General features: G+C 46.0%; 4 protein-coding genes across 5 annotated transcripts; 2 read left to right on the top strand and 2 right to left on the bottom strand.

Annotated features, from left to right (window-relative positions):
* Positions 1-2,913: 2,913 nt before the first annotated feature.
* LOC311099554 (maternal B9.15 protein-like) lies at positions 2,914-6,859 on the top strand (the record flags this gene model as incomplete). The annotated part of the gene is made up of 6 exons (XM_084140253.1): positions 2,914-3,051; positions 3,732-3,766; positions 3,867-4,004; positions 4,806-4,927; positions 5,565-5,725; positions 6,623-6,859. The coding sequence occupies 6 exons, from the start codon at positions 2,914-2,916 to the stop codon at positions 6,857-6,859; spliced, it is 831 nt and encodes a 276-aa protein (XP_083996379.1).
* Positions 6,860-14,984: 8,125 nt separating this feature from the next.
* On the top strand, positions 14,985-24,646 carry LOC311099531 (uncharacterized protein). The gene is made up of 10 exons (XM_084140232.1): positions 14,985-15,130; positions 15,398-15,488; positions 15,662-15,746; positions 15,832-16,080; positions 17,059-17,369; positions 17,639-17,747; positions 19,537-19,675; positions 23,192-23,382; positions 23,656-23,737; positions 23,990-24,646. The coding sequence occupies exons 1-10, from the start codon at positions 14,988-14,990 to the stop codon at positions 24,081-24,083; spliced, it is 1,494 nt and encodes a 497-aa protein (XP_083996358.1). The 5' UTR covers positions 14,985-14,987; the 3' UTR covers positions 24,084-24,646.
* A 3,989-nt stretch (positions 24,647-28,635) lies between these two features.
* On the bottom strand, positions 28,636-45,863 carry LOC311099653 (uncharacterized protein). The gene is made up of 5 exons (XM_084140374.1): positions 45,636-45,863; positions 45,174-45,360; positions 44,799-44,980; positions 41,219-41,422; positions 28,636-29,517 (listed from the first exon to the last, which is right to left on the bottom strand). Exons 1-5 carry the CDS (start codon positions 45,636-45,638, stop codon positions 29,344-29,346), a joined length of 750 nt encoding a protein of 249 aa, XP_083996500.1. The 5' UTR covers positions 45,639-45,863; the 3' UTR covers positions 28,636-29,343.
* An 11,115-nt stretch (positions 45,864-56,978) lies between these two features.
* Positions 56,979-64,749, bottom strand: LOC311099806 (complement C1q subcomponent subunit C-like). 2 transcript variants are annotated; one of them, XM_084140555.1, is made up of 5 exons: positions 64,681-64,749; positions 64,056-64,229; positions 63,672-63,966; positions 61,006-61,138; positions 56,979-58,278 (listed from the first exon to the last, which is right to left on the bottom strand). In XM_084140555.1, exons 2-5 carry the CDS (start codon positions 64,219-64,221, stop codon positions 58,144-58,146), a joined length of 729 nt encoding a protein of 242 aa, XP_083996681.1. In that variant the 5' UTR covers positions 64,222-64,229; positions 64,681-64,749; the 3' UTR covers positions 56,979-58,143. The 2 variants fall into 2 exon arrangements, with proteins under 2 accessions (XP_083996681.1, XP_083996680.1); XM_084140554.1 differs by lacking the exon at positions 64,681-64,749 and adding an exon at positions 64,634-64,656.
* Between the last annotated feature and the right edge of the window lie 6,233 nt (positions 64,750-70,982).

Raw genomic sequence — 70,982 nt, 5'->3', positions numbered from 1 at the left:
AGTCATGTCATATCTCCAGGTGCAGGGGTCAGGTACCAGTCATGTCATATCTCCAGGTGCAGGGGTCAGGTACCAGTCATGTCATATCTCCAGGTGCAGGGGTCAGGTACCAGTCATGTCATATCTCCAGGTGCAGGGGTCAGGTACCAGTCATGTCATATCTCCAGGTGCAGGGGTCAGGTACCAGTCATGTCATATCTCCAGGTGCAGGGGTCAGGTACCAGTCATGTCATATCTCCAGGTGCAGGGGTCAGGTACCAGTCATGTCATATCTCCAGGTGCAGGGGTCAGGTACCAGTCATGTCATATCTCCAGGTGCAGGGGTCAGGTACCAGTCATGTCATATCTCAGGGGTCAGGGGTCAGGTACCAGTCATGTCATATCTCCAGGTGCAGGGGTCAGGTACCAGTCATGTCATATCTCCAGGTGCAGGGGTCAGGTACCAGTCATGTCATATCTCCAGGTGCAGGGGTCAGGTACCAGTCATGTCATATCTCCAGGTGCAGGGGTCAGGTACCAGTCATGTCATATCTCCAGGTGCAGGGGTCAGGTACCAGTCATGTCATATCTCCAGGTGCAGGGGTCAGGTACCAGTCATGTCATATCTCAGGGGTCAGGGGTCAGGTACCAGTCATGTCATATCTCCAGGTGCAGGGGTCAGGTACCAGTCATGTCATATCTCCAGGTGCAGGGGTCAGGTACCAGTCATGTCATATCTCCAGGTGCAGGGGTCAGGTACCAGTCATGTCATATCTCCAGGTGCAGGGGTCAGGTACCAATCATGTCATATCTCAGGGGTCAGGGGTCAGGTACCAGTCATGTCATATCTCCAGGTGCAGGGGTCAGGTACCAGTCATGTCATATCTCCAGGTGCAGGGGTCAGGTACCAGTCATGTCATATCTCCAGGTGCAGGGGTCAGGTACCAGTCATGTCATATCTCCAGGTGCAGGGGTCAGGTACCAGTCATGTCATATCTCCAGGTGCAGGGGTCAGGTACCAGTCATGTCATATCTCAGGGGTCAGGGGTCAGGTACCAGTCATGTCATATCTCCAGGTGGAGGGGTCAGGTACCAGTCATGTCATATCTCCAGGTGCAGGGGTCAGGTACCAGTCATGTCATATCTCAGGGGTCAGGGGTCAGGTACCAGTCATGTCATATCTCCAGGTGCAGAGGTCAGGTACCAGTCATGTCATATCTCAGGGGTCAGGGGTCAGGTACCAGTCATGTCATATCTCCAGGTGCAGGGGTCAGGTACCAGTCATGTCATATCTCCAGGTGCAGGGGTCAGGTACCAGTCATGTCATATCTCAGGGGTCAGGGGTCAGGTACCAGTCATGTCATATCTCCAGGTGCAGGGGTCAGGTACCAGTCATGTCATATCTCAGGGGTCAGGGGTCAGGTACCAGTCATGTCATATCTCCAGGTGCAGGGGTCAGGTACCAGTCATGTCATATCTCCAGGTGCAGGGGTCAGGTACCAGTCATGTCATATCTCCAGGTGCAGGGGTCAGGTACCAGTCATGTCATATCTCAGGGGTCAGGGGTCAGGTACCAGTCATGTCATATCTCAGGGGTCAGGGGTCAGGTACCAGTCATGTCATATCTCAGGGGTCAGGGGTCAGATGTGTGTCCTGCTGATGTCTCTGATCGATGGACCTCAGGTCTGTTACACTGGTGTTTCCATGGTGACTGTCTGTTTGTGTGTGTGTCCTGGTCATGTCTAGACTTGCCGGCAAACAGCCCATAATATCATCAGATGCTGTGACTAAAACACACACACACACACTATCTGCCTCTCTCTCTGTCTGCCTGTCTGCTTTCCTTCTTGTCTGTCTCTGTCTGCCTGTCTGTCTCTCTCTCTGTCTGTCTGCCTGTCTGCCTGTCTGCCTGTCTTCTCTCTCTCTCTGTGTGCCTGCCTGCCGATCTGTCTGTCCGTCTGTCTGTCTGCTTTCCTTCTTGTTTGTCTCTGTCTGTCTGTCTCTCTCTCTGTCTGTCTCTCTGTCTGCCTGCCTGTCTGTCTCTCTCTCTGTCTATCTGCCTGTCTGTCTGTCTGTCTGTCTGCTTTCCTTCTTGTTTGTCTCTCTCTGTCTGTCTGTCTGTCTGTCTGTCTGTCTGTCTGTCTGTCTGTCTGTCTGTCTGTCTGTCTGTCTGCCTGCCTGTCTGTCTGTCTGTCTGTCTGTCTGCCTGCCTGTCTTTCTGTCTGTCTGCCTGTCTGTCTGTCTTTCTGTCTGCCTACCTGCTTGCCTGTCATATCTGTCTGTCTCTGTCTGTCTGCCTTCTCTCTCTCTCTGTGTGCCTGCCTGCCGATCTGTCTGCCTGCCTGCCGATCTGTCTGCCTGCCTGCCTGTCTGTCTGTCTGTCTGTCTGTCTGTCTGTCTGTCTGTCTCTGCCTGCCTGCCTGCCTGCCTGTCTGTCTGTCTGTCTGCCGATCTGTCCATCTGCCTGTGTGTGTGTGTGTGTTATACATTGAACCTAAGATCACACAAAAATAAATGAATGAGATAGTACTGAGTCTTGTTACCAGATCCCTTCTTTCAGAGGCACAACCACAGGCTGCTGGCAATCAATCAGGACCTGCAATCACATTGGAACTCACATCACCTGTGCTCTTCCCTCACACACAGCTGATTTAAACGAGGTGTGTGTGTCCCAGCAGGTTCTACTGCTGCTGCCAACCGACCCGACCTGACCTAACCTGACTGGCTGTTATCTAGAAGAGTTCAGAAAGGAACGGTAACATTTAAAAGCAGATTTGTTTGCTGGGGAAGAGTCCTATTATTATTGAGACATTTTATTGGCAGTTGGTTTCTAAAGCTGCAGGTCAGTTTAGTTAAGCCCTCTAAGGAGTGTCTGTGTTGTTAAGGTAGTTGGCTGAAGGTTGTGTTAAGGTTAGGTTGTTTGACGTTCTAACAATGAAGGAGGAGATTGCAGCAGCTGTGTTCTTCGTGGCTCGGCTGGCGAAGCGCCATGGTAGTTTAGATGCTGAGAGCAGAGAGAGGTTTGCTGCTGCCCTCACCTCGGCTCTGTTTGAGACCTACAAGACCCACTGGTACCCACACACACCTGTCAAGGGACAGGCCTACCGGTCAGTACCCACACACACCTGTAAGGGACAGACCTACCCGGTCAGTACCCACACACACCTGTCAAGGGACAGACCTACCGGTCAGTACCCACACACACCTGTCAAGGGACAGACCTACCGGTCAGTACCCACACACACCTGTCAAGGGACAGGCCTACCGGTCAGTACCCACACACACCTGTCAAGGGACAGACCTACCCGGTCAGTACCCACACACACCTGTCAAGGGACAGACCTACCGGTCAGTACCCACACACACCTGTCAAGGGACAGACCTACCGGTCAGTACCCACACACACCTGTCAAGGGACAGGCCTACCGGTCAGTACCCACACACACCTGTCAAGGGACAGGCCTACCGGTCAGTACCCACACACACCTGTCAAGGGACAGGCCTACCGGTCAGTACCCACACACACCTGTCAAGGGACAGGCCTACCGGTCAGTACCCACACACACCTGTCAAGGGACAGGCCTACCGGTCAGTACCCACACACACCTGTCAAGGGACAGGCCTACCGGTCAGTACCCACACACACCTGTCAAGGGACAGGCCTACCGGTCAGTACCCACACACACCTGTAAGGGACAGGCCTACCGGTCAGTACCCACACACACCTGTCAAGGGACAGGCCTACCGGTCAGTACCCACACACACCTGTCAAGGGACAGGCCTACCGGTCAGTACCCAGTACCTTCACACACTACACATTTCCTCTATGGTTTTGTCTCAATGGCTTTGTGTTCAGGTGTGTGTGTAACCCACTGTTCGTGCGTTAGGTGCCTGCGTATGAACCGAGCCCAGCTGAGGGACCCTGTGTTGGAGAGGGCGTGTGTACGGAGCGTTGTCTGTTACGAGGACCTGGGGTTGCCAAGGGAGATTACCATCTGGGTCGACCCGGGAGAGGTGTCCTGCAGGTGAGCGCTGCTGTCCTGGTATGTCTTACTGTAGCCTCTCGGGCAGAGATCGTCAACTGGCCTGCCAAATTCGGCCCACTGGCATGTAAATTTTTTTGGGGGGAGCCCCAATAGTTTTTGTTTTTAGACAGAAGACTGTAAAATCACTAGGAATTCACCTAAAAAATGATCTTGTTTAGGAAATCTATTTCCACTCATAAATATACTTATGTGATCATGTACAAATGTAACTGAGGTTTGAGATTGTCAAATACAATATCTGTTTGGGCTTCTTGGATCAATTTGCAGAGTACAAATTATTTATAATGATGTTCCGGACCCCCGACCATCAGCCTTAGAAACTCGGCCCGACATTTGGTTATTAGACCAGGGTTTTTTAAACCTCTCCACGGGGACCCCCTATTTAATTTATTCTACAGCTATCACACCTGATAAAACTAATATCAAGCCTTTGACTACTTCAATCCGATCAGCTGGTTCAGGGCTACAACATAATTGTGAAAAGTCTGGGGGTCCCCAAGGAGAAGTTTGAAAAACGTATTGGTCCAGTTCAGCTAGAACCTCCCTCTGCTTCTTAACCTGGGCCCAGGGGGAGGGGGTCCAGATCAGCTAGAACCTCCCTGTTAACCTGGGCCCAGGGGGAGGGGGTCCAGATCAGCTAGAACCTCCCTCTGCTTGTTAACCTGGGCCCAGGGGGAGGGGGTCCAGATCAGCTAGAACCTCCCTCTGCTTGTTAACCTGGGCCCAGGGGGAGGGGGTCCAGTTGTGGCAGGAAGTGGTTGTGATGAGTTTCCTGTGTAGGTACGGAGAGCGCAGCGTTCCCTTCTGTGTGATGCAGCTGCAGGGCTGTCACCACGGTGATGGGGAGTTTTCCCGCCGCATACATAATGCAGTGGAGCGAGCCGCCTCCGACATCCAATCAGGTGCTCTGGTTTTCTGTTTTACTCATGTTTTCTGTTTCTCAGACAACTATTTGTATTTCTTACCCTGATTTATCAAATGTGTTGCAACATGTATGGGCGGATTCAATTATGCTGAGCTGCGGGAAACCGGTCAATGGCGCGTGACGTAAATGGTTAAATGCGCTGAGGGAGGAGCGCCCTTCTCAAAATTGAACAGTAATCTGTGCCGCTTGGTCATGTTGTCGTCAAGGCAGCATGGTGCATCGTTCAGAAACATCTATTTTCCATCAACTAGTTTTCTAACTAGTTTTCACTGGAAGGCAGTTCCCAATTAACTGTTCTTGTATGTCTTACTGTAGGACAGGGATCATCAACTGGCGTTTTTATCAAAATCAATCACTTTTGCCCTTAAACACAGAATCCTACTCCTTATCCACATGCTTCATTTAGCCTCGGCTACGTCACTTTTGTTTTGAGCTGACTTCGCCGTGGGCTTTGAACGGGGCACCTGGCTCACGCCTGGGAGGCAACCCTGTTCCAAAACGAATACAACCACTTTTCACCCGGCGCAAACTCCTCCCACCGGGGTAACCCAGGCCAGATAATCGGATCCATTCACTGTGAAAAGTGTTTTAAAGCTTTGATTTGATCCAATCAGGATCTTCCTCTGATGAGGGCGGGGACACCAGCATGAGTAGCAGCTGCAGCAGCCTATCAGCTCCCTGCCCTGCCCTGGGCCCTGCCCCCAACCCAAAACCCAAAACCATCCCAACAGTCAGCAACCCCAACAGTGTCTACCAGGTAAATGGAGCTCTAGACGTGTCTACCAGGTAACTAACCAACTAATGTTAAGCGCTCTGACGTAACGAACCAGCACTGGAAGAAGCTCTACAGTTGTAGTTGAGGGTTGTCAACTCTGACCCTCCGAGGTCCGGAGCCGGCTGGTTGTCAACTCTGACCCTCCGAGGTCCGGAGCCGGCTGGTTGTCAACTCTGACCCTCCGAGGTCCGGAGCCGGCTGGTTGTCAACTCTGACCCTCCGAGGTCCGGAGCCGGCTGGTTGTCAACTCTGACCCTCCGAGGTCCGGAGCCGGCTGGTTGTCAACTCTGACCCTCTGAGGTCCGGAGCCCGCTGGTTTTCAACTCTGACCCTCCGAGGTCCGGAGCCGGCTGGTTGTCAACTCTGACCCTCCGAGGTCCGGAGCCGGCTGGTTGTCAACTCTGACCCTCTGAGGTCCGGAGCCCGCTGGTTTTCTGTTCTACCTGATCATTAATATCACCCACCTGGTGTCCCAGGGCTAAACCAGTCCCTGATTAGAGGGGAACAATGAGAAATGCAGTGGAACTGGCTTCAAGGTCCAGAGTTGAGTTGGAGGGAGGATCATCTGACCATCATTATAGTTCTGGGTCTGTTTTCAGGCTTCAAGGTCCAGAGTTGAGTTGGAGGGCTCTAGGGACGTGTGATGGGGTTTAGATAATGTGTGTGGTGATGGGGTTTAGATAATGTGTGTGGTGATGGGGTTTAGATAATGTGTGGGGGTGATGGGGTTTAGATAATGTGTGGGGGTGATGGGGTTTAGATAATGGTTGCGTTCCCCTGCTCAGACATTGCATGCCACGTCATCGACTGCAGTCGGGCACCAGATGTGGTCCAGGCGTCGTACGAGCTGCAGGCGTCAATCATGTGGTTTAGATACTGTAACTCTTTCTGTTCCAGTTCAGTGAGTTTGCTCCAGTGCCACCCCCTCCGGCCTGGTCAGCTTACCCCAACAGGAAGGCCTTCCCTGGGGACGGCTACCCCCCTCACGGCCCCCCCTCTGGAGCTCTGTTTGCCCAGCAGCAGTGCAGCAGCCAGTTCCGGCCTCCTAAAGGATTCAGACCCTACAGAGCCGCCTCCTCCTTCACTGGGCCCAGACAGGACAAGTACCACTGGGTCAGCAAGAACCGCTCCTAGAACGTCAACCTAGAACCTACTGGAAGCTAGACCCCACTGGCTGCCCGGAGCCCAGAACACTTAAAAATAAAGGTCAAAGTATGAATTATGAAACGGTTAAAGCAATGCTGTTTAAGCATTTTTAAAGTTGCAGTATTTTTATTTTAAAAAATATTTTATGTCTTAACTATTGTGATTGTTAAACTGGAAAATATTGTCTGAAATAAAATTATCGATTTATTTTTATTAAACTGGTTGTCTGTTTGTAGTGGGGGGTTGTCTGGGACCTTTTCAGAGGAACGAACACATGGCTGGGAGATTTACATTGGTCCATATTATTCAGTGGGGTTAATTTGGTTGGTGACTGAGCTTCAATACTCATAAACCCACAGGTTTGTGGGAACAATTAGCTTCAGAGCGTCTCACGCTGCTCTTGCGCCTATCACTATTTATTCAAATGTGCGCGTCGACCTCTTCACCTTCGTCAGAGCTTTTGGGCATTTATATTTTTCACCTGGTAGTAGACATCGCTCCACCCACATCCGTTCTGTGCATCGAATAGGGTTGGAGTCAGTATTGCCAAATAGAATGCATTTTGTAAATACATTTTTATTTTTTTGATACGCTAAACAAGAACTTAACAATTTTACTGAGTTACAGTTAATATGGAAATCAGTCAATTGAAAAATGAATTAGACCCTAATCTATGGATTTCACATGACTGGGAATACAGATGTTGGTCACACACCTTTTTAAGTCTACCTGGCTGGCATGAAAATGAACCACGGGAAAAGCGTCCTCCATTCGCTATTTAAGTGCATAGATGACATGTATTTCTTTTTTACCCTGCCCCTGTTCTGAGACAGGTGCATGATAATGGTCCATTCTAAATCAAAACTAATTTCACAGCACAAGTCAACATTTTGGACACACTTCAATGATGTCGCTCTTGCTGCTGGTGACTCTCAGATCCACCTCTACGCAGACGACACCATTTTGTATACATCTGGCCCTTCATTGGACACTGTGTTAACAAACCTCCAAATGAGCTTCAACACCATACAACACTCCTTCCGTAGCCTCCAACTGCTCTTAAACACTAGTAAAACTAAATGCATGCTCTTCAATCGAACGCTGCTGGCACCCGCCCACCCGACTAGAATCACTACTCTCGGCGGGTCTGACCTAGAGTATGTGGACAACTACAAATACCTAGGTGTCTGGTTAGACCGTAAACTCTCCTTCCAGACTCACGTTAAGCATCTCAATCCAAAATTAAATCTAGAATCTGCTTCCTATTTCGCAACAAAGCCTCCTTCACACATGCCCTCGTAAAACTGACTATCCTACCGATCCTTGACTTTGGCGATGTCATTTACAAAATAGCCTCCAACACTACTCAGCAAATTGGATGTAGTCTATCACAGTGCCTTCCATTTTGTCACCAAAGCCCCATATACTACCCACCATTGTGACCTGTACGCTCTCGTTGGCTGGCCCTCACTACATATTTGTTGCCAAACCCACTGGCTCCAGGTCATCTATAAATCATAAATCACTGCTAGGCAAATCCCCGCCTTATCTTAGCTCATTGGTCACCATAGCAACACCCACCCGTAGTATGCGCTCTAGCAGGTATATCTCACTGGTCATCCCCAAAGCCAACACCTCCTTTGGCCGCCATTCCTTCCAGTTCTCTGCTGCCAATGACTGGAACGAATTGCAAAAATCTCTGAAGCTGGAGACTCTTATCTCCCTCACTAACTTTAAGCATCAGTTGTCAGAGCATCTTACCGATCACTGCACCTGTACACAGCCCATCTGTAATTAGCCCACCCAACTACCTCATCCCCATATTGTTATTTATTTTGCTCATTTGCACCCCAGTATCTCTATTTGCACATCATCTTCTGCACATCTATCACTCCAGTGTTAATAATAAATTGTAATTATTGTGCACTATGGCCTATTTATTGCCTTACCTCCATAACTTACTACATTTGCACACACTGTATATATATTTTCTATTGTGTTATTGACTGTACGTTTTGTTTACCCCATATGTAACTCTGTTGTTTTTATCGCACTGTTTTGCTTTATCTTGGCCAGGTCGCAGTTGTAAATGAGAACTTGTTCTCAACTGGCTTACCTGGTTAAATAAAGGTCAAATAAAAATAAAATTCTAGGGTTTTTCTTTATTTTGACTATTTTCTACATTGTAGAATAATAGTGAAGACATCAAAACTATGAAATAACACATATGGAATCATGTAGTAACCAAAAAAGTGTTAAACAAATCTAAATATATTTTAGATTCTTCAAAGTAGCCACCCTTTGCCTTGATGACAGCTTTGCACACTCTTGGCATTCTCTCAACCAGCTTCACCTGGAATGATTTTCCAACAGTCTTGAAGGAGTTCCCACATATGCTGAGCACTTGTTGGCTGCTTTTCCTTCACTCTGCAGTCCAACTCATCCCAAACCATTTCAATTGGGTTGAGGTCGGGTGATTGTGGAGGCCAGGTCATCTGATGCAGCACTCCATCACTCTCCTTCTTGGTCAAATAGCCCTTACACAGCCTGGAGGTGTGTTGGGTCATTGTCCTGTTGAAAAACAAATGATAGTCCCACTAAGCCCAAACCAGATGGGATGGCGTATCGCTGCAGAATGCTGTGGTAGCCATGCTGGTTAAGTGGGCCTTGAATTCTAAATAAATCACAGACAGTGTCACCAGCAAAGCACCATCACACCTCCTCCTCCATGCTTCACGGTGGGAACCACACATGTGGAGATCATCCGTTCACCTACTCTTCGTCTCACAAAGACACTGTGGTTGGAACCAAAAATCTCAAATTTGGACTCATCAGACCAGAGGACAGATTTCCACCGGTCTAATGTCCATTGCTCGTGTTTCTTGGCCCAAGCAAGTCTTCTTATTATTGGTGTCCTTTAGTAGTAGTTTCTTTGCAGCAATTTGACCATGAAGGCCTGATTCACGCAGTCTCCTCTGAACAGTTGATGTTGAGATGTGTCTGTTACTTGAACTCTGTGAAGCATTTATTTGGGCTGCAATCTGAGGTGCAGTTAACTCTAATGAACTTATCCTCTTCAGCAGAGGTAACTCTGGGTCTTCCTTTCCTGTGGCGGTCCTCATGAGAGCCAGTTTTCATCACAGCGCTTGATAGTTTTTGCGACTGCACTTGAAGAAACGTTCAAAGTTATTGAAATGTTCCGGATTGACTGACCTTCATGTCTTAAAGTAATGATGGACTGTTGTTTCTCTTTGCTTATTTGAGATGTTCTTGCCATAATATGGACTTGGTCTTTTACCAAATAGGGCTATCTTCTGTATACCACCCCTATCCCTAACAAGGCACACCTGTTAATTGAAATGCATTCCAGGTGACTACCTCATGAAGCTGGTTGACAGAATGCCAAGAGTGTGCAAAGCTATCATCAAGGCAAAAAGTGGCTACTTTGAAGAATCTCAAATATAAAATATATTTTGATTTGTTTAACACTTTTCTGGTTACTACATGATTCCATATGTGTTATTTCATAGTTTTTTTGTCTTCACTATTATTCTACAATGAAAATAAAGAAAAACCCTTGAATGAGTAGGTGTGTCCAAACTTTTGACTGGTACTGTATGTTATTTAGTATATATAAAAACAACATTAAAATAAGAATAGTCTGATGGGTGACAATATTACTTGTGAATGATGTATTATCACTTGTGAATGATCTATTATCACTTGTGAATGATGTATTATCACTTGTGAATGATGTCTGCAGTTTAGGACAAACATGCCATTTAGTATTGGAGTCTACAATTCAATTGATTGGACATGATTTGGAAAGGCACACACGTCTATATAAGGTCCCACAGTTGACAGTGCATGTCAGCAAAAACCAAGCTATGAGGTCGAAGGAATTGTCTGTAGAGCTCCGAGACAGGATTGTGTCGGCACAGATCTGGAGTAGGGTACCAAAAAATGTCTGCAGCATTGAAGGTCCCCAAGAACACAGTGGCCTCCATCATTCTTAAATAGAAGAAGTTTGGGACCACCAAGACTCTTCCTAGAGCTGGCCACCCGGCCAAACTGAGCAATCGGCGGGGAAGGGCCTTGGTCAGAGAGGTGACCAAGAACCCGATGGTCACTCTGACAGAGCTCCAGAGTTCCTCTGTGGAGATGGGAGAAACTTCCAGAAGGACAACCATCTCTGCAGCACTCCACCAATCAGGCCTTTATGGTAGAGTGGACAGACGGAAGCCACTCCTCATTAAAAGGCACATGACAGCCCACTTGGAGTTTGCCAAAAGGCACCTAAAGGACTCTCAGACCATGAGAAAGAAGATTCTCTGGTCTGATGAAAATAAGATTGAACTCTTTGGCCTGAATGCCAAGCATCACGTCTGGAGGAAACCTGGCACCATCCCTACGGTGAAGCATGGTGGTGGCAGCATCATGCTGTGGGGATGTTTTTCAGCGGCAGGGAGACTAGTAAAGATCGAGGGAAAGATGAACGGAGCAAAGTACAGAGAGATCCTTGATGAAAACCTGCTCCAGAGCGCTCAAGACCTCAGACTGGGGTGAAGGTTCACCTTCCAACAGGACAACGACCCTAAGCACACAGCCAAGACAACGCAGGTGTGGCTTCGGGACAAGTCTTTGAATGTCCTTGAGTGGCCCAGCCAGAGCCAGCCCGATCGAACATCTCTGGAGAGACCTGAAAATAGCTGTGCAGTGACGTTCCCCATCCAACCTGACAGAGCTTGAGAGGATCTGCAGAGAAGAATGGGAGAAACTCCCCAAATACAGGTGTGCCAAGCTTGTAGCGTCATACCCAAGAAGACCCGAGGCTGTAATTGCTGCCAAAGGTGCTTCAAAAAAGTACTGAGTAAAGGGTCTGAATACTTATGTATTCCCCAGTGTTGGGGAAGCTACTCTGAAAAGAGTTTACCAAGCTACCAATTACTTCACTCTGGAAGAAGTTAAGCTACACTAAAGTAGTCCACTACATCCAAACAACTATCATATCTAAAATCTGAAATATCATAGAATACAAATTGCAATAACATATCACTCTGTAGTCAGATGTTAACAGAATGAGCAAGTTATCCTTAGATAAACACATGGACAGGCAGCTGGGTACAGGGGAGGCTGGTCTCTCCTGATGGGACCTGTTAGATAAACACATGGACAGGCAGCTGGGTACAGGGGAGGCTGGTCTCTCCTGATGGGACCTGTTAGATAAACACATGGACAGGCAGCTGGGTACAGGGGAGGCTGGTCTCTCCTGATGGGACCTGTTAGATAAACACATGGACAGGCAGCTGGGTACAGGGGAGGCTGGTCTCTCCTGATGGGACCTGTTAGATAAACACATGGACAGGCAGCTGGGTACAGGGGAGGCTGGTCTCTCCTGATGGGACCTGTTAGATAAACACATGGACAGACAGCTGGGTACAGGGGAGGCTGGTCTCTCCTGATGGGACCTGTTAGATAAACACATGGACAGGCAGCTGGGTACAGGGGAGGCTGGTCTCTCCTGATGGGACCTGTTAGATAAACACATGGACAGGCAGCTGGGTACAGGGGAGGCTGGTCTCTCCTGATGGGACCTGTTAGATAAACACATGGACAGACAGCTGGGTACAGGGGAGGCTGGTCTCTCCTGATGGGACCTGTTAGATAAACACATGGACAGGCAGCTGGGTACAGGGGAGGCTGGTCTCTCCTGATGGAGCCTGACAAACACAGGAAGTGTAACTTCTGTCTAATTCGTTTATTTACAATTTGTGGCATTACGTAGTATCAATAGCAATGAAGAGCTGAATAACTTGATTCAATGTACAATGGTAAACAATCATTGGCAAACACAGTACTAATGTAAAACCTATTTTCTTTAAACATGTCACACTGCTGGAGGCATCACCATGGGAAGTAAAGGGGCTAAGTGTGCTGCAGCTGAAAAATCACAATAAAATAAATATATTAATTAATGGAAGAAAAATATTGCACCGGGCCTTTACTACACCCCTCACCCCCCCTCCGCTCTCTCCCCAGAGAGACTCATTTTAGAGGCAGTGGTCCCCTCCTCTCTCCCCAGAGAGACTCATTTTAAAGGCAGTGGTCCGGTCCTCTCTCTCTCCAGAGAGACTCATTTTAAAGGCAGTGGTCCCCTTCTCTCTCTCATGTTAGTAGCCTGCACAGAGAAAACATGCATAATGATTCAAATAAGTGAAAATTCAGTGTTTTTCAGATTTTTTTCCAAAAACTTAAAGTGACTGAGGGGGCTGGGCTGCCAGTGTGCTCACAAGATTTGGTTCTGAGTTGCTGAGATTAAAAATTCAGCCAAATGTAATCTCTAAAATCCTTCCTCCCCTCCCCTAGCCTGGGTACCAGTCTGTTTTCCTTCCTCCCCTCCCCTAGCCTGGGTACAAGTCTGTTCTCCTTCCTCCCCTCCCCTAGCCTGGGTACCAGTCTGTTGGTGCACTCCTTCCTCCCCTCCCCTAGCCTGGGTACCAGTCTGTTCTCCTTCCTCCCCTCCCCTAGCCTGGGTACCAGTCTGTTCTCCTTCCTCCCCTCCCCTAGCCTGGGTACCAGTCTGTTGGTGCACTCCTTCCTCCCCTCCCCTAGCCTGGGTACCAGTCTGTTCTCCTTCCTCCCCTCCCCTAGCCTGGGTACCAGTCTGTTCTCCTTCCTCCCCTCCCCTAGCCTGGGTACAAGTCTGTTCTCCTTCCTCCCCTCCCCTAGCCTGGGTACCAGTCTGTTCTCCTTCCTCCCCTCCCCTAGCCTGGGTACCAGTCTGTTCTCCTTCCTCCCCTCCCCTAGCCTGGGTACAAGTCTGTTCTCCTTCCTCCCCTCCCCTAGCCTGGGTACAAGTCTGTTCTCCTTCCTCCCCTCCCCTAGCCTGGGTACCAGTCTGTTCTCCTTCCTCCCCTCCCCTAGCCTGGGTACCAGTCTGTTGGTGCACTCCTTCCTCCCCTCCCCTAGCCTGGGTACCAGTCTGTTCTCCTTCCTCCCCTCCCCTAGCCTGGGTACCAGTCTGTTCTCCTTCCTCCCCTCCCCTAGCCTGGGTACCAGTCTGTTGGTGCACTCCTTCCTCCCCTCCCCTAGCCTGGGTACCAGTCTGTTCTCCTTCCTCCCCTCCCCTAGCCTGGGTACCAGTCTGTTCTCCTTCCTCCCCTCCCCTAGCCTGGGTACCAGTCTGTTTGTGCACTCCTTCCTCCCCTCCCCTAGCCTGGGTACCAGTCTGTTTTCCTTCCTCCCCTCCCCTAGCCTGGGTATCAGTCTGTTTGTGTTATCATTCCACTCCTTGCCATTCCTTGTAATGTGTTATGATTGGCATATGACACAGAGTACAAATAGTGGAATGTTAGAGCATAAAATAGTACTGGATTTTATGCATCCAGGCTAACTCAATAATTGCTCAGTATTCAAAGTATTTTAAAGGAAAAAAAACAAAGAAAAAAATACAATTTGAACCCAGATAGCATTGTTTCATGATGAAACATATTTTCATGACATTGTTGTTCTCTGGTTGAACCAGGTTTGTCCAGATAGCATGGTTGATACCACCCTGGCATCCTCACATGACTTAGTTTATTTATAATGATAACAACAGACTGGACACACACTGCTTCTCTCTCACCTGTGCCACCTTTCTGTTATCGTCAGACAGAGAGGAGTCTGTGTGCTGTGTTTGTTTGGGCAGTGTGAGCTCACAGCACAGGCATCTGATGGGAGGAAACCAATTTAAATAATTCAATACTTATAACACTGATGACAATAATATTTGTTAGGCAGGCCTATTCCTTCATTTACTTTCCTAGGTTCTTACTTGCTTTTCCTGTGTATTATCTTTGTAAATTAGGCTTATCTGATTTCTTTATGATGAACACTTGACTGTAGAGATAAAATAGGCTATTTATTACAGATCGACTTTCATAAAGTTAAATCATATCTGATAGTATTTCTGGGACCGACCTTTGATGTGAGAGAAAGAGATAAATAGTATACATTTATGAAGTCTACTCTTCATTGACAAAACAAAATAGAAAACGCGGCATTTCGTGACGTTCATTGCACTGTTTGTCCCTCGGTGCTCTCGGTTCCGAACCGCAGGTGGATTGTTTTCAAAATGGCCGCGTCCACGAACGACAGTAAAGCAGCGTCTCTCTCCAAAGCCGAGTATCTGAAACGTTATTTATCTGCAGATGGAGACGCCAATAAGTCAAGGGAGAAGAAGGCTAAAAAGAGATGCATTAAAGCTACAGGAAAGGGGTGAGTAGGGGTGAAAACACCGGGGGAATATGGAGTTAAACAGTCAGGCAGATAGCTAACGTTAGCCTGCTAGCCCTACCACACTGTGATAACGTTAGCTGGCTAGCTAGTTAGCATAACAAACTGTTAACTGGTCGTTGTTTCGCTGTAGTTTCTGACCTCTCTGTTGGCGAACTCCAGTAGCTAGTTAACTAGCTGGCTAGCATATACGTGTTAACTTGTTATTTGGCAGTAGTTTCTAACCCCTCTGTTACTCGCTCTGAGCAGGATGAAGATAGTAGATGACGACGTGGATTGGAAACAGCTGACCGGCGAGGAGAAGGAGAACGAAGAGGAGGAAGAGGAGGAGGCGCCAGTGGTAAATAATGCTACAACACGCTAACTGGCTAAGTAGCTACATAACTAGCTGACTTTACCGTCACTTTCAGTTGGGGTGACCTTTACCAAAAACATCACTTTAGAGTGGCTAGCTAGTGCTCTGATCTACTCACCTGTCTCGCTCGCTCTGTATTGTGTGGCTGTGTGTGTCAGGTTGCTGAGGTGATAGACGAGCGTCCAGATGAGATCAAACGCCTGGAAGCCTTCAGGACCAGCAACAAATGGAGAGTGATGGGAGGTGAGACAGACAGCAGCGGAAGGGTGTGTGCGTTCAGGTGTTGTCAGCTGCATGGTGTGTGTGCTAATATTGATTCTCTGCTCAGCTGATGAAGAAGTCCCAGAGGAGGAGGAACAGAGAGTTCGACACGATTCACCAGAGCCCCTGTCGTTCAAAAAGACGCAACGTGATTCGCCAGAGCCCCTGTCACTCAGAAAGCAGCGTCATGATTCGCCGGACGTCTCTCCGCCAAGGAGGATTGGTCAGGAATCCCCCGATGCGTCTCTTCGAAGACTGAAGCCTAGCGTTCCTCCCTCCTCCTCATCCCAACCCCCCCACAGGACACACAGCAGTGGTGAGACCTGACCCCTAACCTCTGACCCTGAAATCGGTGTTCTTATTGGACAAGTTCAGAGGTGTATTTTATTTTATTTGACCTTTATTTAACCAGGTAAGCCAGTTGAGAACAAGTTCTCATTTACAACTGCGACCTGGCCAAGATAAAGCAAAGCAGTGCGATAAAAACAACAACACAGAGTTACATATGGGGTAAACAAAACATAAAGTCAAAAATACAACAGAAAATATATATATACAGTGTGTGCAAATGTAGCAAGTTATGGAGGTAAGGCAATAAATATGCTATAGTGCAAAATAATTACAATTTAGTATTAACACTGGAGTGATAGATGTGCAGAAGATGATGTGCAAATAGAGCTACTGGGGTGCAAAAGAGAAAAATAAATAACAATATGGGGATGAGGTAGTTGGGCGGGCTAATTTCAGATGGGCTGTGTACAGGTGCAGTGATCGGTAAGGTGCTCTGACAACTGATGCTTAAAGTTAGTGAGGGAGATAAGAGTCTCCAGCTTCAGAGATTTTTGCAGTTCGTTCACTTGGAACCAAACTGAAGCGAAACGAAACTGGGAGGGACCTACCTGAATTTGTCCAATAGAAACACATTTTAGCTGAAATTTTTTTTCTCCGTTTGGAGTAAACGGTTTCTGTTGCAAAAAGTTTTGCTACAGTGTGCGACTATTGAATACAGTCCAGGTTTCCATCCATTCCCCAAAAAAACTCTATAACCCTGGGGTGTATTCATTTAGTAGCAAACAGTTTTGCAACGGAAACCGTTTACTCCAAATGGAAATTGTTTTCTGATGAAACAAGTTCCTATTGGACAAATTCTGGTGGGTCCCTCCCCGTTTCATTCTGTTTGGTTCTTTTGGTTCCTAATCAATACATCCCTACTATACAGGGTGGGCTGTAGTTATTTGATGAAGCTCCTGGTGTTGTTAAGTTCTGAAGTAATTTTTTTCAATTTTTTTTTCAGATTCGTCTCCGTCCAGGAAAAAAGCCAAGTCTTCGTCGTCTGCTCGTATTGGCCAGCGCTCTCCAGGGTCTGACCAATCCCCACCCAGGAGGCGGGCTCAGAACGGGCCCGGCTCAGACTCAGATCAATCACCTCCAAGAAAAAGGCCACAAATGGGAGGGGCCTCTGATTCTGACCAATCACCACCCAGGAGAAGGCGACGGGGAGGGCAGAACTCTGATTCTGACCAATCGCCGCCCAGGAGGCAACCCCAAGGTGGGAGGGGCTCAGACGCTGACCTCTCCCCCCCCCGCAGGCCTGACCAATCACAGGTGAGCATGGGGAGCTGAAGGGGCGGGGCACAGAGATTCAAGAATTGGGCTGCGTTCAGTTGACAAACGTTGTGGAATGTTGCAGATAGAAATGTCATGAATAGAGCCAACGTGAAAGCCTTATTCTACATGTCAGAGAGGCATGTTTGTTCTACATAGCATATTTATTTCTGAACGTTCCGAAACATTGAATCCTGCTGAACACGCCCCTGTAGCTAGGTAGAGAAGGTTAGTGGAAGCTTGACCTCTAACCTCTCTGTGTGTGTTAGTCTCGGAGCATGCTGACCGGGGCCGCAGCAGGACTGGTATCAGTGGAGGTTCTAAGAAGAGAACAGCAGGAGAACCGACGCAGAGACAAGATCAACGAGCCGCTAGAAGGTGCAACACACCCCCCCTCCTCCTTTCCTTTAGTAATGCCCCCTCCATGTCCTTTCCTTTAGTAATGCCCCCTCCATGTCCTTTCCTTTAGTAATGCCCCCTCCATGTCCTTTCCTTTAGGAATGCTCCCTCTATGCTACTAGAATGAAGGGCTGTTAGGCACAACCCAACACCATGTACCACAAACCCCTTGAGGTGCATTATTGCTGTTATAAACTAGTTACCAACGTAATTAGGACAGTAAACAAGTCATTTTGCTTCATATTGTGGTATATTGTCTGATATACCACAGACTTCAGCCAATCAGCATTCAGGGTTCTAACTATCCAGTTTATAATACTGTATATAGTAGTGATGGGGGAAAAATCCATACAGTTACATATCGTGATATTATTTTTGGACGACATTATATCAATGTTTGACTCCCAAGTATCGAAATGTATACACACACTCACTAGGTATTGTTAGCTAGCGCTAGTCTGATGTACCTGCTCCACTCACTAGGTAGTGTTAGCTAGCGCTAGTCTGATGTACCTGCACCACTCACTAGATAGTGTTAGCTAGCGCTAGTCTGATGTACCTGCACCACTCACTAGGTAGTGTTAGCTAGCGCTAGTCTGATGTACCTGCTCCACTCACTAGGTAATGTTAGCTAGCGCTAGTCTGATGTACCTGCTCCACTCACTAGGTAATGTTAGCTAGCGCTAGTCTGATGTACCTGCTCCACTCACTAGGTAGTGTTAGCTAGCGCTAGTCTGATGTACCTGCTCCACTCACTAGGTAGTGTTAGCTAGCGCTAGTCTGATGTACCTGCTCCACTCACTAGGTAGTGTTAGCTAGCGCTAGTCTGATGTACCTGCTCCACTCACTAGGTAGTGTTAGCTAGCGCTAGTCTGATGTACCTGCTCCACTCACTAGGTAATGTTAGCTAGCGCTAGTCTGATGTACCTGCACCACTCACTAGGTAGTGTTAGCTAGCGCTAGTCTGATGTACCTGCTCCACTCACTAGGTAATGTTAGCTAGCGCTAGTCTGATGTACCTGCACCACTCACTAGGTAGTGTTAGCTAGCGCTAGTCTGATGTACCTGCTCCACTCACTAGGTAGTGTTAGCTAGCGCTAGTCTGATGTACCTGCTCCACTCACTAGGTAATGTTAGCTAGCGCTAGTCTGATGTACCTGCACCACTCACTAGGTAGTGTTAGCTAGCGCTAGTCTGATGTACCTGCACCACTCACTAGGTAATGTTAGCTAGCGCTAGTCTGATGTACCTGCTCCACTCACTAGGTAGTGTTAGCTAGCGCTAGTCTGATGTACCTGCACCACTCACTAGGTAGTGTTAGCTAGCGCTAGTCTGATGTACCTGCTCCACTCACTAGGTAGTGTTAGCTAGCGCTAGTCTGATGTACCTGCTCCACTCACTAGGTAGTGTTAGCTAGCGCTAGTCTGATGTACCTGCTCCACTCACTAGGTAGTGTTAGCTAGCGCTAGTCTGATGTACCTGCTCCACTCACTAGGTATTGTTAGCTAGCGCTAGTCTGATGTACCTGCTCCACTCACTAGGTAATGTTAGCTAGCGCTAGTCTGATGTACCTGCACCACTCACTAGGTAATGTTAGCTAGCGCTAGTCTGATGTACCTGCTCCACTCACTAGGTAGTGTTAGCTAGCGCTAGTCTGATGTACCTGCACCACTCACTAGGTAATGTTAGCTAGCGCTAGTCTGATGTACCTGCTCCACTCACTAGATGTAATACTAAATGGTATATCTGGTCTGTCTCTCTCCTCCAGATGCGTCTCGTAATGCGGAGACGGTGTTCAGAGATAAGAGTGGGAAACGGAGAGATATCGAGACCGAGCGAGAGGAGCAGAGGAGGAAGGCAGGAGAGAAAGCAGAGAAAGACCTGAAATATGCTCAGTGGGGGAAAGGGTGAGAGACACTGGATGGCATTTCTCTCTGTGTGTATGTGTATAGTATGAGTGTATATATAGATAGATAGATACAGTGGGGGAAAGGGTGAGAGACACTGTGGATGGCATGTCTCTCTGTGTGTGTGTGTATAGTATGAGTGTATATATAGATAGATAGATACAGTGGGGGAAAGGGTGAGAGACACTGTGGATATATATACAGTGGGGGGGAAAAGTATTTAGTCAGCCACCAATTGTGTAAGTTCTCCCACTTAAAAATATGAGAGAGGCCTGTCATTTTCATCATAGGTACACGTCAACTATGACAGACAAAATGAGGGGAAAAAATCCAGAAAATCACATTGTAGGACTTTTAATGAATTTATTTGCAAATTATGGTGGAAAATAAGTATTTGGTCAATAACAAAAGTTTCTCAATACTTTGTTATATACCCTTTGTTGGCAATGACACAGGTCAAACTTTTTCTGTAAGTCTTCACAAGGTTTTCACACACTGTTGCTGGTATTTTGGCCCATTCCTCCATGCAGATCTCCTCTAGAGCAGTGATGTTTTGGGGCTGTCGCTGGGCAACACGGACTTTCAACTCCCTCCAAAGATTTTCTATTGGGTTGAGATCTGGAGACTGGCTAGGCCACTCCAGGACCTTGAAATGCTTCTTACGAAGCCACTCCTTCGTTGCCCGGGCGGTGTGTTTGGGATCATTGTCATGCTGAAAGACCCAGCCACGTTTCATCTTCAATGCCCTTGCTGATGGAAGGAAGTTTTCACTCAAAATCTCACGATACATGGCCCCATTCATTCTTTCCTTTACACAGATCAGTCGTCCTGGTCCCTTTGCAGAAAAACAGCCCCAAAGCATGATGTTTCCACCCCCATGCTTCACAGTAGGTATGGTGTTCTTTGGATGCAACTCAGCATTCTTTGTCCTCCAAACACGACGAGTTGAGTTTTTACCAAAAAGTTCTATTTTGGTTTCATCTGACCATATGACATTCTCCCAATCCTCTTCTGGATCATCCAAATGCACTCTAGCAAACTTCAGACGGGCCTGGACATGTACTGGCTTAAGCAGGGGGACACGTCTTGCACTGCAGGATTTGAGTCCATGGCGGCGTAGTGTGTTACTGATGGTAGGCTTTGTTACTTTGGTCCCAGCTCTCTGCAGGTCATTCACTAGGTCCCCCCGTGTGGTTCTGGGATTTCTGCTCACCGTTCTTGTGATCATTTTGACCCCACTGGGTGAGATCTTGCGTGGAGCCCCAGATCGAGGGAGATTATCAGTGGTCTTGTATGTCTTCCATTTCCTAATAATTGCTCCCACAGTTGATTTCTTCAAACCAAGCTGCTTATCTATTGAAGATTCAGTCTTCCCAGCCTGGTGCAGGTCTACAATTTTGTTTCTGGTGTCCTTTGACAGCTCTTTGGTCTTGGCCATAGTGGAGTTTGGAGTGTGACTGTTTGAGGTTGTGGACAGGTGTCTTTTATACTGATAACGAGTTCAAACAGGTGCCATTAATACAGATAACGAGTGGAGGACAGAGGAGCCTATTAAAGAATAAGTTACAGGTCTGTGAGAGCCAGAAATCTTGCTTGTTTGTAGGTGACCAAATACTTATTTTCCACCATAATTTGCAAATAAATTCATTAAAAATCCTACAATGTGATTTTCTGGGGGGAAAAATCTCAATTTGTCTGTCATAGTTGACGTGTACCTATGATGAAAATTACAGGCCTCTCTTATCTTTTTAAGTGGGAGAACTTGCACAATTGGTGGCTGACTAAATACTTTTCCCCCACTGTAGATAGATATGTAAACTCAGCAAAAAAAGAAACATCCTCTCACTGTCAACTGCATTTATTTTCAGCAAACTGAACATGTGTAAATATTTGTATGAACATAAGATTCAACAACTGAGACATTAACTGAACAAGTTCCACAGACATGTGACTAACAGAAATTGAATAATGTGTCCCTGAACAAAGGGGGGGTCAAAATCAAAAGTAACAGTCAGTATCTGGTGTGGCCACCAGCTGCATTAAGTACTGCAGTGCATCTCCTCCTCATGGACTGCACCAGATTTGCCAGTTCTTGCTGTGAGATGTTACTCCACACTTCCACCAAGGCACCTGCAAGTTCCTGGACATTTCTGGGGGGAATGGCCATAGCCCTCACCCTCCGATCCAACGGGTCCCAGACGTGCTCAATGGAGATCCGGGCGGGTCCCAGACGTGTCCCAGACGTGCTCAATTGAGATCCGGGCTCTTCGCTGGCCATGGCAGAACACTGACATTCCTGTCTTGCAGGAAATCACGCACAGAACGAGCTGTATGGCTGGTGGCATTGTCATGCTGGAGGGTCATGTCAGGATGAGCCTGCAGGAAGGGTACCACATGAGGGAGGAGGATGTCTTCCCTGTATCGCACAGCGTTGAGATTGCCTGCAATGACAACAAGCTCAGTCCGATGATGCTGTGACACACCACCACAGACCATGATGGACCCTCCACCTCCAAATCGATCCCGCTCCAGATGCAGTTGTTGTTGCCATCCTGTACCTGTCCCGCAGGTGTGATGTTCAGATGTACCGATCCTGTGCAGGTGTAGTTACACGTGGTCTGCCACTGCGAGGACGATCAGCTGTCCGTCCTGTCTCCCTGTAGCGCTGTCTTGGGCGTCTCACAGTATGGACATTGCAATTTATCAATTTACTTGTTCTCCCCACAGTATATACATGGATGTTTGTGTGTGTATACATACAATGCTTTTGGAAAGTATTCAGACCCCTTGACCTTTTCCACATTTTGTTAGGTTACAGCCTTATTCTAAAAATAATTAAGTCGTTTTTTTTTTTTATAGCCCATAATAACAAAGCAAAAACTGGTTTTTAGAAATGTTAGCTAATTTATATAAATAAAAAAATAAGGAAATATCACATTTACATAAGTATTCAGACCCTTTACTCAGTACTTTGTTGAACCACCTTTGGCAGCGATTACAGCCTCGAGTCTTCTTGGGTATGACGCTACAAGCTTGGCACACCTGCATTTGGGGAGTTTCTCCCATTCTTCTCTGCAGATCCTCTCAAGCTCTGTCAGGTTGGATGGGGACCATTCTTGACCATTCTTGATGCACACGGTAAACTGTTGAGCGTGGGAAAAACCCAGCAGCGTTGCAGTTCTTGACACAAATCGGTGCGCTTTGGCACCTACTACCATACCCCGTTCAAAGGCACTTTAAATCTTTAGTCTTGCCCATTCACCCTCTGAATGGCACACATACACAATCCATGTCTCAATTGTCTCAAGGCTTAAAAGTCCTTCTTTAACCGGTCTCCTCCCCTTCCATCTACACTGATTTGAAGTGGATTTAACCAAGTGACATCAATAAGGGATCATAGCCTTCCAGCTGGTCAGTCAGTCTGTCATGGTGGTGTTTGTGTTCGTGTTTGTGTTTGTAGTGTGGCCCAGGGCCAGCTGGTCAGTCAGTCTATCATGATCGTGTTTGTGTGTGTAGTGTGGCCCAGGGCCAGATGCAGCAGCAGAACGTTGAGGATGCGTTGAGGGAATCCCAGAAGCCCCTAGCGCGTTCCTGTGATGACCAGGACCTAGACAGGATGTTGAGAGAGAAGGAGAGAGAGGGAGACCCCATGTTGGCCATGATGAGACGCAAAAAGGACCGAGACAACAAACTACGAGGAGTCAAAGGTCTGTCTCTGTCTTTTGGGGGGGGGGGGGATATTGTTGGTCACATCGGGATTTCAACGTTCAGCAAAGTTCACAGATTTATTTATTTTGGGGACAGATTTTTTCAGACAAAAGCAATTTGTAGACCAGAAGAACTGCAGTTATTTGAAAATGTAAACAGTAGATCCGTTATGTTTTCTAAACAAATGCTAAGGTTGTACTTGTGATGTACCACATGTTCCAACCCTCCAATCACAATGAATCTCTCTTAACACTTCCTGTTGTTGTTTACAGAGAAGCCTCGCTACAAAGGCCCGGCTCCGCCCCCAAACCGCTTCAACATTCCACCAGGCTACCGTTGGGACGGAGTGGACAGGTACATCTCGCTGTGTGTAGAGCACCACATTGATATATCATTATCATTATAATTAACATCATCATTATAATATATAATTAGCTTTATCATTATAATATAGAATTAGAATTAGCATAATATATCATTAGAATCAACATTATCATTATAATATATAATTAGAGTGAACATTATCATTATAATATACAATTAGAATGCACATTATAATATATAATGACTATAATTTGTAGTTGTTTTGCTTGTATCGTGTTTCAGGTCTAATGGTTTTGAACAGAAACGCTACACCAGGATGTCTGATAAGAAGGCTGTGCAGGAGATGGCCTACAAGTGGAGCGTGGAAGATATGTAGAGATGAGGAGAGAGAGAGATGGCTGGCTGACTGGCTGGCTGGCTGACTGACTGGCTGGCTGGGTGACTGGCTGGGTGGGTGACTGACTGACTGGGTGGCTGACTGACTGGCTGGCTGGGTGACTGGCTGGCTGACTGGGTGGCTGGCTGACTGGCTGGCTGGCTGGCTGGGTGGCTGGCTGGGTGACTGACTGACTGGGTGGCTGACTGACTGGCTGGCTGGGTGACTGGCTGGCTGACTGGCTGGGTGGCTGGCTGGCTGACTGACTGGCTGTTAAGAGAACATCTACAACATAAGACTGCTTCAACCAACAGGCTCTACTGTACTCTACACACACTGTACATTTACATTTTAGTCATTTACCAGAAGCTCTTATCCAGAGCGACTTACAGTTAGTGAGTGCATACATTTTCATACTGGCCCCCCATGGGAAACGAACCCACAACCCTGGCGTTGCAAGCGCCATGCTCTACCCACTGAGCTACAGGGGACTGTCCTGTCCTGTATAAAGGAAGTCAACGATGTGTCCTGTTTTCTCTGCTTTATTAAACACTGGGTTTTGTAACTCTGGTTCCTCATTATATAACTGAATGTTAATAGCAGACTGTGAGATGACAGCCAGCGGCACCGCAGAACTCTGGTTCCTCATTATATAACTGAATGTTAAAAGCAGACTGTGAGATGACAGCCAGCGGCACCGCAGATAAAGGCCCTTACACAGTCACACAGAGTACAGTTGAAGCCGGAAGTTTACATACACCTTAGCCAAATACATTTAAACTCAGTTTTTCACAATTCCTGACATTTCATCCTAGTAAAAATTCCCTGTCTTAGGTCAGTTAGGATCACCACTTTATTTTAAGAATGTGAAATGTCAGAATAATAGTAGAGAGAATGATTTATTTCAGCTTTTATTTATTTAATCACATTCCCAGTGGGTCAGAAGTTTACATACACTCAATTAGTATTTGGTAGCATTGCCTTTAAATTGTTTAACTTGGGTCAAACGTTTCGGGTAGCCTTCCACAAGCTTCCCACAATAAGTTGGGTGAATTTTGGCCCATTCCTCCTGACAGAGCTGATGTAACTGAGTCAGGTTTGTAGGCCTCCTTGCTCGCACACGCTTTTTCAGTTCTGCCCACACATTTTCTATAGGATTGAGGTCAGGGCTTTGTGATGGCCACTCCAATACCTTGACTTTGTTGTCCTTAAGCCATTTTGCTACAACTTTGGAAGTATGCAAACGAAAGACCCATTTGCGACCAAGCTTTAACTTCCTGACTGATGTCTTGAGATGTTGCTTCAATATATCCACATAATTTTCCTTCCTCATGATGCCATCTATTTTGAGAAGTGCACCAGTCCCTCCTGCAGCAAAGCACCCCCACAGCATGATTTACATTTATCTTAACTTATACAGAGCGACTTACAGTTAGTGAGGGCATACATTTTTCATACTGGCCCCCTGGGAAACGAACCCACAACCCTGGCGTTGCAAGTGCGCTACAGGGGGGCATGATGCTGCCACCCCCGTGCTTCACGGTTGGGATGGTGTTCTTCGGCTTGCAAGCCACCCCCTTTTTCCTCCAAACATAACGATGGTCATTATGGCTAAACAGTTCTATTTTTGTTTCATCAGACCAGAAGACATTTCTCCAAAAATTACTGCAAACCATAGTCTGGCTTTTTTATGGCGGTTTTGGAGCAGTGGCTTCTTCCTTGCTGAGCGGCCTTTCAAGTTATGTCGATATAGGACTCGTTTTACTGTGGATATAGATACTTTTGGACCTGTTTCCTCCAGCATCTTCACAAGGTCCTTTGCTGTTGTTCTGGGATTGATTTGCACTTTTCGCACCAAAGTACGTTCATCTCTAGGAGACAGAACGCGTCTCCTTCCTGAGCGGTATGAGAGCTGCGTGGTCCCATGGTGTTTATACTTGCGTACTATTGTTTGTACAGATGAACGTGGTACCTTCAGGCGTTTGGAAATTGCTCCTAAGGCTCAACCAGACTTGTGGAGGTCTACAATTTTTTTCCTGAAGTCTTGGCTGATTTCTTTTGATTTTCCCATGATGTCAAGTAAAGAGGCACTGAGTTTGAAGGTAGGCCTTGAAATACATCCACAGGTACTCCTCCAATTGACTCAAATTATGTCAATTAGCCTATCAGAAGCTTTCAAAGCCATGATATCATTTTCTGGAATTTTCCATGCTGTTTAAAGGCACAGTCAACTTAGTGTATGTAAACTTCTGACCCACTGGAATTGTGATACAGTGAATTATAAGTGAAAGAATCTGTCTGTAAACAATTGTTGGAAAAATTACTTGTGTCATGCACAAAGTAGATGTCCTAACCGACTTGCCCAAACTATAGTTTTTGGAGTGGTTGAAAAACAAGTTTTTAATGACTCCAACCTAAGTGTATGTAAACTTCCGACTTCAACTGTACCTGGGCATCTCAACCAGCTGCTACAGCATGGTACCAAAACAGATCAATTCTTTATTTAGGGCCAAATCTGAGCTAATTCAAAGATTGTGATTAATCATGATTAACTAATGCCTTTAAACTCTTTAAATATTGTAATTGATTGACAGCCCTATTAACTACTCAATATTATTTGAAGATCGGTCAGAATTTAGCCACGATACATCACGGTATTGATGCTCTGTAGCATTACCAATGTGTGTCAGTTGTCACCAGATGGTTCTGTTGGGTTCTGTTTGTGTGTCAGTTGTCACCACAGGGTTCTGTTGGTGTCACCACTGGGTTCTGTTTGTGGTCTGGTGTTCAGTATGACAGCTTTTCATCTAAGGCCCTGTCTAGACTTGACAGTTCATACAGCTTTAGTATTCTGATCATGCAAATTCTGAACACATCATGCATCTACACCTACATTTAAATGTGTTTACCGTGCTGAATCCCCTTTTCCAGCGATATATTAAAATGCCAGTATGCATTAATGGTGGAATAGGCTAAATATGATTACGCAACAACAACCTGATGACAGCAGCTTACTACTGTAGCTAACTAACCAGCTAACCTCTGTAGCTAACCAGAAAGCTACACTATATATACAGCAGTATGTGGACACCCCTTCATATTAGTGGATTCTAATAGAGATGCACTATATATACAGCAGTATGTGGACACCCCTTCATATTAGTGGATTCTAATAGAGATACACTATATATACAGAAGTATGTGGACACCCCTTCATATTAGTGGATTCAACACTCACTACCGAGTTCCAAACTGCCTCTGGAAGCAATGTCAGCACAAGAACTGTTCGTCGGGAGCTTCATGAAATGGGTTTCCATGGCCAAGCAGCCGCACACAAGCCTAAGATCACCATGAGCAATGCCAAGCGTCGGCTGGAGTGGTGTAAAGCTCACCGCCATTGCACTCTGGAGCAGTGGAAACATGTTCTCTGGAGTGATGAATCACGCTTCACCATCTGGCAGTCCAACGGACAAATCTGGGTTTGGCGGATGCCAGGAGAATCTTAACGCTACAGCATACAATGAAATTCTAGACGATTCTGTGCTTCCAACTTTGTGGCAACAGTTTCCTGTTTCAGCATGACTATGCCCCCGTGCACAAAGCGAGGTCCATACAGAAATGGTTTGTCGAGATCGGTGGGGAAGAACTTGACTGGCCTGCACAGAGCCCTGACCTCAACCCCATCGAACACCTTTGGGATGAATTGGAACGCCGACTGCGAGCCAGGCCTAATCGCCCAACATCAGCGCCCGACCTCACTAATGCTCTTGTGACTGAATGGAAGCAAGTCCCCGCAGCAATGTTCCAACATCTAGTGGAAAGCCTTCCCAGAAGAGTGGAGGCTGTTATAGCAGCAAAGGGGGACCAACACCATATTAATGCCCATGATTTTGGAATGAGATGTTCGACTAGCAGATGTCCACATACTTTTGGTCATGTAGTGTAGCTAGCAACGCTAAAGGGATTACAAACGGGTTAGCATAACTCTAGCCAAACAAAAAATAGTTTTCTAAATAAGCTAGCTAGCTAGCTAGCATTTATGAAGCCAGCAAACACGTTCCTCACACGCTAGGAACGCATTTCCTACAACGTTATAATGAAAAGGTGCCTCTCGCTCCCAAAACACACGTTTTCTGAAGACTTGTGGGAGGAGTGCTGATGGCGTCGCCCACTGTATGTGCTTTCGGTAGCCTGATTGCATCCAGACTGAGGAGAAATCCGCACACAATGCATCCCTGACCACCACCTGATGTGGCCAGCACAGGAGGCTGCTGAGGGGAGGACGGCTCATAATAATGGCTGGAACGGACTGAATGGAATGGTATCAAACACATGGAAACCATTCTTTCTGTTACTATGAGCCCATCCCCCCCCGGCCATCTGTGGTGGTCAGACAGATCTGAACACAATCTGACCATAATGACCCCTCTGTGCGTCTAGACCCGTCTTTTCAAAGCGATCCTCGTATTCTGATAGCAGAAGTCACATGTAAGTTTACAGTGTAGACAGCCTCAACGTCTTCCACAAACAATGTATACTGTTGATTAAAAAAAACTGTTAACAAATCACTTTATTGATTGAAAACTCATTTCCAAAATGGTATATTTTAGTTTTGGTAAGCAGCTCAGCAGATACAATACATGATTGATTATTTGATATTTATTGCTTATTTTACCTGGTGAGTTGACTGAGAATACATTCTCATTTACAACAACGACCTGGGAAAATGAATTGATTGATTGATTGATTAACTGCCTCAGCAAGCAGCAGCAGTATAGACAGGGAGGCAGAAACAGATAAAGAGATGGTTGGTTGTTCTGCAGATGCTTCTAGAACAGAATGATGTGGCTATGATATGTATTTTATGTGGTGTGGAAGAGCAGGAAGCTGGTTTCAGCAGGTGTGATCTGGTTTAATCTCTCGTGGACAGATTCTGCGTGTAAATGGCGACAATCTGTCCAGGCTCACGTAGAATTATGTGATTAGGAGCAGCAGTAGTTTCTGGTTTGGGGTTTTCATCATTCATTATTTGAAATAATCAGGATTGTTCGAAAGCGGTGTTTAAACTGGGGCTGAGATTTCAAACCTGTGTGCGGATGATAAATGGTTTCCGCTAGATACCACACCTACAAAGTTAAAATTGAAGTAAAACAGGAAGTGACAAACTTTGGCGAAAATGTTACTTCTGGGTAACCGAGATTAGATCTGGTTAAATCTGTTTTGAGCAGATTCAATGTGGTTCTGTGTGGTTTCATGTGGTTCAATGAGTTGGGAAGAGCAGAAGGCCGGTGAAGGTGTTGTCAGCTCGATCGTCTTTAGTGATGACAGCATTGTTTTCAGTGGGCTGTAGAGACACCTCCTCCCCCTCCTTCAGCTCCAGCACCACTGACCCAGACGTCACCAGGAAACCACTCGACGAATCACAGAACTCCACCTTCACAACAACAAGAACAACAATCTTTATCACAAGAATGGCCTTTTTCCCTTTATTCAGATCACAACCTCTCACTTTCAGTTATTTGAAAAGGAAATAATCTCCCAAATATCACTTTTTCTAAAACAAGCCATAGAAAGTTGGTTGCAATTTCAATTTAATCCTCCAGAAATGACAGAACAAATAATGCAAAAAATATTGGGGTTAAACTCAAATATACTCATTGATAAATGAATCAAAAATTGATTTGTGGTCCTCTGTAGCTCAGCTGGTAGAGCATGGCGCTTGTAACGCTAGGGTAGTGGGTTCGATCCCCGGGACCACCTATACACAAAAATGTATGCACACATGAATGTAAGTCGCTTTGGATAAAAGCGTCTGCTAAATGGCATATTATTATTATTTAAAAAACATACAAAATAACAAAAAATGTTTAAAAAATGTATAATCTTGGTAAACGATATCATCGGTAGGATGAGACCAAAATGGAGCTCTTTGGCATCAACTCAACTCGCCGTGTTTGGAGGAGGAGGAATGCTGCCTATGACCCCAAGAACACCACCCCCACTGTCAAACATGGAGGTGGAAACATTATGCTTTGGGGGTGTTTTTCTGCTAAGGGGACAGGACAACTTCACCGCATCAAAGGGACGATGGACGGGGCCATGTACCGTCAGATCTTGGGTGAGAACCTACTTCCCTCAGCCAGGGCATTGAAAATGGGTCGTGGATGGTTATTCCAGCATGACAATGACCCAAAACACACGGCCAAGGCAACAAAGGAGTGGCTCAAGAAGAAGCACATTAAGGTCCTGGAGTGGCCTAGCCAGTCTCCAGACCTTAATCCCATAGAAAATCTGTGGAGGGAGCTGAAGGTTTGAGTTGCCAAATGTCAGCCTCGAAACCTTAATGACTTGGAGAAGATCTGCAAAGAGGAGTGGGACAAAATCCCTCCTGAGATGTGTGCAAACCTGGTGGCCAACTACAAGAAACGTCTGACCTCTGTGATTGCCAACAAGGGTTTTGCCACCAAGTACTTAGTCATGTTTTGCAGAGGGGTCAAATACTTATTTCCCTCATTAAAATGCAAATCAATTTATAACATTTTTGACATGCGTTTATCTGGATTTTTGTTGTTGTTATTCTGTCTCTCACTATTCAAATAAACCTACCATTAAAATTATAGACTGATCATTTCTTTGTCAGTGGGCAAACGTACAAAATCAGCAGGGGATCAAATACTTTTTTCCCTCACTGTATATAAAAAAAAAAAAAATCTTAATCATAACTTTGTACTATGACCAACCTTGGGACTTTGAATGGGATTTGAACTCAGAACCTCTTGGGCACCAGCAACCTGAAATGTCCTGCTACAGTACAGCTAAATCACCAGGTCTGTGAACGTGAAACAGATATGGCCACAGACCTATTGGCAAGAATGCATTTCGATAAAAGCTGCCCAGAATCAAGTAAACAATTGTCCAATTATCACCAACAACTTCAAACTAGCAGTGCTCAAAGACACTTGATGCAGAGTATACATGCGTTCTTCTGAGATTTGAACTTGCAACCTCTTGGTTGTGTGCATCAATGTTCCTGCAGTGCCACCAGGTTCAGACTTATTGCTTGGAACGTGTATTAACACACTCTAACAGTAAGGGTATGGTTAGGGTACAGTTCAAAAAGGTCAAAGGGTACAATTCACAGTTACACAAATGAACTCACGTGGTACAGTTCGGTGCCTTGTAGGTATAATGGGACATTTGTCCAATGTTTTGAATATAAGGTACGATCATCACTGATGTACTGGGGGCAATGTACTGGGGGGACTCATTAGCACATTCTGAGGTGTGGTCAGTCAGTGTAAGTGTTGTACCAGTTTAAGTGTTTGATGGTTATGCCAATGGAAAAATAGACAACCTCTTTCGACACGGTCTGTTCTGCGAACTTTGTAAGATAATGAGTCAGTAATGAGCTGCACTGTGAAGAGATTGTTGTGCGTTTTACAGAAACTGAATGGCAACTTGTTGCTGTGAATTTGTAATTTGTTAACTGGAAACTACTTGTCAGTAAGTAACCTACAGGTCACTACCAGTAACCTCTGTTTCCCCGTCACTACCAGTAACCTCTGTTTCCCCGTCACTACCAGTAACCTCTGTTTCCCCGTCACTACCAGTAACCTCTGTTTCCCCGTCACTACCAGTAACCTCTGTTTCCCCGTCACTACCAGTAACCTCTGTTTCCCCGTCACTACCAGTAACCTCTGTTTCCCCGTCACTACCAGTAACCACTGTTTCCCCGTCACTACCAGTAACCTCTGTTTCCCCGTCACTACCAGTAACCTCTGTTTCCCCGTCACTACCAGTAACCTCTGTTTCCCCGTCACTACCAGTAACCTCTGTTTCCCCGTCACTACCAGTAACCACTGTTTCCCCGTCACTACCAGTAACCTCTGTTTCCCCGTCACTACCAGTAACCTACTGTGCCTTCAATGATTCTTCTGTTGACATGCACGTCACTTGCTGATTGGCAGCATACTGTAAAAGCAGCGGCATATCAGAAGATTGCAGGTGTGGCTTATTGGAGGTGTGGCTTATTGGAGGTGTGGCTTATTGGAGGTGTGGCTTTCAGCTAGCTCTTTTTGGTGTCCCATAAGAGGGAATGTCATCCCAGTTAATCTGGTCTGTTCATGAACATCAACTATTCACAGGGTCAGTTTGGCAGCCTTGTTGAAGGCTGACATGTATACATGTGATACCAAAGAACCATAAAGTCTTTCATTTATATCTAGTCACCATGTATTTGTAATACTAACTTTCCTACCAGTCCATCATGTCAGTACTTGTGATGGATTAGTTGCAAAATTTTACAATAACCCATTTGTAACTAGTTGACAGTAAATTATTTAAAATTAAACCAACTTCCTGTGAACCAGCTGCCATTAAGCTAATGGAAGATGCACAGTAACCTCTTAACAGTGCAGCTCTTGATTGTCACATGTTCTGACAAAGATTGCAGAACTGACAAATGTCAAAATGGGTGCTCAACCTTCATCCACATAACAATAAAAACCACTTAAACTGGTACAACATTTCCACTGACGGTTGGCACAAATACTCCACCAGCACATTGCCCCCACCTACATTTCAAAGTGCAGTAATGATTGTACCAGTTGCAAACCGTAGTCTGGCGGTTTTATGGCGGTTTTGGAGCAGTGGCTTCTTCCTTGCTGAGCGGCCTTTCAGGTTATGTCGATATAGGACTTGTTTTACTGTGGATATAGATACTTTTGTACCCTTTTCCTCCAGCATCTTCACAAGGTCCTTTGCTGTTGTTCTGGGATTGATTTGCACTTTTCGCACCAAAGTATGTTCATTTCTAGGAGACAGAACGCGTCTCCTTCCTGAGCGGTATGATGGCTGCGTGGTCCAATGGTGTTTATACTTGCGTACTATTGTTTGTACAGATGAATGTGAAACTCAGGCGTTTGGAAATTGCTCCCAAGGATGAACCAGACTTGTGGAGGTCTACAATTTCTTTTCTGAGGTCTTGGCTGATTTCTTTTGATTTTCCCATGATGTCAAGCAAAGAGGCACTGAGTTTGAAGGGAGGCCTTGAAATAAATCCACAGGTACACCTCAAATTGACTCAAATGATGTCAATTAGCCTATCAGAAGCTTCTAAAGCCATGACATCATTTTCTGGAATTTTCCAAGCTGTTTTCCAAGCTGTTTTCTGGAATTTTCCAAGCTGTTTTCTGGAATTTTCCAAGCGTCAAAGGCACAGTCAACTTAGTGTATGTAAACTTCTGACCCACTGGAATTGTGATACAGTGAATTATAAGTGAAATAATCTGTCTGTAAACAATTGTTGGAAAAATTACTTGTGTCATGCACAAAGTAGATGTCCTAACCGACTTGCCAAAACGATAGTTTGTTAACAAGAAATTTGTGGAGTGGTTGAAAAACGAGTTTTAATGACTCCAACCTAAGTGTATGTAAACTTCAGAGTTCAACATTAGATATATAGCGAAACACTAATACAGTATCCTATTATTAGAAATGTACCGTATAATGACTAAAATTAACCACAAAATGAACAGCAATGGCTAACAGTGTAGTTTTCATGTTATCACATGTTGAACCACATGATTTCACATGTGTAATGTGAAATTTCACATGTGAAATCATGTGAAAATGTGTTTTTGGAACACTTCACGTAACATTTCGCATATGCAGCCGAGCTTGTATCTGGACCGGTAAAAAGAGTGCCATAGTGACGCCATAGTTATGCTGCTATATCGTGGAGAGAGGAAATAGCTGCATGTAACTCGGCAGTTAAGAAGAACATGTTTAGCAGATGTTATTGCGGGTGTAGCGAAATGCTGAGGCATGAAATGCAAAAGTTTGAGCAGTTTTGTATAAAACATGACATTTGTAGGAAATGGCGCTTAGAGGAGCCTGGGGTAAGTTGAGCCAACCTTGTTTCTAGGAAGCAAAACACAAAAATAATAATTTGACCAAATATTTAGGAGACTTCATGGAGTCTGTGAAGGAAGAAACCACATGGAAAAAGTGGTAAGCACGTTAGGTCCAAAAAAAAGATTTTCACCAAAGTCAAATGACTTTATTATGTTGGAGATTTCATGATGCTTGTTCTATACATCAGTTGGGGTCTCTATAAGCGTCAATATGATGTTGTAAACCTAGCATGAAAGTGCATCCTTTTAGCTGTGTGGGCTAATATAGTCTAAATGTTTCCCTTGGGGTAAATTGAGCCAATGGTTGAGCCAATGGTTGAGCCAATGGCAAGTTGAGCAAATTGAAGTGTTTTCTTACCAGGTGTAATGCAAAGCGTTGCTATGAGGTAACACCAGGGACTATGTTAAAAGTGTTTGTTAGGTGTTAAGCCTGTGTTAAAAATGATGAAAAGACATGTTAAAAATGATGAAAAGACAAAAAGTGATTGTGATTGTGTTTGGGAAATAAAGATAGACATGGTTTTAAAAGGTAGTGGTAATATTTCATTCAGTACAGAATTTTGTAGGCGGCTTAACTTACCCTGTTCCTCAGCTCAATTTACCCTGTCCCTCAGCTCAACTTACCCTGTCCCTCAGCTCAATTTACCCTGTCCCACAGCTCAATTTACCCTGTCCCACAGCTCAACTTACCCTGTCCCTCAGCTCAATTTACCCTGTCCCTCAGCTCAACTTACCCTGTCCCTCAGCTCAACTTACCCTGTCCCTCAGCTCAACTTACCCTGTCCCTCAGCTCAACTTACCCTGTCCCACAGCTCAACTTACCCTGTCCCTCAGCTCAACTTACCCTGTCCCACAGCTCAACTTACCCTGTCCCACAGCTCAATTTACCCTGTCCCACAGCTCAACTTACCCTGTCCCTCAGCTCAACTTACCCTGTCCCACAGCTCAACTTACCCTGTCCCACAGCTCAACTTACCCTGTCCCTCAGCTCAACTTACCCTGTCCCACAGCTCAACTTACCCTGTCCCTCAGCTCAACTTACCCTGTCCCACAGCTCAACTTACCCTGTCCCACAGCTCAACTTACCCTGTCCCACAGCTCAACTTACCCTGTCCCACAGCTCAACTTACCCTGTCCCTCAGCTCAACTTACCCTGTCCCTCAGCTCAACTTACCCTGTCCCACAGCTCAACTTACCCTGTCCCTCAGCTCAACTTACCCTGTCCCACAGCTCAACTTACCCTGTCCCTCAGCTCAACTTACCCTGTCCCTCAGCTCAACTTACCCTGTCCCTCAGCTCAACTTACCCTGTCCCTCAGCTCAACTTACCCTGTCCCACAGCTCAACTTACCCTGTCCCACAGCTCAACTTACCCTGTCCCACAGCTCAACTTACCCTGTCCCTCAACTCAACTTACCCTGTCCCTCAGCTCAACTTACCCTGTCCCTCAGCTCAACTTACCCTGTCCCACAGCTCAACTTACCCTGTCCCACAGCTCAATTTACCCTGTCCCACAGCTCAACTTACCCTGTCCCTCAGCTCAACTTACCCTGTCCCACAGCTCAACTTACCCTGTCCCACAGCTCAACTTACCCTGTCCCTCAGCTCAACTTACCCTGTCCCACAGCTCAACTTACCCTGTCCCTCAGCTCAACTTACCCTGTCCCACAGCTCAACTTACCCTGTCCCACAGCTCAACTTACCCTGTCCCACAGCTCAACTTACCCTGTCCCACAGCTCAACTTACCCTGTCCCTCAGCTCAACTTACCCTGTCCCTCAGCTCAACTTACCCTGTCCCACAGCTCAACTTACCCTGTCCCTCAGCTCAACTTACCCTGTCCCACAGCTCAACTTACCCTGTCCCTCAGCTCAACTTACCCTGTCCCTCAGCTCAACTTACCCTGTCCCTCAGCTCAACTTACCCTGTCCCTCAGCTCAACTTACCCTGTCCCACAGCTCAACTTACCCTGTCCCACAGCTCAACTTACCCTGTCCCACAGCTCAACTTACCCTGTCCCTCAACTCAACTTACCCTGTCCCTCAGCTCAACTTACCCTGTCCCACAGCTCAACTTACCCTGTCCCACAGCTCAACTTACCCTGTCCCTCAGCTCAACTTACCCTGTCCCTCAGCTCAACTTACCCTGTCCCTCAGCTCAATTTACCCTGTCCCACAGCTTAACTTACCCTGTCCCACAGCTCAACTTACCCTGTCCCACAGCTCAACTTACCCTGTCCCACAGCTCAACTTACCCTGTCCCTCAGCTCAACTTACCCTGTCCCACAGCTCAACTTACCCTGTCCCACAGCTCAACTTACCCTGTCCCACAGCTCAACTTACCCTGTCCCACAGCTCAACTTACCCTGTCCCTCAGCTCAATTTACCCTGTCCCACAGCTTAACTTACCCTGTCCCACAGCTCAACTTACCCTGTCCCACAGCTCAACTTACCCTGTCCCACAGCTCAACTTACCCTGTCCCACAGCTCAACTTACCCTGTCCCACAGCTCAACTTACCCTGTCCCACAGCTCAATTTACCCTGTCCCACAGCTCAACTTACCCTGTCCCACAGCTCAACTTACCCTGTCCCACAGCTCAACTTACCCTGTCCCTCAACTCAACTTACCCTGTCCCTCAGCTCAACTTACCCTGTCCCACAGCTCAACTTACCCTGTCCCACAGCTCAACTTACCCTGTCCCTCAGCTCAACTTACCCTGTCCCTCAGCTCAACTTACCCTGTCCCTCAGCTCAATTTACCCTGTCCCACAGCTCAACTTACCCTGTCCCACAGCTCAATTTACCCTGTCCCACAGCTCAACTTACCCTGTCCCACAGCTCAACTTACCCTGTCCCACAGCTCAATTTACCCTGTCCCACAGCTCAACTTACCCTGTCCCACAGCTCAACTTACCCTGTCCCTCAGCTCAACTTACCCTGTCCCACAGCTCAATTTACCCTGTCCCACAGCTCAACTTACCCTGTCCCACAGCTCAACTTACCCTGTCCCACAGCTCAACTTACCCTGTCCCTCAGCTCAACTTACCCTGTCCCACAGCTCAATTTACCCTGTCCCACAGCTCAACTTACCCTGTCCCTCAGCTCAACTTACCCTGTCCCACAGCTCAACTTACCCTGTCCCACAGCTCAATTTACCCTGTCCCTCAGCTCAACTTACCCTGTCCCACAGCTCAACTTACCCTGTCCCACAGCTCAACTTACCCTGTCCCACAGCTCAACTTACCCTGTCCCTCAACTCAACTTACCCTGTCCCTCAACTCAACTTACCCTGTCCCACAGCTCAACTTACCCTGTCCCTCAGCTCAACTTACCCTGTCCCACAGCTCAATTTACCCTGTCCCTCAACTCAACTTACCCTGTCCCACAGCTCAACTTACCCTGTCCCACAGCTCAACTTACCCTGTCCCACAGCTCAACTTACCCTGTCCCTCAGCTCAACTTACCCTGTCCCTCAGCTCAACTTACCCTGTCCCACAGCTCAACTTACCCTGTCCCACAGCTCAACTTACCCTGTCCCACAGCTCAACTTACCCTGTCCCTCAGCTCAACTTACCCTGTCCCACAGCTCAACTTACCCTGTCCCACAGCTCAACTTACCCTGTCCCACAGCTCAACTTACCCTGTCCCACAGCTCAACTTACCCTGTCCCACAGCTCAACTTACCCTGTCCCTCAGCTCAACTTACCCTGTCCCTCAGCTCAACTTACCCTGTCCCACAGCTCAACTTACCCTGTCCCACAGCTCAACTTACCCTGTCCCACAGCTCAACTTACCCTGTCCCTCAGCTCAACTTACCCTGTCCCACAGCTCAACTTACCCTGTCCCACAGCTCAACTTACCCTGTCCCACAGCTCAACTTACCCTGTCCCACAGCTCAACTTACCCTGTCCCACAGCTCAACTTACCCTGTCCCTCAGCTCAACTTACCCTGTCCCTCAACTCAACTTACCCTGTCCCTCAGCTCAACTTACCCTGTCCCACAGCTCAACTTACCCTGTCCCTCAACTCAACTTACCCTGTCCCTCAGCTCAACTTACCCTGTCCCACAGCTCAACTTACCCTGTCCCACAGCTCAACTTACCCTGTCCCACAGCTCAACTTACCCTGTCCCACAGCTCAACTTACCCTGTCCCTCAGCTCAACTTACCCTGTCCCTCAACTCAACTTACCCTGTCCCTCAGCTCAACTTACCCTGTCCCTCAGCTCATACCTGGGGTAAGTTGTGCCAAGAGACCACTTTTTTGGGGGGAACTAACTATGTTTTCAAAACTGTAATGTTTACATGAATTATGATTATTTCCAGGGATACACATCAGAGTGGACAGCAGCTACATAGACATCAGAGTGGACAGCAGCTACATAGACATCAGAGTGGACAGCAGCTACATAGACATCAGAGTGGACAGCAGCTACATAGACATCATCAGAGAGGACAGCAGCTACATAGACATCAGAGTGGACAGCAGCTACATAGACATCAGAGTGGACAGCAGCTACATAGACATCAGAGTGGACAGCAGCTACATAGACATCATCAGAGTGGACAGCAGCTACATAGACATCATCAGAGTGGACAGCAGCTACATAGACATCATCAGAGTGGACAGCAGCTACATAGACATCAGAGTGGACAGCAGCTACATAGACATCAGAGTGGACAGCAGCTACATAGACATCAGAGTGGACAGCAGCTACATAGACATCAGAGTGGACAGCAGCTACATAGACATCAGAGTGGACAGCAGCTACATAGACATCATCAGAGTGGACAGCAGCTACATAGACATCAGAGTGGACAGCATCTACATAGACATCAGAGTGGACAGCAGCTACATAGACATCATCAGAGTGGACAGCAGCTACATAGACATCAGAGTGGACAGCAGCTACATAGACATCAGAGTGGACAGCAGCTACATAGACATCAGAGTAGACAGCAGCTACATAGACATCATCAGAGTGGACAGCAGCTACATAGACATCAGAGTGGACAGCAGCTACATAGACATCATCAGAGTGGACAGCAGCTACATAGACATCAGAGTGGACAGCAGCTACATAGACATCATCAGAGAGGACAGCAGCTACATAGACATCAGAGTGGACAGCAGCTACATAGACATCATCAGAGTGGACAGCAGCTACATAGACATCAGAGTGGACAGCAGCTACATAGACATCAGAGTGGACAGCAGCTACATAGACATCAGAGTGGACAGCAGCTACATAGACATCAGAGTGGACAGCAGCTACATAGACATCAGAGTGGACAGCAGCTACATAGACATCAGAGTGGACAGCAGCTACATAGACATCAGAGTGGACAGCAGCTACATAGACATCAGAGTGGACAGCAGCTACATAGACATCAGAGTGGACAACACTAGAGTGGACATCTGTCACGATCGTCGAAAGGAGTGGACCAAGGCGCAGAGTGATATGCGTACATCTCTTTTAATGTGTACTTTGCACAATACAACAAAACGAACAAAACGATACGTGAAGTCCTCGGTCAATAACACAAACCAACACGGAACAAGATCCCACAAAAGACAAGTGCACAATAGGCTGCCTAAGTATGGTTCCCAATCAGAGACAACAAGCAACAGCTGATTCACGTTGCCTCTGATTGAGAACCACCCCGGCCAACATAGAAAACACATGAACTAGAGACTGAACATAGAACACAAAACATAGACACTACACATAGAAACTAACACCCTGGCTCAACGTATAAGAGTCCCCAGAGCCAGGGCGTGACAACATCAGCTATATAGGCAGCAATGTAATAAAGTAATGACTTTTCAAATAAATTAGGTCACACGTTATGTTGGCTGACAATTTGTTAGCTACGCTATCCTTACGAACCGCATAGCATTACAGCAGTATGTACCGGTATGTTAGCTAGTTACCGTCCTAACGTTAGTTGGCTACTAATACATCGAATTTACCAGGCAGTATATTAACTATATGCTATCTATCTAACTACCCAACGTTTATTGATTTGATTATTCACGTCATTCTTAGCTAAGTGGTATAATCGTTGTGAGTTCTCAATGGACATTGTTCATTCTGTCTATCTACTCCGACTTCTGAGTGTTCCAGAGCGCAGTATAACTGATGGATTTACTAACGCTCAACACCCGTTGAATATGTGGCCGGTGTCAGTAAACGTCAGCAAAAACAAGCGTAATTCAATTGTTTCCAGCAGCACAGTTACAGTCACCAACGCTCTGGATAACATGAAAACAGCCTAACCAGCTCTGCTAGGGCGAGTAAAATGGTCAGAGTGAGGTGTTCTCTCATTTGTGTCTGGAAGTAGCTAGCTAGCAAGCTAGCCAAATTTAGCCAATTAGCTTGGGTGCTTGACGGCCGTTGTGAGGTCAGAAGGCCGGATCAAACCAGCCTTCTGACCTCACAGTGGACGCTCTGAGAGTGAAACGCTCTGAATTTACGAACAGATAATCTGACAACGCTCTGAATTTACGAACAGATAATCTGACAACGCTCTGAATTTACGAACAGATAATCTGACAACGCTCTGAATTTACGAACAGATAATCTGACAACGCTCTGAATTTACAAACAGATAATCTGACAACGCTCTGAATTTACGAACAGACAATCTGACAACGCTCTGAATTTACGAACAGACAATCTGACAACGCTCTGAATTTACGAACAGACAATCTGACAACGCTCTGAATTTACAAACAGATAATCTGACAACGCTCTGAATTTACGAACAGACAATCTGACAACGCTCTGAATTTACGAACAGACAATCTGACAACGCTCTGAATTTACGAACAGACAATCTGACAACGCTCTGAATTTACGAACAGACAATCTGACAACGCTCTGAATTTACGAACAGACAATCTGACAACGCTCTGAATTTGCGCACTCTGGCACTCCAGATTGACTTTACGAACACACCCGAAAATCGTAAAACGTCTAGCTAGTCATTTGTTACGCTAACAATATAGAAAGAGGTTGCATAGCAACAGCATCAACTTCCGGTAGACAGGCGAAGCGCTAGTACGCTCAACTGAAAGGATACCGTTCGTTTACAGTATACTAAAATGAACTAATAGTATATAGTATGTAGTATAGACTCATTAAGTATGTAGTCTACAGTATGTTAGTATGGTATTTGAACACAGTTTATGTCTCCTGTTAGATGAAATAATCAAACGAACCTTAGTCTCTGTCCCCTTCTTCAGGCTGAGACAGACCAGGCTCTTAGCCGACACATGGTAGGTAAAGAAGTACATGCCAGGAATGGAACACTTGAACACCCCTTCACTCAGCGAAACGCCTTGCAGGCTAGGGTTAAGGCCCGACACGATTGGTCCGTCGAAACGCATGGGCGTGTTCTTGGGAGGCGGCTGAATGGTGTTCCTCTGATGGAGAGAGGGAGGGACAGCGAGAGAGAGGAGAAACATTCATAGAGCACCACAGTATGAGTCATAATACCCATAAAACCTAGCGGTCAAACAGGGAGATGGTTCCAATCGTTTTTTCCCATAGGGGATTTTTGATAACCATGTAAATCTCTCTCGGACAAGGTGACTTGTATCAATATATTCGCCTGTATTTACCCCCCAGAAATGAAATGCTAATTAGCTGCTAATAAAGAACTACATGCCATGATGATCTGGACGAGAAGACGAGACTGCCGAATCGAGGCAAGAATCTCTGGATTAACTATCTAATGTTAACTAAATGTAGTAATGAATAAATAGGCTATATTTCTTTAAATGGACAATTCTGTGACCTATCTTGGGCAAATTTTTTATTGACACAATCCCTGTTAGCAAAGGTGTTAGCTAGAGATGACGTGCAGGAGCTTGCAGGGATTTGTAGTTTTGCATGATGTCTACTTTGATGCTAATTAGCATTTTTGAATCTGAGAGTAAATAGAGTCGAATATATTGATAAAAGTCACCTTGTCCTAAAGAGATTTACACGGTTATCAAAACGTCACGCCAGGGCAAACCTACATGAAACACAGCCCTTATTTGAAGTGTTTCTAAAATCCCTTATGGGAAAAATGAATGGTGGAAAAACGATTGTAACCATTTCCCTGTTTGACCGCTGGATGAAGAGGTGTTGTTGTTTACCTTGTATTATAGGAGGAAGAGGTGTTGTTGTTTACCTTGTATTATAGGATGAAGAGGTGTTGTTGTTTACCTTGTATTATAGGAGGAAGAGGTGTTGTTGTTTACCTTGTATTATAGGATGAAGAGGTGTTGTTGTTTACCTTGTATTATAGGAGGAAGAGGTGTTGTTGTTTACCTTGTATTATAGGAGGAAGAGGTGTTGTTGTTTACCTTGTATTATAGGAGGAAGAGGTGTTGTTGTTTACCTTGTATTATAGGAGGAAGAGGTGTTGTTGTTTACCTTGTATTATAGGAGGAAGAGGTGTTGTTGTTTACCTTGTATTATAGGATGAAGAGGTGTTGTTGTTTACCTTGTATTATAGGAGGAAGAGGTGTTGTTGTTTACCTTGTATTATAGGAGGAAGAGGTGTTGTTTACCTAGTATTATAGGAGGAAGAGGTGTTGTTGTTTACCTAGTATTATAGGAGGAAGAGGTGTTGTTGTTTACCTAGTATTATAGGAGGAAGAGGTGTTGTTGTTTACGTTGTATTATAGGAGGAAGAGGTGTTGTTGTTTACCTAGTATTATAGGAGGAAGAGGTGTTGTTGTTTACCTAGTATTATAGGAGGAAGTGGTGTTGTTTACCTATTATTATAGGAGGAAGAGGTGTTGTTGTTTACCTTGTATTATATGATGAAGAGGTGTTGTTGTTTACCTAGTATTATAGGAGGAAGAGGTGTTGTTGTTTACCTAGTATTATAGGAGGAAGAGGTGTTGTTGTTTACCTAGTATTATAGGATGAAGAGGTGTTGTTGTTTACCTTGTATTATAGGATGAAGAGGTGTTGTTGTTTACCTTGTATTATAGGATGAAGAGGTGTTGTTGTTTACCTAGTATTATAGGAGGAAGAGGTGTTGTTGTTTACCTTGTATTATAGGAGGAAGAGGTGTTGTTTACCTAGTATTATAGGAGGAAGAGGTGTTGTTTACCTTGTATTATAGGATGAAGAGGTGTTGTTGTTTACCTTGTATTATAGGATGAAGAGGTGTTGTTGTTTACCTTGTATTATAGGAGGAAGAGGTGTTGTTGTTTACCTAGTATTATAGGATGAAGAGGTGTTGTTGTTTACCTTGTATTATAGGAGGAAGAGGTGTTGTTGTTTACCTAGTATTATAGGAGGAAGAGGTGTTGTTTACCTAGTATTATAGGAGGAAGAGGTGTTGTTGTTTACCTAGTATTATAGGAGGAAGAGGTGTTGTTGTTTACCTAGTATTATAGGATGAAGAGGTGTTGTTGTTTACCTTGTATTATAGGATGAAGAGGTGTTGTTGTTTACCTAGTATTATAGGAGGAAGAGGTGTTGTTGTTTACCTTGTATTATAGGAGGAAGAGGTGTTGTTTACCTAGTATTATAGGAGGAAGAGGTGTTGTTGTTTACCTTGTATTATAGGATGAAGAGGTGTTGTTGTTTACCTTGTATTATAGGAGGAAGAGGTGTTGTTGTTTACCTTGTATTATGGGATGAAGAGGTGTTGTTGTTTACCTTGTATTATAGGATGAAGAGGTGTTGTTGTTTACCTAGTATTATAGGAGGAAGAGGTGTTGTTGTTTACCTAGTATTATAGGAGGAAGAGGTGTTGTTGTTTACCTTGTATTATAGGAGGAAGAGGTGTTGTTGTTTACCTTGTATTATAGGATAAAGAGGTGTTGTTGTTTACCTTGTATTATGGGATGAAGAGGTGTTGTTGTTTACCTTGTATTATAGGAGGAAGAGGTGTTGTTGTTTACCTTGTATTATAGGAGGAAGAGGTGTTGTTTACCTAGTATTATAGGAGGAAGAGGTGTTGTTGTTTACCTTTTATTATAGGAGGAAGAGGTGTTGTTGTTTACCTTGTATTATGGGATGAAGAGGTGTTGTTGTTTACCTTGTATTATAGGATGAAGAGGTGTTGTTGTTTACCTAGTATTATAGGAGGAAGAGGTGTTGTTGTTTACCTAGTATTATAGGAGGAAGAGGTGGTGTTGTTTACCTTGTATTATAGGAGGAAGAGGTGTTGTTTACCTTGTATTATAGGAGTAAGAGGTGTTGTTGTTTACCTTGTATTATAGGATGAAGAGGTGTTGTTGTTTACCTTGTATTATAGGATGAAGAGGTGTTGTTGTTTACCTTGTATTATAGGATGAAGAGGTGTTGTTGTTTACCTAGTATTATAGGAGGAAGAGGTGTTGTTGTTTACCTTGTATTATAGGAGGAAGAGGTGTTGTTTACCTAGTATTATAGGAGGAAGAGGTGTTGTTGTTTACCTTGTATTATAGGATGAAGAGGTGTTGTTGTTTACCTTGTATTATAGGATGAAGAGGTGTTGTTGTTTACCTAGTATTATAGGAGGAAGAGGTGTTGTTTACCTAGTATTATAGGAGGAAGAGGTGTTGTTGTTTACCTAGTATTATAGGATGAAGAGGTGTTGTTTACCTAGTATTATAGGAGGAAGAGGTGTTGTTGTTTACCTAGTATTATAGGAGGAAGAGGTGTTGTTTACCTAGTATTATAGGAGGAAGAGGTGTTGTTGTTTACCTTGTATTATAGGATGAAGAGGTGTTGTTGTTTACCTTGTATTATAGGATGAAGAGGTGTTGTTGTTTACCTAGTATTATAGGAGGAAGAGGTGTTGTTTACCTTGTAGGAGAAGAAGGAGGTGACAGCGCTGTTGACCCCAGAGGGACTGCCTTTCTCCCCGGGGAGGCCAGCGGGTCCTTTGGGTCCAAGCTGACCGGGGTCCCCCTGAAGACCTGACCGTCCTGGAGGACCTGATTCACCTGGCTCCCCCTTCAGGCCCTTCCCTCCCCAAACAGACTCACCTGCACAGGCAACACAGACTGCTCATTACAGGCCATAACAGGATAGCTTAGTGTCTATGTTACACAGGCCATAACAGCATAGCTTAGTGTCTATGTTACACAGATCACTCAGAGAGAATTATTACAGGCCATAACAGGATAGCTTAGTGACTATGTTACACAGGCCATAACAGCATAGCTTAGTGTGTGTTACCTGGGTCTCCCTTCCCTCCCTTGAGTCCGTCTTTACCGTTGGCTCCGTGAGCCCCTGGTATCCCAGGTAATCCGGGGTAACCAAGGTGTGCGTTACAGCTGGGCTCCATGGCAACAAAGGTTGCAAGGGAGGTCAGGATGCTGCACACCATCACAGCAGCAGTACCCCACCTCAACCACCAGGTGGCCTTACACACACACACACACACACACACACACACACACACACACACACACACACACACACACACACACACACACACACACACACACACACACACACACACTGCATTATGTTGTGTCAGACTCAGCCCCAGTTGGAACCAGAACAGATCAGAACAACACTACTACTGTTAGAATTGCTGGGCTATCAGATTACATACAGTGTGCAGTTGGCCACCCTGTGCTTCATGAATACAAGTCATTACTGTTAGCTTGATAGTTATCCTTCTCATTAACATACCATCTGATATGTGCCGTCGTCTGGCAGCCTCTGGGAGGGTCTGTAGTTTTCAGATGTCTGTGGGCTTCTTAGAGGCTCCAAGAGTGTCAGTCTTTCTCAAGACAACGACAGACAGACAGACAGACTGATGAACGGAGAGAGAGAGAGATGACCGGTGAGACTGATAAACAGATAGACTGATGGAGGGAGAGAGAGAGAGAGACACTGAGAGAAGCTCAGCTGAAAGAGGAAGAGGAGAGTCACATAGAACACTAAATGATCACAACAAAGCTTTCCCATAATTAACACCCCTCCCCCCAGTCGTTCTGTCTCTCTCAGCACTCTCTGACTTCCTGGTTCCTCTTCCCTCTTACTGGACTGAGAACAGGGAAGAGCTCCTGAGGTCAGAGTGTTTATAGGTCCAAAATGGCACCCCATTCCGTATTGAGTGCACTACTTTAGACCAGGGCCCATAGAGCTCTAGGGAATAGGGTGCCATTGGGAACACACACTTTGTGTTCTGACTACTGTGCTGTTATGGAGATGTTGTTTATAGTTTCACTATTACCTGCTTCCTCTTGTAATGCTGCTGCTGTTGTGACAAAGAACCCTCTGACCTGTCGTCTCCGACTGACCCTCTGAAGACAGGAACTCTGACCTGCCGTCTCCGACTGACCCTCTGAAGACAGGAACTCTGACCTGTCGTCTCCGACTGACCCTCTGAAGACAGGAACTCTGACCTGCCGTCTCCGACTGACCCTCTGAAGACAGGAACTCTGACCTGCCGTCTCCGACTGACCCTCTGAAGACAGAAACTCTGACCTGTCGTCTCCGACTGACCCTCTGAAGACAGGAACTCTGACCTGCCGTCTCCGACTGACCCTCTGAAGACAGAAACTCTGACCTGCCGTCTCCGACTGACCCTCTGAAGACAGAAACTCTGACCTGCCGTCTCCGACTGACCCTCTGAAGACAGAAACTCTGACCTGCCGTCTCCGACTGACCCTCTGAAGACAGAAACTCTGACCTGCCGTCTCCGACTGACCCTCTGAAGACAGGAACTCTGACCTGCCGTCTCAGACTGACCCTCTGAAGACAGAAACTCTGACCTGCCGTCTCTGATTGACCCTCTGAAGACAGGAACTCTGACCTGCCGTCTCTGACTGACCCTCTGAAGACAAGAACTCTGACCTGCCGTCTCCGACTGACCCTCTGAAGACAGGAACTCTGACCTGCCGTCTCTGACTGACCCTCTGAAGACAGGAACTCTGACCTGCCGTCTCCGACTGACCCTCTGAAGACAGGAACTCTGACCTGCCGTCTCCGACTGACCCTCTGAAGACAGGAACTCTGACCTGCCGTCTCTGACTGACCCTCTGAAGACAGGAACTCTGACCTGCCGTCTCCGACTGACCCTCTGAAGACAGAAACTCTGACCTGCCGTCTCCGACTGACCCTCTGAAGACAGGAACTCTGACCTGCTGTCTCAGACTGACCCTTTGGATCAGAGTCACCTTCGTCAAGACTCAAAGTTACCCCCCTAGTCCTCCTAACCCTAACCCTAGTCCTCCTCTTCCTCCTCTTCCTCCTGCTCACCCTCCTCTTCCTCCTGGTCCCTCCTCCTCCTCTTCCTCCTCTTCCTCCTGCTCACCCTCCTCTTCCTCCTGGTCCCTCCTCCTCTTCCTCCTCTTCTCCTGATCATCCTCCTCTTCCTCGTCTTCCTCCTGATCATCCTCCTCTTCCTCCTGATCCTCCTCCTCTTCCTCCTCACCCTCCTCCTCCTCCTGGTCCCTCCTCCTCCTCTTCCTCCTCTTCCTCCTGCTCCTCCTCACCCTCTTCCTCCTCCTCAATTCAAACGTTATAGTCCTTCAGGGAAGTCTATTGTTCAGCCAGGAGTCCAAGACATTTCCAGATCCTCTGAACCCAGTGGAGAACCGTGAAAGAGAACACCTTCAATTCTCTACTGCTTGACTTCCTGCACCTTTAATAGAATATTACTTTCAAAAGTTCCAACACCTAAATATAAACAATACCGGCACCCAAAATGAGTTTAACCGGCTTCCTGTTCCAGTCCAAGTGAAAAGCAGAGTTTAGGGGAGAGTGGGGTTAGTTGAGTCTAAGGGTTAGTTGAGTCTAAGGGTTAGTTGAGCCTAAGGGTTAGTTGAGCCTAAGGGTTAGTTGAGTCTAAGGGTTAGTTGAGTCTAAGGGTTAGTTGAGTCTAAGGGTTAGTTGAGTCTAAGGGTTAGTTGAGTCTAAGGGTTAGTTGAGCCTAAGGGTTAGTTGAGTCTAAGGGTTAGTTGAGCCACCCCTATTTTCTAGGACATAAACAAAATTATTAATTTGACCAAATATTAAGGAAGAGGTCATCATTTCATGGAAGGAAGAAGTCTAGGGTTTCTGGGATAATAGTGTTGATATTTAGGAAGAGGTCATCATTTCATGGAGTCTGTGAAGGAAGAAACCACATGGAGTCCAAAAAACAGATTTTCACCAAGTCAAATGAATTTATTGTGTTAGAGGTTTCATGATGATTGTATCTAAACCAAAGTAGATTTAGGGTTTGAGTTTTAGTGAGGTCAGATTTCAGATTTTTATTTATTTAGTTGAAGCACATTTACTGAATTTCTATACAATTAAAAAACTTTCAAATGCTATTTGGAGAATACTTAACCAGCATGGCTACCACAGCATTCTGCAGCGATACGCCATCCCATCTGGTTTGGGCTTAGTGGGACTATCATTTGTTTTTCAACAGGACAATGACCCAACACACCTCCAGGCTGTGTAAGGGCTATTTGACCAATAAGGAGAGTGATGGAGTGCTGCATCAGATGACCTGGCCTCCACAATCCCCCGACCTCGACCCAATTGAGATGGTTTGAGATGAGTTGGACCGCAGAGTGAAGGAAAAGCAGCCAACAAGTGCTCAGCATATGTGGGAACTCCTTCAAGACTGTTGGAAAATCATTCCAGGTGAATCTGGTTGAGAGAATGCCAAGAGTGTGCAAAGCTGTCATCAAGGCAAAGGGTGTATATTTGAAGAATCTAAAATATAAAATATATTTTGATTTGTTTAACACTTTTTGGGTTACTACATGATTCCATATGTGTTATTTCATAGTGTTGATGTCTTCACTATTATTCTACAATGTAGAAAATAGTCAAAATAAAGAAAAACCCTTGAATGAGTAGGTGTCCAAACTTTTGACTGGTAGTGTATATATTTTCTCAAATTACATAGCGTTTGCATTCCTAGGCATTACTAATCAAGCTCCGAACCACAAACAGACATCAATGAAGAACACAGATGATCGTATTATCACATTCACATGAATTATTTGAATATTACTTATGATTCTGTATTAATATCAGTGATGTAGTGGTGAGAAGGTTGGTCATGGATAAGACGAACAACCACTGATATAAATGAAAACGTAGGACATTTTTAGAATTGTATTTTTTTTGCATGTTGATTGCATTTTAATGTCGGACATATCTTATTTTGTTTAAGTTCCTAACTTGTTTGATAAGATTATTCAAGATTTTCTCAGGCGACCCCATTTGGAGCCCCGACACCAAGTTAGGGAACCACTGTACTAACATCTCTCTCTCTGTGTCTCCTCTGATTCCTCCTGCCTCAGCCTCACCACTGAGCACCACATCACTGTCTGTCTCAGTAGTCTACTGTCTGTCTCTGTAGTCTACTGTCTGTCTCTGTAGCCTACTGTCTGTCTCTGTAGTCTACTGTCTGTCTCTGTAGCCTACTGTCTGTCTCTGTAGCCTACTGTCTGTCTCTGTAGCCTACTGTCTGTCTCTGTAGCCTACTGTCTGTCTCTGTAGCCTACTGTCTGTCTCTGTAGCCTACTGTCTGTCTCTGTAGCCTACTGTCTGTCTGTCTCTGTAGTCTACTGTCTGTCTCTGTAGCCTACTGTCTGTCTCTGTAGTCTACTGTCTGTCTCTGTAGTCTACTGTCTGTCTCTGTAGTCTACTGTCTGTCTGTCTCTGTAGCCTACTGTCTGTCTGTCTCTGTAGTCTACTGTCTGTCTCTGTAGTCTACTGTCTGTCTCTGTAGTCTACTGTCTGTCTCAGTAGCCTACTGTCTGTCTGTCTCTGTAGCCTACTGTCTGTCTCTGTAGTCTACTGTCTGTCTGTCTCTGTAGTCTACTGTCTGTCTCTGTAGTCTACTGTCTGTCTCTGTAGCCTACTGTCTGTCTCAGTAGCCTACTGTCTGTCTCAGTAGTCTACTGTCTGTCTGTCTCTGTAGTCTACTGTCTGTCTCTGTCGCCTACTGTCTGTCTCTGTAGCCTACTGTCTGTCTGTCTCTGTAGCCTACTGTCTGTCTCTGTAGCCTACTGTCTGTCTCTGTAGCCTACTGTCTGTCTCTGTAGTCTACTGTCTGTCTGTCTCTGTAGTCTACTGTCTGTCTCTGTAGCCTACTGTCTGTCTCTGTAGCCTACTGTCTGTCTCTGTAGCCTACTGTCTGTCTCTGTAGTCTACTGTCTGTCTCTGTAGTCTACTGTCTGTCTCAGTAGCCTACTGTCTGTCTCTGTCGCCTACTGTCTGTCTCTGTAGTCTACTGTCTGTCTCTGTAGCCTACTGTCTGTCTCCGTAGCCTACTGTCTGTCTCCGTAGCCTACTGTCTGTCTCTGTAGCCTACTGTCTGTCTGTCTCTGTAGCCTACTGTCTGTCTCTGTAGTCTACTGTCTGTCTGTCTCTGTAGCCTACTGTCTGTCTCTGTAGCCTACTGTCTGTCTCTGTAGCCTACTGTCTGTCTCTGTAGCCTACTGTCTGTCTCTGTAGCCTACTGTCTGTCTCTGTAGCCTACTGTCTGTCTCTGTAGTCTACTGTCTGTCTCTGTAGTCTACTGTCTGTCTCTGTAGCCTACTGTCTGTCTCTGTAGTCTACTGTCTGTCTCCGTAGCCTACTGTCTGTCTCCGTAGCCTACTGTCTGTCTCTGTAGCCTACTGTCTGTCTCTGTAGTCTACTGTCTGTCTCTGTAGTCTACTGTCTGTCTCTGTAGCCTACTGTCTGTCTCTGTAGTCTACTGTCTGTCTCTGTAGCCTACTGTCTGTCTGTCTCTGTAGTCTACTGTCTGTCTCTGTAGCCTACTGTCTGTCTCTGTAGTCTACTGTCTGTCTCTGTAGCCTACTGTCTGTCTGTCTCTGTAGTCTACTGTCTGTCTCTGTAGCCTACTGTCTGTCTCTGTAGTCTACTGTCTGTCTCTGTAGCCTACTGTCTGTCTGTCTCTGTAGTCTACTGTCTGTCTCTGTAGTCTACTGTCTGTCTCTGTAGCCTACTGTCTGTCTCTGTAGTCTACTGTCTGTCTCTGTAGCCTACTGTCTGTCTGTCTCTGTAGTCTACTGTCTGTCTCTGTAGTCTACTGTCTGTCTCTGTAGCCTACTGTCTGTCTCAGTAGCCTACTGTCTGTCTCTGTAGCCTACTGTCTGTCTCTGTAGCCTACTGTCTGTCTCCGTAGCCTACTGTCTGTCTCTGTAGCCTACTGTCTGTCTCTGTAGTCTACTGTCTGTCTCTGTAGTCTACTGTCTGTCTCTGTAGTCTACTGTCTGTCTCTGTAGCCTACTGTCTGTAAGCCTACTGTCTGTCTCTGTAGCCTACTGTCTGTAAGCCTACTGTCTGTCTCTGTAGTCTACTGTCTGTCTCTGTAGCCTACTGTCTGTCTCTGTAGCCTACTGTCTGTCTCTGTAGCCTACTGTCTGTCTCCGTAGCCTACTGTCTGTCTGTCTCTGTAGTCTACTGTCTGTAAGCCTACTGTCTGTCTCTGTAGTCTACTGTCTGTCTAGCCTACTGTCCGTCTCTGTAGTCTACTGTCTGTAAGCCTACTGTCTGTCTCTGTAGCCTACTGTCTGTCTCTGTAGCCTACTGTCTGTCTCTGTAGCCTACTGTCTGTCTCTGTAGCCTACTGTCTGTCTCCGTAGCCTACTGTCTGTCTGTCTCTGTAGTCTACTGTCTGTAAGCCTACTGTCTGTCTCTGTAGTCTACTGTCTGTCTCTGTAGCCTACTGTCTGTCTCTGTAGCCTACTGTCTGTCTCTGTAGTCTACTGTCTGTCTCTGTAGCCTACTGTCTGTCTCAGTAGCCTACTGTCTGTCTCTGTCGCCTACTGTCTGTCTCTGTCGCCTACTGTCTGTCTCTGTAGTCTACTGTCTGTCTCTGTAGTCTACTGTCTGTCTCTGTAGTCTACTGTCTGTCTCTGTAGTCTACTGTCTGTCTCTGTAGCCTACTGTCTGTCTCTGTAGCCTACTGTCTGTCTCTGTCGCCTACTGTCTGTCTCTGTAGTCTACTGTCTGTCTCTGTCGCCTACTGTCTGTCTCTGTAGTCTACTGTCTGTCTCTGTAGCCTACTGTCTGTCTCTGTCGCCTACTGTCTGTCTCTGTAGTCTACTGTCTGTCTCTGTAGTCTACTGTCTGTCTCTGTAGTCTACTGTCTGTCTCTGTAGTCTACTGTCTGTCTCTGTAGCCTACTGTCTGTCTCTGTCGCCTACTGTCTGTCTCTGTAGTCTACTGTCTGTCTCTGTAGTCTACTGTCTGTCTCTGTAGTCTACTGTCTGTCTCTGTAGTCTACTGTCTGTCTCTGTAGTCTACTGTCTGTCTCTGTAGCCTACTGTCTGTCTCCGTAGCCTACTGTCTGTCTCTGTAGCCTACTGTCTGTCTCAGTAGCCTACTGTCTGTCTCTGTCGCCTACTGTCTGTCTCTGTAGTCTACTGTCTGTCTCTGTAGTCTACTGTCTGTAAGCCTACTGTCTGTCTCCGTAGCCTACTGTCTGTCTCCGTAGCCTACTGTCTGTCTCTGTAGCCTACTGTCTGTCTCTGTAGTCTACTGTCTGTCTCTGTAGCCTACTGTCTGTCTCAGTAGCCTACTGTCTGTCTCTGTAGCCTACTGTCTGTCTCTGTAGTCTACTGTCTGTCTCTGTAGTCTACTGTCTGTAAGCCTACTGTCTGTCTCTGTAGCCTACTGTCTGTCTCTGTAGCCTACTGTCTGTCTGTCTCTGTAGTCTACTGTCTGTCTCTGTAGCCTACTGTCTGTCTCTGTAGCCTACTGTCTGTCTCTGTAGCCTACTGTCTGTCTCTGTAGTCTACTGTCTGTCTCTGTAGTCTACTGTCTGTCTCTGTAGCCTACTGTCTGTCTCCGTAGCCTACTGTCTGTCTCTGTAGTCTACTGTCTGTCTCCGTAGCCTACTGTCTGTCTCTGTAGTCTACTGTCTGTCTCAGTAGCCTACTGTCTGTCTCCGTAGCCTACTGTCTGTCTCTGTAGTCTACTGTCTGTCTCTGTAGTCTACTGTCTGTCTCTGTAGCCTACTGTCTGTCTGTCTCTGTAGCCTACTGTCTGTCTCTGTAGTCTACTGTCTGTCTCTGTAGCCTACTGTCTGTCTGTCTCTGTAGCCTACTGTCTGTCTCTGTAGTCTACTGTCTGTCTCAGTAGCCTACTGTCTGTCTGTCTCAGTAGCCTACTGTCTGTCTCAGTAGTCTACTGTCTGTCTCTGTAGCCTACTGTCTGTCTGTCTCTGTAGTCTACTGTCTGTCTCTGTAGCCTACTGTCTGTCTGTCTCAGTAGCCTACTGTCTGTCTCTGTAGTCTACTGTCTGTCTCTGTAGTCTACTGTCTGTCTGTCTCTGTAGTCTACTGTCTGTCTCTGTAGTCTACTGTCTGTCTGTCTCAGTAGCCTACTGTCTGTCTCTGTAGTCTACTGTCTGTCTGTCTCTGTAGTCTACTGTCTGTCTCTGTAGTCTACTGTCTGTCTCTGTAGCCTACTGTCTGTCTGTCTCTGTAGTCTACTGTCTGTCTCTGTAGTCTACTGTCTGTCTCTGTAGTCTACTGTCTGTCTGTCTCTGTAGTCTACTGTCTGTCTCTGTAGCCTACTGTCTGTCTGTCTCTGTAGTCTACTGTCTGTCTCTGTAGCCTACTGTCTGTCTGTCTCTGTAGTCTACTGTCTGTCTCTGTAGCCTACTGTCTGTCTGTCTCAGTAGCCTACTGTCTGTCTCTGTAGTCTACTGTCTGTCTCTGTAGTCTACTGTCTGTCTGTCTCTGTAGTCTACTGTCTGTCTCTGTAGTCTACTGTCTGTCTGTCTCAGTAGCCTACTGTCTGTCTCTGTAGTCTACTGTCTGTCTCTGTAGTCTACTGTCTGTCTGTCTCTGTAGTCTACTGTCTGTCTCCGTAGCCTACTGTCTGTCTGTCTCTGTAGCCTACTGTCTGTCTCAGTAGCCTACTGTCTGTCTCTGTAGCCTACTGTCTGTCTCTGTAGCCTACTGTCTGTCTCTGTAGTCTACTGTCTGTCTCTGTAGCCTACTGTCTGTCTCTGTAGCCTACTGTCTGTCTCTGTAGCCTACTGTCTGTCTCTGTAGCCTACTGTCTGTCTCTGTAGCCTACTGTCTGTCTCTGTAGCCTACTGTCTGTCTCTGTAGTCTACTGTCTGTCTAGCCTACTGTCTGTCTCTGTAGTCTACTGTCTGTCTCTGTAGCCTACTGTCTGTCTCCGTAGCCTACTGTCTGTCTCCGTAGCCTACTGTCTGTCTCTGTAGCCTACTGTCTGTCTCTGTAGCCTACTGTCTGTCTCCGTAGCCTACTGACTGTCTCTGTAGCCTACTGTCTGTCTCTGTAGCCTACTGTCTGTCTCTGTAGCCTACTGTCTGTCTCTGTAGCCTACTGTCTGTCTCTGTAGTCTACTGTCTGTCTCTGTAGCCTACTGTCTGTCTCTGTAGCCTACTGTCTGTCTCTGTAGCCTACTGTCTGTCTCTGTAGCCTACTGTCTGTCTCTGTAGCCTACTGTCTGTCTCTGTAGCCTACTGTCTGTCTCTGTAGCCTACTGTCTGTCTCTGTAGCCTACTGTCTGTCTCTGTAGCCTACTGTCTGTCTCTGTAGTCTACTGTCTGTCTCTGTAGCCTACTGTCTGTCTCTGTAGCCTACTGTCTGTCTCTGTAGTCTTTTGTCTGTCTCTGTAGTCTACTGTCTGTAAGCCTACTGTCTGTCTCTGTAGCCTACTGTCTGTCTCTGTAGTCTACTGTCTGTCTCAGTAGCCTACTGTCTGTCTGTCTCTGTAGCCTACTGTCTGTCTCTGTAGTCTACTGTCCGTCTCTGTAGTCTACTGTCTGTCTCTGTAGCCTACTGTCTGTCTCTGTAGTCTACTGTCCGTCTCTGTAGTCTACTGTCTGTCTCTGTAGTCTACTGTCTGTAAAACAAAGTTATTAAGAGAAATTAGCAGCGTATATTTTGCTCCTGCTAAAATAGACTCTGTTTAACGTTAGCTTCTAACTTCATCCTTCTAGCTGGTTAAGTGATACTAGCCAGAGGCCTTCAACGTTGGTTAGTGCTGTCTGGGATCCTTGGGATGTCCCTACCCTAAACCTAACCCCTACCTTCACCTTCACCCTAACCATAAACCTTACCTAACCCTTACAATTTTACATTTCTACTTCAATGGGACTTCCCAAGGATTCCAAATAGCATGTACCCTTCAACGTTATTGCAATAGAAGTCTCTGCCGGCAGCTAGCCACCTGACTGACTGACATATCTATAAGCGACTATTTACCAGTCGTGCACTCATTCTCTGAGAGTCGTATTTTATTTTATTTTTATTCGGCATCTCCTAAACACACCATCAGCAGCATCTCTCGTTTTGCTGACTTCGAAATTAGTGCACTACATAGGGAGGAAATTAGTGCACTACATAGGGAGGAAATTAGTGCACTACATAGGGAGGAAATTAGTGCACTACATAGGGAGGAAATTAGTGCACTACATAGGGAGGAAATTAGTGCACTACATAGGGAGGAAATTAGTGCACTACATAGGGAGGAAATTAGTGCACTACATAGGGAGGGTGCTATTCTCTGGTCTAAATTAGTGCACTACATAGGGAGGGTGCTATTCTCTGGTCTAAATTAGTGCACTACATAGGGAGGAAATTAGTGCACTACATAGGGAGGAAATTAGTGCACTACATAGGGAGGGTGCTATTCTCTGGTCTAAATTAGTGCACTACATAGGGAGGGTGCTATTCTCTGGTCTAAATTAGTGCACTACATAGGGAGGAAATTAGTGCACTACATAGGGAGGAAATTAGTGCACTACATAGGGAGGAAATTAGTGCACTACATAGGGAGGGTGCTATTCTCTGGTCTAAATTAGTGCACTACATAGGGAGGGTGCTATTCTCTGGTCTAAATTAGTGCACTACATAGGGAGGGTGCTATTCTCTGGTCTAAATTAGTGCACTACATAGGGAGGGTGCTATTCTCTGGTCTAAATTAGTGCACTACATAGGGAGGGTGCTATTCTCTGGTCTAAATTAGTGCACTACATAGGGAGGGTGCTATTCTCTGGTCTAAATTAGTGCACTACATAGGGAGGGTGCTATTCTCTGGTCTAAATTAGTGCACTACATAGGGAGGAAATTAGTGCACTACATAGGGAGGAAATTAGTGCACTACATAGGGAGGAAATTAGTGCACTACATAGGGAGGAAATTAGTGCACTACATAGGGAGGAAATTAGTGCACTACATAGGGAGGAAATTAGTGCACTACATAGGGAGGGTGCTATTCTCTGGTCTAAATTAGTGCACTACATAGGGAGGAAATTAGTGCACTACATAGGGAGGAAATTAGTGCACTACATAGGGAGGAAATTAGTGCACTACATAGGGAGGGTGCTATTCTCTGGTCTAAATTAGTGCACTACATAGGGAGGGTGCTATTCTCTGGTCTAAATTAGTGCACTACATAGGGAGGGTGCTATTCTCTGGTCTAAATTAGTGCACTACATAGGGAGGGTGCTATTCTCTGGTCTAAATTAGTGCACTACATAGGGAGGGTGCTATTCTCTGGTCTAAATTAGTGCACTACATAGGGAGGGTGCTATTCTCTGGTCTAAATTAGTGCACTACATAGGGAGGGTGCTATTCTCTGGTCTAAATTAGTGCACTACATAGGGAGGGTGCTATTCTCTGGTCTAAATTAGTGCACTACATAGGGAGGGTGCTATTCTCTGGTCTAAATTAGTGCACTACATAGGGAGGGTGCTATTTGAAATGCAGAATCATGGATTGCAGGGTTCGGGTCAATTCTATTTAAATTCCAGTCAATTCAGGAAGTACACTGAAATTACAACACCAATTCTCTTCAATGGTTTTCAATGAGGAAAGCTTCACATTTGGTTAACTTTCTGAATTGACTGGAATTGAAATGGAATTGACCCCAACCCTGATGGATTGACATGGCTTGGGTGTTTACAGTGAAGATAACAACAGTCACCATGGAGATGGTTACTGTTCAGCATAAAAACACAGTTGACCTTGATTCATTTAATAAAAATGCCTTTAAAGCGATGGATAATAACAGCACCAAAACTCATGAAGTTAAAACGCCTTTATTGATCAAAACAACAATCATAGAAGAAGAACATTATTTATTAATTAATTAATTGGATGGATGGATGGATGATGGATGGAGGATGGAGGATGGATGGATGGATGATGGATGGATGGATGGATGGATGGATGGATGGATGGATGGATGGATGGATGGATGGATGGATGGATGGATGGATGGATGGATGATGGATGGATGGATGGATGGATGGATGGATGGATGGATGATGGATGGATGATGGATGTATGATGGATGATGGATGGATGGATGATGGATGATGGATGATGGATGATGGATGGCTGGATGATGGATGGATGGATGGATGGATGATGGATTGATGGATGATGGATGGATGGATGATGGATGATGGATGGATGGAGGATGGATGGATGGAGGATGGATGATGGATGGATGATGGATGTATGATGGATGATGGATGGATGGATGATGGATGATGGATGATGGGTGATGGATGGCTGGATGATGGATGGATGGATGGATGATGGATTGATGGATGATGGATAGATGGATGGATGGATGGATGGATGGATGGAGAGAGAGAGATAGAGAGAGAGAGAGAGAGAGAGAGAGAGAGAGAGAGAGAGAGAGAGAGAGAGAGATAGTGAGGGTAGAGCAGGAACCCAGAGAAGACACTGTTCCCTTCAGGTTAGTGAGGGTAGAACAGGAACCCAGAGAAGACACTGTTCCCTTCAGGTTAGTGAGGGTAGAGCAGGAACCCAGAGAAGACACTGTTCCCTTCAGGTTAGTGAGGGTAGAGCAGGAAGCCAGAGAAGACACTGTTCCCTTCAGGTTAGTGAGGGTAGAGCAGGAACCCAGAGAAGACACTGTTCCCTTCAGGTTAGTGAGGGTAGAGCAGGAACCCAGAGAAGACACTGTTCCCTTCAGGTTAGTGAGGGTAGAGCAGGAACCCAGAGAAGACACTGTTCCCTTCAGGTTAGTGAGGGTAGAGCAGGAAGCCAGAGAAGACACTGTTCCCTTCAGGTTAGTGAGGGTAGAGCAGGAAGCCAGAGAAGACACTGTTCCCTTCAGGTTAGTGAGGGTAGAGCAGGAAGCCAGAGAAGACACTGTTCCCTTCAGGTTAGTGAGGGTAGAGCAGGAAGCCAGAGAAGACACTGTTCCCTTCAGGTTAGTGAGGGTAGAGCAGGAAGCCAGAGAAGACACTGTTCCCTTCAGGTTTTCCCGTCATGCCGTTGTAGTCGTTGGTCTCCAGCCACACCTCCTGATCCTTCCTCAGGTACGCAGCCAGACCCCCCGAACTCACCTGGAGAGGGGGAGGAGAGGGGAGGGTTAACAATGTGTGTTTCCATGTGTGTTATGCATGTGTATGTGTGTTTGTGGGTGTGTTATGCATGTGTATGTGTGTTTGTGGGTGTGTTATGCATGTGTATGTGTGTCTGTGGGTGTGTTATGCATGTGTATGTGTGTTTGTGGGTGTGTTATGCATGTGTATGTGTGTTTGTGGGTGTGTTATGCATGTGTATGTGTGTTTGTGGGTGTGTTATGCATGTGTATGTGTGTTTGTGGGTGTGTTATGCATGTGTATGTGTGTTTCCATGTGTGTTATGCATGTGTATGTGTGTCTGTGGGTGTGTTATGCATGTGTATGTGTGTTTGTGGGTGTGTTATGCATGTGTATGTGTGTTTCCATGTGTGTTATGCATGTGTATGTGTGTTTGTGGGTGTGTTATGCATGTGTATGTGTGTTTGTGGGTGTGTTATGCATGTGTATGTGTGTTGTGGGTGTGTTATGCATGTGTATGTGTGTTTGTGGGTGTGTTATGCATGTGTATGTGTGTTTGTGGGTGTGTTATGCATGTGTATGTGTGTTTGTGGGTGTGTTATGCATGTGTATGTGTGTTTGTGGGTGTGTTATGCATGTGTATGTGTGTTTGTGGGTGTGTTATGCATGTGTATGTGTGTCTGTGGGTGTGTTATGCATGTGTATGTGTGTCTGTGGTGTGTTATGCATGTGTATGTGTGTTTGTGCGTGTGTTATGCATGTGTATGTGTGTCTGTGGGTGTGTATGTGTGTTTGTGGGTGTGTTATGCATGTGTATGTGTGTTTGTGGGGTGTGTTATGCATGTGTATGTGTGTTTGTGGGTGTGTTATGCATGTGTATGTGTGTTTCCATGTGTGTTATGCATGTGTATGTGTGTTTGTGGGTGTGTTATGCATGTGTATGTGTGTTTGTGGGTGTGTTATGCATGTGTATGTGTGTTTGTGGGTGTGTTATGCATGTGTATGTGTGTTTGTGGGTGTGTTATGCATGTGTATGTGTGTTTGTGGGTGTGTTATGCATGTGTATGTGTGTTTGTGGGTGTGTTATGCATGTGTATGTGTGTCTGTGGGTGTGTTATGCATGTGTATGTGTGTTTGTGGGTGTGTTATGCATGTGTATGTGTGTCTGTGGGTGTGTTATGCATGTGTATGTGTGTCTGTGGGTGTGTTATGCATGTGTATGTGTGTTTGTGGGTGTGTTATGCATGTGTATGTGTGTTTGTGGGTGTGTTATGCATGTGTATGTGTGTTTGTGGGTGTGTTATGCATGTGTATGTGTGTTTCCATGTGTGTTATGCATGTGTATGTGTGTTTGTGGGTGTGTTATGCATGTGTATGTGTGTTTCCATGTGTGTTATGCATGTGTATGTGTGTTTGTGGGTGTGTTATGCATGTGTATGTGTGTTTGTGGGTGTGTTATGCATGTGTATGTGTGTTTGTGGGTGTGTTATGCATGTGTATGTGTGTCTGTGGGTGTGTTATGCATGTGTATGTGTGTTTGTGGGTGTGTTATGCATGTGTATGTGTGTTTGTGGGTGTGTTATGCATGTGTATGTGTGTTTGTGGGTGTGTTATGCATGTGTATGTGTGTTTGTGGGTGTGTTATGCATGTGTATGTGTGTTTGTGCGTGTGTTATGCATGTGTATGTGTGTTTGTGGGTGTGTCATGCATGTGTATGTGTGTTTGTGCGTGTGTTATGCATGTGTATGTGTGTTTGTGGGTGTGTTATGCATGTGTATGTGTGTTTGTGCGTGTGTTATGCATGTGTATGTGTGTTTGTGGGTGTGTTATGCATGTGTATGTGTGTTTGTGGGTGTGTTATGCATGTGTATGTGTGTTTGTGGGTGTGTTATGCATGTGTATGTGTGTTTGTGGGTGTGTTATGCATGTGTATGTGTGTTTGTGGGTGTGTTATGCATGTGTATGTGTGTTTGTGGGTGTGTTATGCATGTGTATGTGTGTTTCCATGTGTGTTATGCATGTGTATGTGTGTTTGTGGGTGTGTTATGCATGTGTATGTGTGTTTGTGGGTGTGTTATGCATGTGTATGTGTGTTTCCATGTGTGTTATGCATGTGTATGTGTGTTTGTGGGTGTGTTATGCATGTGTATGTGTGTTTCCATGTGTGTTATGCATGTGTATGTGTGTTTGTGGGTGTGTTATGCATGTGTATGTGTGTTTGTGGGTGTGTTATGCATGTGTATGTGTGTTTGTGGGTGTGTTATGCATGTGTATGTGTGTCTGTGGGTGTGTTATGCATGTGTATGTGTGTTTGTGGGTGTGTTATGCATGTGTATGTGTGTTTGTGGGTGTGTTATGCATGTGTATGTGTGTTTGTGGGTGTGTTATGCATGTGTATGTGTGTTTGTGGGTGTGTTATGCATGTGTATGTGTGTTTGTGGGTGTGTTATGCATGTGTATGTGTGTTTGTGCGTGTGTTATGCATGTGTATGTGTGTTTGTGGGTGTGTCATGCATGTGTATGTGTGTTTGTGCGTGTGTTATGCATGTGTATGTGTGTTTGTGGGTGTGTTATGCATGTGTATGTGTGTTTGTGCGTGTGTTATGCATGTGTATGTGTGTTTGTGGGTGTGTTATGCATGTGTATGTGTGTTTGTGGGTGTGTTATGCATGTGTATGTGTGTTTGTGGGTGTGTTATGCATGTGTATGTGTGTTTGTGGGTGTGTTATGCATGTGTATGTGTGTACCTGTCGGTTTTTAACCCCATACATCAGGTCACAGAAGGAGGCCAGACTGGTTCCATCCAATTTGAACAGCAGACAGAGTCTCTCCTCAGACGACGCGTGGTACACAAAGTAGTACGTCCCCGACACACGGCATCTACAGCGAAAGAGAGGATGGATGGACAGACTGACTAGCTGACACTGACAGACAGACTGACTGGCTGGCTGGCTGGCTGGCTGGCTGGCTGGCTGACACTGACTGACTGACTGGCTGGCTGGCTGGCTGGCTGGCTGACTGACTGACTGACTGACTGGCTGACACTGACTGGCTGGCTGGCTGGCTGGCTGACACTGACTGGCTGACTGACTGACTGACTGGCTGGCTGGCTGACAGACTGACTGACTGACTGGCTGACACTGACTGGCTGGCTGGCTGGCTGGCTGACACTGACTGACTGACTGGCTGGCTGGCTGACTGACTGGCTGGCTGGCTGACTGACTGGCTGGCTGGCTGACTGGCTGGCTGGCTGGCTGGCTGACTGACTGGCTGACAGAAATGTTCCCTCCTCTGCTTCCTGAAGTCAACAATCTGTTGGATCTGTTGGATCTGATGGATCTGATGGATCTGATGGATCTGTTGGATCTGATGGATCTGTTGGATCTGATGGATCTGTTGGATCTGATGGATCTGATGGATCTGATGGATCTGTTGGTTCTGATGGATCTGTTGGATCTGATGGATCTGATGGATCTGATGGATCTGTTGGATCTGATGGATCTGATGGATCTGATGGATCTGTTGGATCTGATGGATCTGTTGGATCTGATGGATCTGTTGGATCTGATTGAACTGATGGATCTGATGGATCTGTTGGATTTGTTGGATCTGATGGATCTGATGGATCTGTTGGATCTGATGGATCTGATGGATCTGTTGGATCTGATGGATCTGATGGATCTGATGGATCTGATGGATCTGTTGGATCTGTTGGATCTGATGGATCTGTTGGAGCGGGTACAGGGCCTTGATGTGGGCCATGACCAGTCTCTCCAAGCACTTCATGATGACGAGGTCAGCGTGACGGGGCGATAGTCATTTGGACATGTCATCTTGTTTTTCTTGGGCACTGGGATGATGGTGGTCTCCCTGAAGCAGATGGGGACTACAGCCTGGGACAGGGACAGGTTGAAGATGTCCAAGAAGACGCCAGCCAGCTAGTCAGCAATCTGAGGACTTGGCCAGGGATGCCATCTGAGCCGGCAGCTTTGTCGGTATTCACTCTTTTGAGAGTTTTCCTCACGTCAGCCACGGAGAGCGAAAGCACCTGGTCGTCCGGAGCAGCAAGAGTCTTCCTGGATGGCTCAGTATTGTCTGCCTGGAAGCGAGCACAGAATGTGTTAAGCTCGTCTGGGAGGGAGGCTTCAGTGGGCTCCGCACAGCTGGATTTGCCTTTGTAGTCTGTGATAGTCTGTAGTCTACATGCGTCGCGAGTCTGAGTTGTCGAACATCCATTCAAGTTTGAGTCTATTGTCTTTTTGCTCGTACCTGCTAGCCTTGTTCACGTCACGTGCCACCGAGTCATCGGGGTTCATTCTGCTGACATTAAATGCTGCAGTATGGGCTCGCAGCATTGTAAGGATATCTCAGACAGACAGACAAGGTAAGCCGGGCGTACACCACATGATTTTGGCCCCGATTTAGCTTTCCTAGACACGTTTTTAAGATCAGAGACAAAATCCCAATGTTGTTGCCTACTCGGGCATGCGGACATCACCGAGCGGGTCAGACACGCAATCTGAGGCTCCCAATCCTCTCTTTGAGCAGTCCCAGACGTCCCGATTTTTTTCAAACGTTTGATTTTATCGGCATAAAATCTGCAATGCTTTTGTAGTGTGAAATATGCAATGACAAGTTTTGAGAACAGCGACCAGCAATAGCCAACGAGAGCTCAGAGAAGAAGCCAGTGAGATGATGCCGTTGTTTCCCATCACCCAGAACGTGGAGACTCTGGAGCAGGAGCCATGACTACCTTGGTATTCCCTCTGGAGCAGGAGCCATGACTACCTTGGTATTCCCTCTGGAGCAGGAGCCATGACTACCTTGGTATTCCCTCTGGAGCAGGAGCCATGACTACCTTGGTATTCCCTCTGGAGCAGGAGCCATGACTACCTGGTATTCCCTCTGGAGCAGGAGCCATGACTACCTGGTATTCCCTCTGGAGCAGGAGCCATGACTACCTGGTATTTGCTCTGGAGCAGGAGCCATGACTACCTGGTATTCCCTCTGGAGCAGGAGCCATGACTACCTGGTATTCCCTCTGGAGCAGGAGCCATGACTACCTGGTATTCCCTCTGGAGCAGGAGCCATGACTACCTGGTATTTGCTTTAGCCAACGTGTCAAACGGTTACAGCTCTGATATTCACAAGCAATGTTATTCAATTCAAAATGTATTGGCTATTAGATATTTCAACTTTGTATGGCAAGCGTGAATGTCTGACTGAAACCGTTTGACTCTGCTTTGAGCCACATCTCGTTCTAGCTACGTTAAGAGCGTGGTATCGAGAATCCTTACAACCAAGGCTCTTGTGCGCACCAATACGTATGTTGGAAAGACAAAACTACAGGAAAGGCGGTCGTTGTGAGGCTCAGCAATGTTAGGATTTAGAAAGTCTTGTAGCCCGGCATTACCTGAAGCGTCCAGTCTCTGTGTTGTAGTCCTTGTTAACATCAGTGATGACGGAGGTGAATCTGATGACACTGGCCTTCTCTGGAGGGATGGCGGTGCCTCTGGCCACACTGAAGGCAGAATGTAGCTGAGACCCTGCTGAGCCTGACTCCCCTGGCTCTCCCCGGGGTCCCTCTGGCCCTGGGGATCCCTCTTCTCCTCTCACACCACTACGACCTGGCTTCCCAACCGCTCCCTTCACACCCGGCTCCCCCTTCTGGCCCTCATCTGGTCTCTGGCCTGGTCCAGATAGAACACCTGGATAGAAGAGGGAACGTTTTGAGATGTGAGTATTTACCCTGGAATGTATTTGGGAGGGGGAGGAGGGGGGAGGAGGGGGGGTGTACCTGGCACTCCCTTTTCCCCCGTCTCTCCATCTCGTCCGTCCCTTCCTGGTAACCCTGGGATACCGGGCAGTCCAGGCGTCCCCGCCGACGGACACGTCTCCATGGTAACCAGGTCAGGCAGCGCCAATGAGAGCATAGCTCCTATAGCAATGCAAAGACAGACCATAGCAACCACTGAAGAGGAGAAGGGAATTGTGAAGAGTTGAGAGGGAGGAGAAGAGAAGATAGGAGAGGGGAGGGGAGGGGAGGGGAGAGGAGAGGAGAGGAGAGGAGAGGAGAGGAGAGGAGAGGAGAGGAGAGGAGAGGAGAGGAGAGGAGAGGAGAGGAGAGGAGAGGAGAGGAGAGGAGAGGAGAGGAGAGGAGAGGAGAGGTAAAACTATCAACACCAGCAGAATGAACAAACTGAGTTGCTGAAATCTGTTTGTGTTAATTATGTCTATAACACAAAACCCTGTGTAAAGTATATCCAAAGAGAGAAAGTCATACTGATTTAACAACTCTATCAACAAATTCAGTTCAACTGTTATGAACCCTGTGACACAAACTACAGCAGCAGAGGACAGAAGTTAATTTATTACCACTGGTTATGTCCGGTTATATCGCAGATTAGTTAAAACAGACTTACCTGCAGTAGAGAAGATTCACAATACTGTACAATACTGTATGCTGTGTGATTGTAGAGAGAGAGAGAGAGAGAGAGAGAGAGAGAGAGAGAGAGAGAGAGAGAGAGAGAGAGAGAGAGAGAGAGAGATGTTACGTAAAATGAGGAGAAAAAAAAGAGGAACTGGAACAAAAGTGGAACCTCTAGTCACATCTGCATCCTCAGCAGGTTTCACATCTCCAGGGCCACGGTCACGTGTGCGTGTGTGTGTGTGAAAAATAAACTCTACATCAGGGTAGACTCTTCAACTGAACGCTGCTTGCACCCGCCCACTCGACTAGAATCACTACTCTCGGCGGGTCTGACCTAGAGTATGTGGACAACTACAAATACCTAGGTGTCTGGTTAGACCGTAAACACTCCTTCCAGACTCACATTAAGCATCTCCAATCAAAAGTTTGATCTAGAATCGGCTTCCTATTTTGCAACAAAGCCTCCTTCACTCATGCTGCCAAACATGCCCTCGTAAAACTGACTATCCTACCGATCCTTGACTTCGGCGATGTCATTTACAAAATAGCCTCCAACCTTCTACTCAGCAAATTGGATGTAGTCTATCACAGTGCCATCCGTTTTGTCTCCAAAGCCCCATACACTACCCACCACTGTGACCTGTACGCTCTTGTTGGCTGGCCCTCACTACGTATTTGTCGCCAAACCCACTGGCTCCAGGTCATCTATAAATCACTGCTAGGCAAATCCCCGCCTTATCTTAGCTCATTGGTCACCATAGCAACACCCACCCGTAGTATGCGCTCCAGCAGGTATATCTCACTGGTCATCCCCAAAGCCAACACCTCCTTTGGCCGCCATTCCTTCCAGTTCTCTGCTGAAAATGACTGGATCGAATTGCAAAAATCTCTGAAGCTGGAGACTCTTATCTCCCTCACTAACTTTAAGCATCAGTTGTCAGAGCACCTTACCGATCACTGCACCTGTACACAGCCCATCTGAAATTAGCCCACCCAACTACCTCATCCCCTTATTTTGCTCATTTGCACCCCAGTATCTCTATTTGCACATCATCTCTTGCACATCTATCACTCCAGTGTTAATACTAAATTGTAATTATTTTGCACTATAGCCTATTTATTGCCTTACCTCCATAACTTACTACATTTGCACACACTGTATATATATTTTCTGTTGTATTTTTGACTTTATGTTTTGTTTACCCCATATGTAACTCTGTGTTGTTGTTTTTATCGCACTGCTTTGCTTTATCTTGGCCAGGTCGCAGTTGTAAATGAGAACTTGTTCTCAACTGGCTTACCTGGTTAAATAAAGGTGAAATAAAATAAATAAATAAAAACTGAGGCAGGTCTTCCTCCTTTCATATTTCTAGATCCTGACAAACCCCCCAGTCCCTGGCAGTGACAGCCATAACCATACCATGATGCTGATGACAGGATCAATACAGAATCAATAGAAATATGAAAGGAGCAACGTGTGACTGTGATATGTGGTTGTCTCACCTAGCTATCTTTTTTGTAGATGAGTTTTAATATTGCAGATAGATGGTAGATTCCAATATAATTGTCTGCACCATTTCCAATCCCCCATATATATTTTTTGTAGATATATATATATATATAAAATATATGTATGTATATATATAAAATATATATATGTATATATATAAAATATATATATGTATATATATAAAAAATATATATGTATATACAGTACCAGTCAAAAGTTTGGACATACCTACTCATTCAAGGGTTTTTCTTTATTTTTACTATTTTCTACATTGTAGAATAATAGTGAAGACATCAAAACTATGAAATAACACATATGGAATCATGTAGTAACCAAAAAAGTGTTAAACAAATCAAAATATGTTTTAGATTTTAGATTCTTCAAAGTAGCCACCCTTTGCCTTGATGACAGCTTTGCACACTCTTGGCATTCTCTCAACCAGCTTCACCTGGAATGCTTTTCCAACAGTCTTGAAGGAGTTCCCACATATGCTGAGCACTTGTTGGCTGCTTTTCCTTCACTCTGCGGCCAACTCATCCTAAACCATCTCAAATGGGTTGAGGTCGGGGGATTGTGGAGGCCAGGTCATCTGATGCAGCACTCCATCACTCTCCTTCTTGGTCAAATAGCCCTTACACAGTCTGGAGGTGTGTTGGGTCATTGTCCTGTTGAAAAACAAATGATAGTCCCACTAAGCCCAAACCAGATTGGATGGCGTATCGCTGCAGAATGCTGTGGTAGCCATGCTGGTTAAGTGTACCTTGAATTCTAAATAAATCACAGACAGTGTCACCAGCAAAGCACCCCCACACCATAACACCTCCTCCTCCATGCTTTACGGTGGGAAATACACATGCGGAGATCATCCGTTCACCCACACCGCGTCTCATAAAGACACGGCGGTTGGAACCAAAAATCTCCAATTTGGACTCCAGACCAAAGGACACATTTCCACCAGTCTAATGTCCATTGCTCGTGTTTCTTGGCCCAAGCAAGTCTCTTCTTCTTATTGGTGTCCTTTAGAAGTGGTTTCTTTGCAGCAATTCGACCATGAAGGCCTGATTCACACAGTCTCCTCTGAACAGTTGATGTTGAGATGTGTCTGTGACTTGAACTCTGTGAAGCATTTATTTGGGCTGCAATCTGAGGTGCAGTTAACTCTAATGAACTTATCCTCTGCAGCAGAGGTAACTATGGGTCTTCCTTTCCTGTGGCGGTCCTCATGAGAGCCAGTTTCATCATAGCGCTAGATGGTTTTTGCGACTGCACTTGAAGAAACTTTCAAAGTTCTTGAAATGTTCCGTATTGACTGACCTTCATGTCTTAAAGTAATAATGGACTGTCGTTTCTCTTTGCTTATTTGAGCTGTTCTTGCCATAATCCCCCGACCTCAACCAAATTGAGATGGTTTGGGTTGAGTCGGACCGCAGAGTGAAGGAAAAGCAGCCAACAAGTGCTCAGCATATGTGGGAACTCCTTCAAGACTGTTGGAAAAGCATTCCAGGTGAAGCTGGTTGAGAGAATGCCAAGAGTGTGCAAAGCTGTCATCAAGGCAAAGGGTGGCTATTTGAAGAGTCTCAAATATAACATATATTTTGATTTGTTTAACACTTTTTTGGTTACTACATGATTCCATATGTGTTATTTCATCGTTTTGATGGCTTCACTATTATTCTACAATGTAGAAAATAGTAAAAAATAAAGAAAAACCCTTGAATTAGTAGGTGTTCTAAAACTTTTGACTGGTAGTGAGTGTATGTAGAAAACAATCTTGCATATCTTACGTTATTTCAGGATAACCAGGACTGTTACCTCTAACCAGGACTGTTACCTCTAACCAGGACTGTTACCTCTAACCAGGACTGTTACCTCTAACCAGGACGGTTACCTCTAACCAGGACTGTTACCTCTAACCAGGACTGTTACCTCTAACCAGGACTGTTACCTCTAACCAGGACTGTTACCTCTAACCAGGACCGTTACCTCTAACCAGGACGGTTACCTCTAACCAGGACTGTTACCTCTAACCAGGACTGTTACCTCTAACCAGGACTGTTACCTCTAACCAGGACTGTTACCTCTAACCAGGACTGTTACCTCTAACCAGGACTGTTACCTCTAACCAGGACTGTTACCTCTAACCAGGACTGTTACCTCTAACCAGGACTGTTACCTCTAACCAGGACTGTTACCTCTAACCAGGACTGTTACCTCTAACCAGGACTGTTACCTCTAACCAGGACTGTTACCTCTAACCAGGACTGTTACCTCTAACCAGGACTGTTACCTCTAACCAGGACCGTTACCTCTAACCAGGACTGTTACCTCTAACCAGGACTGTTACCTCTAACCAGGACTGTTACCTCTAACCAGGACCGTTACCTCTAACCAGGACTGTTACCTCTAACCAGGACTGTTACCTCTAACCAGGACTGTTACCTCTAACCAGGACTGTTACCTCTAACCAGGACTGTTACCTCTAACCAGGACTGTTACCTCTAACCAGGACTGTTACCTCTAACCAGGACTGTTACCTCTAACCAGGACTGTTACCTCTAACCAGGACTGTTACCTCTAACCAGGACTGTTACCTCTAACCAGGACTGTTACCTCTAACCAGGACTGTTACCTCTAACCAGGACTGTTACCTCTAACCAGGACTGTTACCTCTAACCAGGACTGTTACCTCTAACCAGGACTGTTACCTCTAACCAGGACTGTTACCTCTAACCAGGACGGTTACCTCTAACCAGGACGGTTACCTCTAACCAGGACTGTTACCTCTAACCAGGACCGTTACCTATAACCAGGACCGTTACCTCTAACCAGGACTGTTACCTCTAACCAGGACTGTTACCTCTAACCAGGACTGTTACCTCTAACCAGGACTGTTACCTCTAACCAGGACTGTTACCTCTAACCAGGACTGTTACCTCTAACCAGGACTGTTACCTCTAACCAGGACTGTTACCTCTAACCAGGACTGTTACCTCTAACCAGGACTGTTACCTCTAACCAGGACTGTTACCTCTAACCAGGACTGTTACCTCTAACCAGGACTGTTACCTCTAACCAGGACTGTTACCTCTAACCAGGACTGTTACCTCTAACCAGGACTGTTACCTCTAACCAGGACCGTTACCTCTAACCAGGACTGTTACCTCTAACCAGGACTGTTACCTCTAACCAGGACTGTTACCTCTAACCAGGACTGTTACCTCTAACCAGGACTGTTACCTCTAACCAGGACTGTTACCTCTAACCAGGACTGTTACCTCTAACCAGGACTGTTACCTCTAACCAGGACTGTTACCTCTAACCAGGACTGTTACCTCTAACCAGGACTGTTACCTCTAACCAGGACTGTTACCTCTAACCAGGACTGTTACCTCTAACCAGGACTGTTACCTCTAACCAGGACTGTTACCTCTAACCAGGACTGTTACCTCTAACCAGGACTGTTACCTCTAACCAGGACTGTTACCTCTAACCAGGACTGTTACCTCTAACCAGGACTGTTACCTCTAACCAGGACTGTTACCTCTAACCAGGACCGTTACCTCTAACCAGGACTGTTACCTCTAACCAGGACTGTTACCTCTAACCAGGACTGTTACCTCTAACCAGGACTGTTACCTCTAACCAGGACTGTTACCTCTAACCAGGACTGTTACCTCTAACCAGGACTGTTACCTCTAACCAGGACTGTTACCTCTAACCAGGACTGTTACCTCTAACCAGGACTGTTACCTCTAACCAGGACTGTTACCTCTAACCAGGACCGTTACCTCTAACCAGGACTGTTACCTCTAACCAGGACTGTTACCTCTAACCAGGACTGTTACCTCTAACCAGGACTGTTACCTCTAACCAGGACTGTTACCTCTAACCAGGACTGTTACCTCTAACCAGGACTGTTACCTCTAACCAGGACTGTTACCTCTAACCAGGACTGTTACCTCTAACCAGGACTGTTACCTCTAACCAGGACTGTTACCTCTAACCAGGACTGTTACCTCTAACCAGGACTGTTACCTCTAACCAGGACTGTTACCTCTAACCAGGACTGTTACCTCTAACCAGGACTGGCATTACAAACATTACATTTTTGGCGAGCGATTATTCATCCTATGTTGTCCTTAACTCCATAGCAACAGATGTGGGACACAAACACACACACACTCATACACACTCTCCACCCTTCCCCCACAAACAACCACAAGCGCAGACATTCAACAGTTGTTCCAATCCCGAGCCCAACTCAAGAAAATACTTGATGTGTGAATGCCTATACAGTTGTAGCTGTTTGAGAAGGCATGCCAAATTGAGCAAGAATGGGGAGATTTGAGTAACCAATGTTAAGTCCTATCTGACGGAGCTCAGATACACCCCCCTTCCCCTGAAACACACACACACTGGTCCAGCGTTGTGACCATTTTCCCAAGCATCTCTGTGCAGTCAGACCTTTGATTATTTGGTGCCACCAGGGCCACAATACCTTTCCCCCCTCTGATTGTCAGAGTGTGACCCCTCTCCATGGGTTACTGCAGCTAGTGTTGCCAGCACTGCCACTACCTCACCTAGCTGTCTTAAGGCCCTAACTGTAAGTCATTCTGGATAAGAGCGTCTACTAAATGACTTAAATGTAAATGTAAAATGCAAATCCCAGGTAAAAAGTTACAGGAAAACCAAAGACCTTTCCAAGAGGTGTTGAGTGTTCCTGTTTCCAAATCAGAGACAAGGTTAGAATATTGTTTAATGATTCCCAACTAAATTTACTGAGC

The sequence above is a fragment of the Coregonus lavaretus genome, assembly GCF_964263955.1.
Source record: "Coregonus lavaretus genome assembly, chromosome: 24".
Taxonomy (NCBI): Eukaryota; Metazoa; Chordata; class Actinopteri; order Salmoniformes; family Salmonidae; genus Coregonus; species Coregonus lavaretus.
Note: the sequence above shows the minus strand (reverse complement) of the source record. Positions and strands in the feature narration are given on the sequence as shown.

Bases quoted from the DNA above. Each gene is read 5' to 3' on its own strand.
- LOC311099531 (XM_084140232.1), top strand. From the start codon at position 14,988: ATGGCCGCGTCCACGAACGACAGTAAAGCAGCGTCTCTCTCCAAAGCC. The intron at 17,748-19,536 runs GTGCAACACACC...TCTCTCCTCCAG, and splicing joins GATCAACGAGCCGCTAGAAG to ATGCGTCTCGTAATGCGGAG. The intron at 23,383-23,655 runs GTCTGTCTCTGT...TGTTGTTTACAG, and splicing joins CAAACTACGAGGAGTCAAAG to AGAAGCCTCGCTACAAAGGC.
- LOC311099653 (XM_084140374.1), bottom strand. The intron at 41,423-44,798 runs GTAAACAACACC...TCTCTCCATCAG, and splicing joins CCTCCTTCTTCTCCTACAAG to AGGAACACCATTCAGCCGCC. The intron at 29,518-41,218 runs GTTCGTTTGATT...GTTGTTGTGAAG, and splicing joins AGAAGGGGACAGAGACTAAG to GTGGAGTTCTGTGATTCGTC.
- LOC311099806 (XM_084140555.1), bottom strand. From the start codon at position 64,221: ATGGTCTGTCTTTGCATTGCTATAGGAGCTATGCTCTCATTGGCGCTG. The intron at 63,967-64,055 runs GTACACCCCCCC...TCTTCTATCCAG, and splicing joins GGGGGAAAAGGGAGTGCCAG to GTGTTCTATCTGGACCAGGC. The intron at 58,279-61,005 runs GTACACACATAC...CCCCCTCTCCAG, and splicing joins ATGGGGTTAAAAACCGACAG to GTGAGTTCGGGGGGTCTGGC.